This window comes from Phyllostomus discolor, chromosome 11 (assembly GCF_004126475.2).
Source record: "Phyllostomus discolor isolate MPI-MPIP mPhyDis1 chromosome 11, mPhyDis1.pri.v3, whole genome shotgun sequence".
Classification (NCBI taxonomy): Eukaryota; Metazoa; Chordata; class Mammalia; order Chiroptera; family Phyllostomidae; genus Phyllostomus; species Phyllostomus discolor.
In genome coordinates this window covers 28007864-28079952 of record NC_040913.2, presented here as the reverse complement: position 1 = coordinate 28079952, position 72089 = coordinate 28007864, and the positions used below count along the sequence as shown (strand labels likewise).

Here is a 72089-nt window from a genome sequence, read left to right as displayed (position 1 = left end):
AGAGAAGGGGAGTCTATACTTTCTGGTACTATTACTAGAAGAATAAATTGTAAGACCATTCTCATTTACAACATAGTATTGTGTGTTAAGACCTTTATCGACATTTATATTTTTAGTCCAATAATTCAACTGCTAGGATATCAGCCTGAAAAAATTAGAGCTATGACATATCTATACATTAGAATGTATAATATAGCTTTATTAGTAGGACTTTAAAATTAGAAATACTTTAAGATCTCAATAGGTAAACATTTTAATAAATGTGGTGTTAAATTACAGTTTCAATAATTTTAAATGATGGGAGAAGTGTCTGTCATAAGGAGAGGATATATGTATGTAGGGCATGTCTGTTGCGCACACGCACATGTCTCTCTGTGTTCACATATTTATTTATATGATATATAGCATTATATGTGCATGCAAACATTTATACATATAAACACAGTATGAACATCATAGATATGTATGTATAGTACATTCTCAGTTTTGTTTTTAACATGTAATTTTATATATGTAAAGGTAAAAATTGTTCAAATATCTGTATTTTCAACATGTGACCATTGATTTGTAAGACATTTTTGTTTTTAATTTTTTATAATTAATAATTTTATAATGGAAAACATGAAATGACTGTAGATGCAATAATTTTCCATTGATAAAGAAGCTAACATGAGTTTAATATTTGAATTCATTAGAACACTGTAATCTCTGAAAATTCTTATAATCCAGATTTTTTCATTTAGCATATGGCATTAATTATGCCAATTAAAGGTTTCCCTGTATCCTAATAGTGTGTCTTCTAGTGCCTCACCTCCCTATTCTGACTCTGAGCTCATCCATGTGATTTGGCTAACTAGACTTTATTAGCAGGCATAAGACAAACAGAAGCCTGAAAATTTGGGCATTCTTCTTTTTGTCCCTGTTGCATGACTAGGCTCTCTTCTCTTGGAATCGCTGACACAACCATTAGACTATGTGAAAGATACATGGAAAAGAGACTAGTGTTCCAGCCGAGGCCACTTTAGGAGCCAGCTGTGGCCTGGCAAAATACCTCAATGCATGAACGAGCCCATCTGATCTGCCAAAAAATGCCTCAAATCATCACAACTACACTCTCCACCCACGGTTCTATGAGAAATAATAAATATATTTGTTTTAAGCCACTCTGATTGGGTAGTTCATTATGTAGCATTATCTTAGCAATGGATAATCAATTGTCTTTGTATGGGAAGTCTGTATTGGTCAATTGAGTAGAGACAGCTGATGCATAGGATTGTTTTGTTTATACAAAGCAGACAGGACTGGAGATCTAGGATACTAAAGTTGAAAAATTGGAAATATTTATGTCTGGACCATATGCAGATACAACAATATTGACTCACAAAATATGTAATCTTGCTAAATGTTCAAGTAGCTAGGTACTATGAATGTTTTTAATTTTCAAGACAGTTTTCTATAGGTTATTACATATGGATAATTCTCTCAGAAGTAATGTAGGTACTTTATTATTTGAGTTTTTGTTTCATAAAGTGTTGATTATTTTAGCCCTTGATATAATACCCTGAAGCAGCAATTTATTTTGTATTTAAGATAGATATTTTGCTCAAAAGACAACAAGCATAACCATCTTGCACAAATACATGTTAACAAAAAAAAGTTGGATTACTCATTTAGCATAAGATAAAATCTTATGAAATTATTTTAAGTGATTATTAAAACAATATATTGGTGAAAAGGCAAGAGAAAAATTCATGAAAATGCAATAAAATCTTTTAAAACAACACATGACTGGAAAATACATAACTTTAATTTATGTCTATACATTTTCAGTTTTGCCTTATTTGTCTAGTGACTAAAGTACACAGACTTGGGTTAGTAAGTTACCTTGTGGTTTTTAAATCAGTGTTTAAACTGTATTTCAAATCATTTACCTTTATCCATAGGAATAGGAATAGCATTGCTAATTCACCAAAAATGCTGAATCATACAACACTGGAAAATATTTAATTCATTTTAACTCTTATATTTGATGTAATTTTCCGGGAGTCACATTGTGGATGCTGGTTTAGAGCTTGGATGAGTATTCTCATCTTTTAGCTGTTTATTTAGTTATACTTGCACTTATCTCCATTCACTGAAATATTACTTGCATTTAAGAGGTAAAACTAAGGTGATTAAATACACACAGACACACACACATATGTATATATACATTCAACAATTGGCTATAGTTACACCTGTATGTTAAGAGACCATGAATCAGGTAATAAATTATACATGTAGATAAGTAGAAATGTTGTGTATACTTATGCTCATTTTATTATGACTTGCTTAAAATATTTTTTTTCAAAGTGACAACTGTGAAGGGCTGTCTCTTCACATTATTTAATTAGTAAAAAGGCTTCCTTTCATAGAGACTAGTTCCCTACACCTCCCACAGTTATCCGGTTATGATAAATATTTGAATCTATTTGCTCAATAAAATCTCCTATAAGGAGAGCACATACAGTCCATTCAAGTCTTTGGATCGGAGTCTGAATGATGAATCACTTGTTTGTACCCATATTGTGTAGATTGTTAAGTGAATATTTGGGTGAATAAATGATTGATTGGTGGATGGATCAATAAACAACTAAAACAAATTTTAGTTGTGTGGCTACTCGGTACCCTCATCACATAAAACTGATCTACAGAATCATGTGCCATGATTTCTCAATAGCCGTTGTATTAAAAAATATAATTATGACATTGAATTTAATTTTAATAGGACTTGTGGAATTGACAAAATGCCAATGTGTTCTTGTTGGAAATATCTGCTGTTTCACCTCCTATTGCTGTCTGGGGGAACACTAAATTCACCTCTCTACCCACCCCACTATTAATCTCTCCTTTTCTACTTTTCCTCGGAGTTCTGAGGGCATCTTAATTACTCACAGATGATCATTAACCTTCAAATTTAGTTTGTGAGATACTTTTTCTATGATGACAAAGGGAAACTGGAATTATCTATGGGATTTTTAAAATAATTTTATGTAACATATGCTTATATAGTACTTATTATGTATCAGTCTCTGTTCAGGGGCTTAAAAAACATTAATTTAATTCATTCCTCATAACAACCACATAAATCAGATATTGATTTTACTCTAATATTACTGATATGGAAATTGAGGCACAGAATGTATACTATCTCACCCAAAGTCATTCAACTAAGAAATAGCAAAAACTGGAGAATTACAGACTATCTCCAGGGCTAAGCTCTTACCCCTACTCTCTCTCACTTCTAACACTTTACTCATTTTATTTATATTTGGCTTGTTTACATTTCTCTAGAGCATCACTTTGCATTTTACTGCAAAGACTTCAACATTTTCAAATGTTTTTTAAGGTTGTTAGGTCAAGCAAATATCATTATTTGTCACTGAATTTGCCATTTAGGGCATTGTCCCCTTAACTGAGTATTTTAATAATCTGTTGCATGTCTTTTTGTCTGAATTATCAGTATGTAGCAGCTTATTAATTAGCTTTATTAAGACATATTTAGAAGCTCAGAGATTAAAAGGTAACAGCTTTTTTAGGACATTAGAAATATATTGGTATTTTTGTGCAGACTGATTTTATTGATTGCACAAGTCAAAGAATGATCTTTCAGGACTTAGCTACTATATGTAAACACTCAGATTGTTATTGTCTCCACATTAGAACAAGCCCATATTAAGACAATACCTCCTCTGATGTCCCTTAATGTTTCTGCACAGAAAGGTGAAAATTCTGCATAGAAATTTACTCGCCACTCTTGAAAATTTGTCTTTTTCAAATCACCTTAACATTTTTAGGAAGAGAGAGCCAGAGAGAACAAGGAGGAATGGGGAGAGAAACAGAGCAGATATACACATGGAGCAGCTATGCCAGGATGGGAATATATATTGGCAAAACATCTCACTTAGGTATGATAGAGTATCTATCTGAGAAATAGCACCGAGGTTATTTAGGAAAGAAGCTCTGTTTCTTGGCCGAAACAGCTGGCACTTTCATTGAGGATACTGCTATAGGGAGTGTGGTAATAGGGAGTGTAAATTCTTTCATAGGTTACTGGAAATTATAGCTGTATTGGAGGTAAGTATTCCAACAATATCATAAATATGTTAATTAAGACAATGAAATGTATTTTTATTTTACATTTACATAGAATATAAAAAGTACATTCAAATATATTTCACTGAATTTACTGTTTGTTGGGAGGTTTTACATAAATGTAAAAGAAAAAGGCTGGTGTATTGAACCCTAAATCAATTTTTGAATTTTAAATGACTCTAAAGTTTTACTATGTGAAGTCTTTCAGTCCCATTAGGTTTAGGTAATGGAATATTTCCATTACAGTGGAAAATGAGGAATAACAGAAAGATACAAGAATTAAAAAAAAATCATGGGATAGCAAATTTTATCTTTTCTGATAAAATTATTTTCCAATAAGGTAAACATGGTATATTCCAAATACATAACCATATACCTTGGGCACTAAACATAATTAACATTAGGTAATTTAGTTGTTTAAAAATAATTTTATCAATTTTTTATGCTCAAAGGTAGATCAGTACTATAGTAATAAATCTTCATGCATGCTCATTGTAACATGAGCAAAGGGTAGTTTCACATTATTGACTTGGTAATCAGGGTGATATTTAAAGTAGCTTATCAGACTTACATTAGAATTTAATTATAATTGGCTCTGTGGTAAACAATTGCATTGTGTCCTATCAATTGTCTCATGAATCTCTATATTGGCAACTTTGATGTAACATATGTGCCGAGTTCAAACTACTTCAAGACAATGATAATTTAGCTAAAAGTAACTTCTAAAAATAAAGCAACATATTTTCTTTGTAATCATTGGGATATTCAGGAACTAAAAAATAATATATTAAATATAGAGATAAACTCAATGTCATGTAATTAGCTATAGAACAGGATAGGATGTTTATTCAATGACTCCACCACTGACCTGCCTAAGGTGGCTGTTAGTTACTGAAATGACTAAAGGTCTTTATTAGGAGAACAGGGCCAAGAAGAGTCTTATGTGAACCCAGTGACCAAGATTTAAGTGAGGTATATTTACCTTACAATTTACACTTTGAAATTCTGTCAACTTTTATGTCAATGTAAAATTCTTGCTAAACATAACAACTCATTACATTATCAAATTCTTTCCCCACCTAATTTAATTCCAGTAGTCCTAGCTCCTCCCAAGGGAAGTATCTTAACTCTGGAAGATTAATATTTCCTCATTGCATTACTTGGAATAATTTGAAAGGGCAGTAGGTGTGGGGATGAAGTTGGAAACATCTGCTTTCATACTTGTGTCAACTTCATATTGCTGCTGTTACAAATTAATACCAACGTAGTGGCTTAAGACAACATAAATTATTTCCTTACAGTTCTGGAAGTCAGAACTGTAAAGTCAAATTTACTGATCTCTAGTCAAGCCTAAGCTAGGGTGGATTTCTTCTCGAGTTTCTGAAGAGCAAACCCATATCTTCTCTTTTTCAACCTCTAGAGCATTCCTGAAAATATAAGTTTTCTCTATTTTGCTCCTCATTTTATCCTGAGTGCTCACCAGCAGAGATTTTAACATCTATGTTTCTATCAAGTCAATTTATAAGTATCGTTTTTTTCTCTTAGTATCTCACAACTCTACCAGCTTCTGCTCATCATATAATTCTAAAACCACTTCCACATCTTCAAGGTATTTCTTACAATGGCGCTGTACATCTAGGTGCCAACATCTGTATTAGTTTTTTTTTTTTTTATTGATGCTATAACATATTATCTCAAACTTCCCAGTTTGTAATGATATACATAGATTATCTTTCAGTTCTGGATGTCAGAGGAGTAAAATCAAGATGTTAGCAGGACTGCATTTCTTAGGAGGCTTCTGGGGAGAAGTCCCTTACTTCTTTTATTGCACCACTCACCTTCTTGTTTCTATCTTCACACCTACTACTGATTAGTTTTCCAGGCTCCTTCTTATAAGGACTCTTGTGATTACATTGAACCCACCTGGATAATCCAAGGTTAATCTCCCCATCTCAAGATCGTTGATTTAAAGACTTTAGCAAAGTCTCTATAATCGTGCAGTGCACAAATACCAAGGATTAGAGTGTGAGTGCTGTGGGGAACCATTATTCTAGTCACCACTGATATAGTGTGTGAAATATTTTTCTCAAATTTTGATCAACTAAGTCAAAAGAATGAGAGAGAGGGATTTCTGGAAATAGGTAATCTTGATATTTTTGATTAATGAAAATTGTCAGTGCCAAAATATAAAAGAATCTTAAACCACAAAACAGGATGTTGATATTAAGAGGATGCAGGAGCTAAAACAAAATGATTTAGGATTTAGAAAAGATGAATTGGAGAGGTGAGTTAGCAAAATCAATAAGAATGGTTTGTCTATTTTTATAAATATGTGAATGAAGTTGATAAAGATTTGCTAAGATACCAATGATGAAACAGGATGACAACAAAGTTTGTAAAATGAAGATAATAATAACACCTATATTTGTAAAGTAAAAACAAAGTTAAGAAGTAATTTATTAAAAGTACCAGGCACACAGAAGCATTTAATTAATTATAGTTGCAATTAATCATTCAACATATTCTGTAATGAAATTTTTATTGTTTTAATTTCTACATAAAAAAACTGATGTCAGAACAAATGAACATTAAGAACAGATGAAAAAAATCACCATATTTATGCAGTTACTACCTTCTGTTGTAAAAATTTACTTATCTTCTTTATTTAAATCTTTTTTAAAATTTAAATTTATTGTGTTGACAATGGGTAATAAAATTATATAGGTTGAGGCAAAAATAGTTTAAAGTTGTTCATATGGAAAATAATTCAATAATAAATAATAAAGCAAGAATGGACTTTGTTTTACATACTCACTACTGTAAACCTAGTTTGCCCTACTCAGTACAGGTTTCAAGTATAAAATTCTATGCTATGTCCTCTGTATATTGCATTTTGTGGATCCCACCCAAAGCCATGCTTTCGTGTTTGGTCCCTTCAACCCTACAACGAACAGTTTGAGGAAACTGTAACTGAATTTAGTAACAGTTCTCCATCTGCTAGCTGTCTAAACTTTAAAATATTGATTCCTGTGAGTCTCAGTTTCTTCTGACTAGGGACATTGTGATGATAAAATATTTAATTTAAATAAAAATCTATGAAACATGCAATTAATCAGTAAAAACTGACACTTTTTAAAAAGATTCTAGATCTGATTCTTTTAGTAGATAACATTTGTTTTTTCTCTCCTTCCCTCACCAAATGATTTGCAACTGTAAGCAATTCTATAAATCGGAGACTACAAAATCCATTTCTTCTTATTAAGAATAAAATGGGGAAAATCTCCCAGTAATTGAATTTGCCTTGCCCTTATTTCATAACTATTAAATTTCTAAATTGCTGGGTTTTTTTAGCTGAGACTACCAGAAATAATAAAGAAGTAAATAATTTAATTTTCTTTGCATTGTTCTTTTTTCACTCTTAAATTTTGGAGAATATAATCTAATTATGTCTTTCCTCCCACACTTAATTGTAAATTAACTGAACAAGAGCGGTTCCGTACCCATTCTTTGACCTGCACTTTCAGAGCATTGTCAAGTCTCTGAAGCCAGTTTCTGACATAGATCGTTCCAGGGATACAGTGCCATTCGGCAAAACAGGTAAGGAAAACTGAGAAGGCCCCTGTGCTAATTCTTATCTATTCCTAATGTACATGAGGAATTTGATGAGTAATTTAACCACAGTTTAACATTTTCAAAGTTGTCATCCAGGGTATTGTAAAGAAAATTTATAACCAGAGAAATTATTGGTTATCTTTTCCTGTGGGTGCAATAAATCATGAAACATTTTGAGAAATTATCTATTTTATTACTTTTTCTAATCTAAATATTTTTATGAGTATTGAAAAATAATAAATTCTAGATTGGCAATATGAAATGTTACAATTTTAAGACAAATTTTAGTTTTTAGCTTGAGATTAGTCCAACACTCTAGATGTGTCAAGAGAAAAGCAGTACCACAGCATTACAGTTTGGAAATTATTTTGTTTTCACTCTGGACAGTTGTTATCAGAACAATTAATCATATACTTTTCACAGTAAACAAACATTATGGAGGAAGAAAACATTAGTTATTTTTTAAATTAAGAAAGCTGGTTAAGATGTTATTTGATAACCACATATATTAAAACTACTGTTTATATCATATGTCAAAAATAATATTTATAAATATTAAAAATAATTAAATTATGTTGTAATTCATCTACTTTATTTTTGTTCATTATAATAATTTCTCCAAAGATTCATACACATAGCTGGCTAAAAAGATCCACATCAAACATAGGGATTTGAACTTGGCCAAACCCATATTTTCAGAAGACAAATACCATGTTTAATTGATTTTATTCTAATATACTTTGATTTCGATATGATGTTATGACCTTCAACTATAGTCTTGTGGCTGTTCCCTATTATCAGTTTGAGGCACTAGGTTAAAACATGACCTTTAACAATTACCAAAAGAGATCATCTGTGTTTTCTCTATTCTAAGAGTTTCAGGTTCTTTTAACCTTTGGAAGAGAACTTTTATTCATCGGTGTTATTTAAAAACCCAAATGACTTTTTGAGACCCTTTTAATTCTAAAGAGGTGAGATATTTAAAGAAGGACAAGATAAGTATTAAAATTAAACATTTGGTAATTAGCGTATAGACTGTGCCTGTGATGTATTCAAAAGCCTGTGAACATCCAGTGTTACTGCAAACTGATGCCAGCTTCGCTGAGAGAACCCAAATCCCTGCAAATCCGATGAGCTTTTGAATGTTACTGAAGAAGCCTCTGGTGAAATAGTTTGTCAAGCAGTGTATAAGAGAGAAATTCTTGAAGGTTTATTTACCACAAAAATATCCAGAGAGTTTTTATTTAACATTTCCAACAGATTAATAAACAGAATGCAATAAAAATTCATGACACTGAGTACTGCCAAAAAAAATCAACAAATAAAAATAATGAAATCATTTTTAGGTGATATTCTGATCAAAATCCAATAATTTAAAAAATAAACCAAAATAATAGATGCCTATAAAAGATGTCAACAGAATTCACCAGAGGTGAAATTGGCTTTTCAATGACCTTTTAAGCATAACAACTGAATAGACATGTGGAAAAGAAGCCCTATTTCACTTTACACCATACACAAAGTACATAAGATATATAGTACCTAACACAATAGCAAAAACTCTAAAACTTGTAGAGCAAAATGTAAGAGAAAATCTTCACTACCTTAGGGTAGACAAAGATTATTTGGACAGAATAAAATATCCAGATATAAATGTGATAAATTAAATTATCATCAAAATTAAAACAACCTGTTCTTCAAAATATACTATTACCGGAAAAAAAAGAAAGAAAAAAGTAGGCAAGCCACAGAGAGGGATAAATGTTCTCAATTTTTTCATGGTTTCTGGTCAAGACTTTTAGATGTAAAATTTCTTAATATTTAATCATGATTTAAAAAAAAATATTTGGATGATACATCCATTGACCGACTTGAACAAACACTACAAAAATATATATCACACATGAATTGGTCTATAAACCAATGAAGAAATGATAAACATAAATTGTCACTGAGGAAATGAGTATTAAAAAGCAGCGATATACCATCCCACATTTACTTAATGGCTAAAATAAAAATACTGATGGTAGTACAGTTTGCCTGAATATTGAGCAATTAGAACTCTTGTCTTTGCAAGAATAAATGCACCATGATACAACTACTTTGAAAAAGAGTTTGGCAGATGTGACTCAGGAATTACACTCTGAGATAATTATCAAAAGAAATAAAAACACTTGTCCAAAATATACTTATGCATAATTATAACAGTTTTATTTTTAATATTTGAAACTGAAAAAATTACCAGCAATAGTAAAAGGGATACATATGATAAAATCCCAATCAGCAATAGAAACATATGAGTTACTGACATATGAAACTATGTCTGAATTTCAAGAGTAATATGCTGAGCAAAAGAAGCCAAGACTGCTACTATGAGATTCTTTTAACATGGATTTCTAGAAGATGATATGGTACAAATCAGGTCAGCAATGACTGTTGCATGGATTGTGAGTCAGTAATTTACTATAAAAGAGCACACGGAATTTTATGGGATCATAGAAACATTTTAAACTCAAGTGACAGTTATTTTGATATGCAAATTTTAGTAAACTCTCTGAACTGTGAATTTTACTTTAGATAAGTTATGCATCAAAAAAGTCAATAAAAACAGACCAAAATAAATGTAATTTACCAAATATTAAGAATCTTGCACATTATTACAAAACAAGATGTAATTTACTAACATCAAGCAGAATTTATTATCCAAGTACAATTTAGCTTCATAGCTATATATCAAGATATCTATCTTTGAATCTAACAAATAGTGTAAATTCATGTTAATAAGAATAAATTTTGTAATGTCATACAACATAGATCAGTTACCTATGAAAACATAGTAATGGAATAGGAACATAATTGTTAATATCAGGAACTTGAGAAGAATGCCTCTAGTCATAATACCAGTAAGTACTATCTCAGATATTCTAGAAAATTCAAAAAGACTAGAAAATAAGTTATCTTATGTACACATTAGGAGAAATTATTTATACTGGTACTATAATTATATACCTAGAAACACATGCTTAATCTTTGGAGGAACATAACAGAATCTTGTGTCTCTACAAGGTGTCATAAACTAAATCTAGATACAATTGGTTGAACTGAAAATCCAAACTCTGATCCTTGTGAAATTTTGGCAGCTGAAATCTGTGTTCAGTTATATTAATGTTAGCCTAATCTGGGATGCTTAGCTGCTACCATAAGCATTGATTCATCAAGAGATTGGGGTTGAGTTTACCCTCAAAATTTGGGGTGCCCCTTGTTCTCTCACTCTTCTCTGAGATTTTGCCCTCACTTTCCAGCTCCTATTGTCTTGGTCTGTTTGGGTTACTGTAGGGCTACTAAAACAAAATACCACAGATTGGGAAGCTATAAACAACTGAAATTTCTCGCAGTTCTGAAGAAGTTCAAGATCATAAAACTGGCAGATTCAGTGTTTGGTGGGGGTTCACTTTATAGACTGTGACTTCTCTGTATATCCTCATATGGCAGAAGGAGCTAGTAAGCTCTGTAGTTTGTTTGTTTGTTTGTTTTTTAGAAAAGCATTAACCCCATTCGAGGGGGTTTTATCTGCATGACCTAAGCACCTCAAAATACCATCATACTGGGCATTAGGATTTTGAGGGAAACACAAGTATTCAGATCATAGCATTCTACCCCTGGACCCCCAAATTTACATTCTTTTTACATACAAAATACATTATTCCATCCCAATAGCCCCCAAAGTCTTAACTCATTCCAGCAACAACTCAAAAGTCTCAAGTCCAAAAATGCATCTAAATATCACTTAAGTCAGATATGGGTGAAGTTCAAGGTATAATTAATTTTGAGGCAAGTTTCTCTCTAACTATAAACCTGTAAAATCAAACAGGTTATGAGCTTTAGAAATGCAATGGCAGAGCAGACATAGGTTAAACACTCCCATCCCAAAGGGAGAAATAGGAAAGGCACTAAACAAGTCCAAAACCAAAAGGGCAAACAACACCAAGTCTTACGGCTTGAGAAAAACTTTTTTAAAAATATTTTATTTATTTGTTTTTAGAGAGCAAAGGGAGGGAGAAAGAGAGAGAGAGAAACATCAATGTGCGGTTGCTGGGGGCCGTGGCCTGCAACCCAGGCATGTGCCCTGACTGGGAATTGAACCTGAGATGCTTTGGTTCACAGCCCACGCTCAATCCACTGAGCTATGCCAGCCAGGGCTGAGAATAACTTTTAACTGGATGCTCTGCCTGCCAGGCCCACTGGGGTAGGTGTTCTGCCTTCTGGATACAGTGAGACACCCTCACTCTCGTGGCTTTATGGCTCTCCAAGGCTGGAATTGTATGCTAGTTACTGCACCAGTCTGAGGTCTCTAGACAGCCCCACCCCCATAGGTCCACTGGGCATTTCTCTGGCCCTTACTGTAGCCTTCTGCCCACATCATGTGGCCATACCTTCAGGAAACTGCCTCTTTCAAAACCCATCAGGACTCTCCAACCCATGGCCCAAGGGCCACAGGAGACCCAGAATGACTATGAATGCTGTCCAACACAACATGGTAAGATTTACTTAAAACATTATGAGATTTTTTTGTGATTACGTGACAAAATGTCACATAATCACAAAATCACAGTGGCTCAAGGCAACGCTTCTTCTTCCAGTATGGCCCAGAAATGCCAGAAGTTTGGACAGCCCTGCCTGGGCAGAGGTAGCCAAACCATCAAGGCTTTGCTGGATAGGGGCCAGACCCTCATAACTTTGGACAGGGCTCGTTTGACCTGTTGAAACTCAGGCAATAGTTTCTCCTTTTGAAACTGAGGAATCACTGTTGATGATCTCTGAATCACATTTTGAGTCCTTCTTCTCTTAGTGGTAAAAAATATTGCACGCTCTTAGTCAAATACCTTTATGGTCCCATTCTATAAAATATAAGGTGTCTGACCATCTGCACTTGTTCTTGTCTCCTTATTCTTTGGTTCAAATTGGCTCTTTCATGGTAGGATGGATGGTAGGTAGTTTATAAGCAACAATACTTTATTTCCCATAGTTGATGGAGGAGGAGAAGTCCAAGATTATGGTGCCCCTAGGTTCAGTGTTAAGTGAGGGCCCACTTCCTATTTGGAGCTTTCTAGCTGTATCCTCACAAGGTGAAAGGGTGTCTCTTTTGTAAGAGCACTAATCCCTGTCATGAGTGACTCCACCCTCATGATACAACCATCTCTGGAATGCCCCAACTTCTAATACTATTACATTGGACATTAGAATTTCAACACAAACATTTAGATCAAAGCACCTATATTTGCCTCAACATTGTTACAGAACTCAAGAAATAAAACTGCAGATTTTGTATGTGAGGTTTAGCCACCCACATGGCACACACTGGGATTCTTTCCAGGGCTGAAGGCTAGTACACACACACACACACACTCACTCGAGAAAATGTCCTTTTTTCCAAGCTTCACCTTCCTTTCAGTATCTGCCTCTACTTGTTTGCTATTCAAAACCTTGAGACAGCTTTGTTTTGTTCTTGTCATTCTTTGTTTTTTTTGTCCAGAGTTTAAAGTTCTTTTCTACAAAAGGGATAAAGCTGCTTTTCTCTGGCGGAGTTTCAAGAACACTGACTGTCCATTTTCAGTGATATTAGCTAAAGTAAAAATTGAATAATCATACATGAAATGCTAAGTATTTCCTAAGCACTTTATATACATTGATTTACATTAGACAGTTTTATTTCCTTACTCATTTGTTTTTACCATGCTATACTTAACAAAAATAGAAAAGACAAATTTTAAATGAACATTTAGTTATAACTAAAAATCAAAATAAAACTCTTGAGAATATGCTTTATAAATTAATATAAATGCATATTTTCATAGAGTGTAACTTTACCAGTGGGGCAGTTTTAAAGTACATCTGTAAGATGAGAGTCACATTTATAAAATTGATGTTTCGCTATGTAGTAATCAAATGTCTTGACCTACAGTTTCCAAATGATTCAATTTCAAGGAATAATGTACATTATATGTTAGACTGTATATTGGATCATTATTTAAGATTTAAAATTATCATGGCATTGAAAACAGTTTACTATAAGTAGTTGTAATGTTGACTATGGAAAATCTAAAGTGGTTTTGCAACAGGATCTCAGCAGCCACATTTCAGTTGTTGAGAGAAGATTCAGCTGGTGAGTAGGCATAGCTCATGTGTTTATGTTTTGGAAAAAGGAAACATAATTATGAATTTAAATTTTTTCATTTTTTGTTAACTTTTTCCATGTGACAAATTTATTGAAATTAAATTTGCTTTCAGCTTATCACTTTTTCACTAACTTTTCCCATGTTAGGATAGTTACCATTTAATTTAACATTATGTAAAATAAGAAAATATGTAGAAATGTATAGATATAACATATGACTCTGGTGTCTGTATACTAAACTGGGATGTGGGAGTGAGGCTGGTGCTAGCTGTAATTACTCTGGAACATCAGCAGAAGCTGAACCTTTAAGTTAAACAAAGGCATGTGGAATTGCAGACATCAAAGCTTAAACATAATTGATATCAGCATTCTCTAATTGAGGTACTATTTCTTAATACATTCATATTATTTGTCTTTCCCCCTTCTATTAATTCTTTGATTGTTTCCCCCCCTCAGTCCAAGTATAGACTCCACAGGCAGCCTCTGTGCAAGGCTGGTTTTTTTTTCTTCTTTTTCCTGTAGCTCATTTGCTGTGGAAATAATTCAGGCTTTCTCCACTTCTCACCTTCCTTATGGTCACATGTTTTGTACTTCTCTGCCAGTCTTGACCTCTAGGGCAATCTCTGCACTCATAAACCTCTTCAGTGCCTCCTTCTTAAATACACTGAAGAAGCTAATTACTGACTATGAAATGCAAGGCCTTTCATGGTTTTAGTTGTGTTTGCCCCTTTTCTCTTTATCTCTGTCTGTCCATAATGATTTTCATTCTGTTCTCCAGCCAAATGCACCCGCCTACTGCTTCATGCTAAATTTCTGCACACATCTTTCTTGGGTAGGAATATTCTAGCTCTCCTCATAACTTGGTAAACCTATATTCCTATTTGAAAATATACTGAAACTTTGACTCTTCTGTCATGATTTTCTTAACTTCTAAATGTATGATGTGTTTATTTATGGATTAATAAATACTGCACGTGTTTATTTGATAAAACATCACACATTATATAGTTTTAAAAGTATATTTATGCATTAAGACTTAGAAAAGCATAAGTGTAATGATATGGAGCATATCTTCCTCATTTTGTATCTTCATTGTCTCTTTTGGTTCCTTGTTAACAAGTGCCAATGATATTTAATGAAATAAGCAACACTTCATAAAATTTTCTTTTATTTTTTTGCCTGCTATTACTTTCTTAATTATTCTTGATATTTCAATGATTTCACCCATATTTCATGAGCTTCCTTAAAATATAACCTAAAACAATAGCATACATTTTTCAGAACAAATTATCCATAGCTGTACTTTAAAAATTCAAATATTTAATTTTGGTCCTACCCCATATTTAAAGGGTAGGGAAAAAGCAGGTTTACAGTTGTTCATATGGAAAAATGATACAGTAATTAATACATTATAATACAAGAATAAATTGTGCTCATAACTGTAAACCTATGTTTGCCCCTCCCTGTATAAGTAGAGAGTGCCACCTCTCGTAAGTAGGTGTGTTTATTTCAGGAGTTCTTATGAATACATTATTAAAGACAGAATTATTTTCCTAGTTAAATGTGGCAGTGAGGTACTTGCATATCTAGTATTTTGAACAAGTAAGCTTTTGAGAATTAAAATTACATACAGTGTAGATGTTTCTATCATACGTTTTTTTTTTATTTTTAGAACATCAAAGCTTGCAAATTCTTGAATACATTGAGTAGAATAAAGATGCTCACACTGAAACTTCAATAGTGCTGATACATTTTCCTGTTGCTATTCTCCAAGCAAAATAGTCACATTCATTACTTTGCTTCTTTTATTTTGTCCTTCACCCACATGTACCTACACTAATTTCTGTATATTGCTTTAAATGCTTGTTGTAATGTCTTAGATTTTATGTGTTTGCCTGTACAATAATCAAAACTGTATGCTTATTGTAAGCAGAAAATTTATTTTATTCTCCTTTATATAATTTATGTTTCAAGGATATTCTAATGAAATTATTTTAATTTAATATTTATAATCTTATTTTGCATTATATCACATTAACTGGAAAAATAAAGCTAAGTAATTGACAGTAATTACATATTTGACATTTTAAAAACCCATATTACATTAAAACTTACTAAGTTTTTGGTAAAATAAACTGATACTGGATTAAGATGCTATCTAGCTGATATAGACAAAAAAAAAACCCAAATGCTTACATCAATATACCTCCAATTTTCACAAGCAGAATAAAGAAAGCGAAGAGAAAACAAATCACTATTATCAACTGATTAACAATGCTTACACACTAATGCTGCTGATTAATACCTCCATAAAATATTTAGAAATTAAGATTCTAGCCTAGAGCTAGAAGAATCGCTGAGTATTTTTCTTTGTCTATCAAACATGACATAATTTTTTAAAAAACCCTAAAGGTATAAAAGGAGAAACTTCCACTTATTTTTTTTCCTAAGGCTTTTTGGAAATACAGAAAATTCTACATCTTTCTTAATTAATTGTCCATAAATATTTTTAAGTTTTGAGTTGATATTTTAGAGAAAGAAAGTGTTTTAGCACAGCATGTATTGTATGAGGTCATACAACTTAGTGCAACAAAACTAGTGGATTCCAATATTCCATTTTAAAGGTTAGAAGAATACGACTTAGGACTCTGGAATCCTAAGATTATGCAACATGGAATCCCCTGTTGTACTCTCTAAAACCCAAATGAGAGAAGAACATCAAGACATTAATTTAGTTTAAAATAGTTCCTAAATTTAATGACTTCAGAAATAAACACAAATACTCATTAGAATTGCTTCTTCATCTTGAGCTTTAAAATGGACTAATACATCATATTTTTGGGAAATAAAATATTCAGGACAGAAATAAGCAGGAATATAAATAAATATTAGCATACATAAATAGGTATATATATGCTTGTTTATATTATATACATAAATTTATATATAAGTACTATTAATATAAATATAACAAGAGTACTTGATTTGAAAGAACTTCAGTTATTGAAATTATTAGATGTATTTTATAAAATAGAAATCCATCAGAAAGTAAAGTAAATTTTACTTTACTGTCAATGTACCACTAGAAATAAGTATAAACTTAGAATTACATATGTAAATTTCTAAATTTTAAAATTGAAGAAGTTTGAAATATTTTCATATAAATAAAACTTGGGAAATTTTACCAACATAAAACCCAAACTAAAAGAAATAGTAGCACTTATATTTTAGGAAGAAAATAATGTTCACAAAGTTAGTCTTCAATCAATATGTAAGAAATAAAGAAGAATAAGGACAGTAAATGTATATACAGACATGTACAAACATTAACTGCATAAAATAATATTGATAATTACTTCTACATTTTTAAGGATAAAGAGAAAACTTTTTTATAAAACTAAGGGAGGGCTGAGTGCATTTAAGTGTTTTCTAAGTTTTCATTGTCCATTAAAAGGATGATTTTTTGATTGCAACAAATTAAGTGTACATGGTAAAATGTCTACTGAAACCAACAAAGTAATAGAAAAATAAAAAGAAAGTTAGATGAAATCCCATGTGTCTGTTCTTTCTTTCATGTCCCTTACTCTAGGAAACATATTGGTGAAAATACTGCTGCTTAGAATATCTGAAATTTTCCTGCCTATGTTCTCCCCTAGAACTTTTATGGTGTGGTGACTTATATTTAGGTCTTTTATCCATCTTCAGTTTATTTTTTTGTATGGTGCATGTTGGTGGTCGACTTTCATTTTGTTGAATGTAGCTGTCCAGATCTCCCAACACCATTTGTTGAAGAGTCTATTTTTATTTCATTTTGTGCTTCTGCCCCCTTTGTTAAATATTAATTGACCATAGAGAGATGGCTTCATCAAAATAAAAAGCTTCTGCATGGCTAAAGGAAACATCAGCAAAATGAAAAGGGAACCAATTGTAAGGAAAAATATATTTGCCAATGATATCTCAGACAAGAGTTTGATCTCCCAAATATACAAAGAACTCATATGACTTCACTTCAGGAAGACAAACAATCCAATTAAAAAATGAGCAAAGGACCTGAACAGAGACTTCTCCAAGGAGGACATACAGAGAGCCCAGAGACATATGAAAGGATGCTTAGCATCACTAGCCATCAGAAAGGTACAAATTAAAACCACAGCAAGATATCACCTCACACTAGGTCAGAATGGCCACCATAAACAAATCAACAAACAGCTGGTAAGGTTGTGGAAAAAAAGGAACCCTAGTGCTCTGTTGATGGGAATGCAGACTGGTGCAGCCACTGTAGGAAACATATGGAATTTCCTCAAAAAACTAAAATTGGAATTGCCTTTTGACTTGGCAATACCACTGCTGGGATTATACCCTAAGAATCCTGAAATACCAACTAAAAAGAACCTATACACCCAGTGTTCATAGCAGCACAATTTACAATAGCCAAGTGCTAGAAACAGCCCAAGTGCCCATCAGTAGATGAGTAGATTTAAAAACTATGATACGTTTTCACAATGGAATATTGTGCAGAAGAAAAAGAAGCTCCTACCTTTTGCAACAGTATGGATGGAACTGGAGAGCATTATGTTAAGTGAAATAAACCAGGCAGTGAAAGACAAATACCATGTGATCTCACCTATAAGCGAAACCTAATCAACAAAACAAGCAAGCAAGCAAAAATATAACCAGAGACATTGAAATAAAGAACAAACAGAGTAACCAAAGAGGAGAGGGCAGAGAGATAATGGGGGAAAGAAGGGAGATGGCTGCCAAAGAACATGCATAAAGGACCCATGAACAAAGCCAAAGAAGGGTTGGATTGAGGGTGGGAGATGGGGATGGGTAGGGAGGAGAGAGTGGTAGGGGGAAAATGGAGACAATTGTACTTTAACAACATTAAAAAAAAAGAAAGTTAGAAACACTAAATAGCAAAAACATAAAACATTGGGAAAAACTGAAATAAGCATAACAAAACTCCTCAATACAAGATAGGAAGAAAGGCATAAAAAAACCCCAAAATGTGTAGAAAGATTGGATTTATATAAAGCAATAATGGATTTTCAATCAATTTGGTTTAATATCAATTAAAATATTCAACTACATTAAATGAAAGAAAGATGCTCACAAAATTATTGCCAGTGGAATTCCCCATGAATCCCACTCTCAGAGGGAGAATTTGTGCAGCAATGCAGTCCTAATGTGAACCTGGGTCCACTCCTTCAGAGATATGGGGGTTACAGCCCTGCATCAGCCCATTATTTTACATGGGGTGCCCATGGAGGGGTGTGTCCTTGGGGAAGTATTGCAGCTCTATGAAGATGAGGGACCCATCAAAGAGATGACAGCTGAAGATTTTCTGCCAAGCAGCCCTCCCAGACTTGTTTTCTCTATCAGAGCTGACCATTAACAGGGTCCTTTCCTATCACTTATATTTTGTATACCACAGAGTGTGCTGGAGTTTAGGGCTCAAGCATGGGAATTGCTTTCTTTGTTGCCTGTGCCTGAGGCAGCGTCCTTTCCTATTCTGGACTACATACAAAGCTAGAGCCTTTTCATATCACCCAGTATGTGGCATGGGACCTTATTCCTGGTTGTGGAGCATGGCACCTCCAGGACCTGAAGAAACCTACCAGACATCAAGTTACCTCTTACTGAGAGGTTCAAATCAGCTAATTTTTCCATTGGTGGGATGTCTCAGCCTACCCCTGACCACTGGTCTCATAATTTTCTATTCATTTTGTAGGTAAATCTATATAGGGTTTGTCTCCTATCTTCTGAGGCTTGTGTGGACTCCAACTTGGAAGTCCATTTTTTCTCATCTGGTCTGATAAACAGGCTGTCAACAATAGAAAGAGTCAATGTAATATTCTAAGAAATGGCCAGGCAGTGCAGACATTTTTTCGACTAGATTAATACAGAGGCCAAAAGAGTTAGTATACTCTTTGTGTTAATGTGCAATACATAGGGTTGCTCATTTCATTTGAACATGAACTGTTTGTGATCCTCTCTTATGATAAGGAAAAAAATACATCCAAACAATGAATGGCCACATATTATGTAACCAAGGCTGTGTTAATCTTCTCTAGCACCATATCTGGCATGGAGGCTGCAGTCAGGGATTCTACTGCCTATAATTTTGGTAATCTACTGTCATTCTTCAAAATCTGTTTGGAGGATGAGATGAAGATATGACCAAAAATATAAATCTTGTATTCTTTACATATCCTTAGAAGGAGCAATATAATCAATAATCTCCTTAGAAAAAAATAGTACTTTTGTTTGTCTTGTTTTTAAATGTATTCTTTTGGTTAGGCTCAGGGAGGAAATTATGCAGGCTTCTCCCAAGTTCCCACTGCCATGATGATAGCTCTTATGCCATAGGTCTACTACCAATTATGCCTACCCTGATTATGAATTTATGGGTCAGGGAAATGATAAATAAGCAGGTTACAGAAAATGGAGATAGTCGGAGTTCAACTTGGGCGTGATGGCATTTATTACATGTACTCCATATGTGCCCAATTTCATAAGGGTGGCATTATGGTTCCCCATAATTTTAGTTATTAAAGAAGTTTGGTCCTGAGTCCAAGAGTCACCAAAATATATGGATATTTCCCTTTTTATATATAGCTATTTGCATTATACACTTAAACTGGTGTTGCAGGATTCTTTCTCCAGAGATCCAAAGTCTCAACTCAAAGAATCTTCATCCACAAAAAGACTCAGTCCCCCAAACTAGGAAAGAGATGCTGACTTTTGTTGGAGTGACATCTTTGAGCCTCCGTCATCTAATTTGTCTTTCACTGAATGTTAAAAAATGAGTAAGATCCTTACAGGTGCCCACTTATTTTTTCAAGGGATGTCATTTTCTATAACTACAGATGCTATTTCTTATACTATCTTCAAGTTAGACTCTCTCAGTTGTCCTCTTGACCTTACCAGACCTCACAGCAATTGCATCCACTTCACTTGTCAGTAGATAAGAACCGTTGTTTCAGAGTCATATCATCCTAACTTTTAATTTTTTTATTTATTTATTTTTAGAGAGGGGAAAGGAAGGAGAAAGAGTGGGAGAGAAATGTCAATGTGTGGTTGCCTCTCACATGTACTCTACTGGGGACCTGGCCCCCAACCCAGGCATGTGTCCTGACTGGGAATTGAATAGGTGACCTTTTGGTTCATAGACCCACACTCAATCCACTGAGCTACACCAATGAGGGCACTATCATCCTAATTTTTATCTGTAAGCCTACCTCCCTAATGACTTTTAATATAGTCAGTAGTAACCTACATGGAGAGATATCATCAAACTTTTGGTGATGCTGGTGCCCCTCTCACTAACATATTCCTAATAGACATGATAAATGATTTATTATCTGGATCTTCTCTTGTGATATAATCATCTTATAACTTTTAGCCAGTTACATAAAGTAACCACAGCAGCAAACCCACTTTCTTGGTGTTTTAATATTTTTTTCACTGTAAGTGATGGCAATTCTGACATTTCAATGTTACTTAGACTAGTCCACTGCATTTTCAATGTTTCTGTAAGTTATCCTAGTAGCAAGCCTGCACCATGTTCTGAGGGTCTTTCAAAGTTGTTAAATCCTGTGTTAAATCCAATGTTCTCAAGTCTCTAAATTCTTCCTGGATAAAAGAACTTCTAAATTCAGCCCTTCACACACTGTCCTGTTTTCTGGTGGAACATACTAGCTCAGTCTCACAGAGCCTTTGTATTTAAGTCCCTTTTCTGATAATGCCCAGCATGTCTTCAGCAGGGAGTATTGTAACTTAACTCTAGTAATAGTCCTAATGGGAGATGGGCACAGAGCCTGAATGGGGTTATGCTATCTTGCAGTGAACAAAACTGTAACATCTCCAGTAATAAATGTCTGCTACAGCATAATGTGAATGAGTGTCCCATTTCTGAAGCAGGTTCAGAGGAACCTGGATATACAAGGCTTTCTAGAGAATCAAACGCAGTAAAACTATCACATCTGTTAAGTTTCCATTATTTTCCACACAGGGCCCTGAACTTTATGAAGCACACCAACATTTTTTTTTCTTTTTTAATTTAACTTTCTTTGGAGTCCAACTATTTTGACAGTTAAATCCTATGCTCAGTCCTCAGTTTTTTCTGTTTTTCCACTGCAGGATATGAGAAAAAAATTGCATGTTGCTTACAAGGCTGGTATTTGATGTCTAAAACCAAGATTTTGGCTGTCCTCCTCTCTAAATCTACTACTACTTCTATTACTACTACTACTAACAACTGGAATTTATTGAGCACTTACAATATGCCAGATTCCATAAATACTTTGAATGTAGTAAAAGTTAATTCTCACAAAAATGAGTTTATTCTATGTTTTACCTCCTGGCAAAGTTCCAGAGAGTAACTGTTCAGCTTATACCTGCTGCCCATGCCAAGAATAATCAACTATGTAGAGGTTGTATAAGGACATGAAGGCTCCCTGGGGGTAACACATGGTTAAACTCAGTGTGAGGTGAGGAGAAAAGCAATCCTCAGAGGAAAGAAAGGAGAAAAATAGACATAATTTAGAATTTACAATTACTAATAAAGCAAGGTAAAGGAAGAGTCTAGTTAAAGAATAACTGTAAATGACCCATGAACAAGGACAACAGGGTGGAGATTAACATTGGGAGCAGGGGTGAGTGGGGCAGGGGAGAGTAGTGGGGGGAAAATTGGAACAACTGAAGTAGAACAAATATAAAAATATATTGACAAAGTATATACAGGGTCCAGCAGAAGTAAGACCAGCTTGAGGGTAGTTGGTAGGGTAATAATATGTATGGGTGTAATAATTTATCATTTTAATTTGAACATTTCACCTAAATGTCAAATGGTACACTTGAGTATGATATTGTTTTGTTACAGAATTGTATGCTTATGATTTGGTAATAAAATATTTTTGTAATAAAAAGGGGCATTATATGTGCTGGACCCTGTATTTAAACATTGAACTACTCACAGTAAATATTTATTAATTTGAATCCATTAAGAATGACAGAACTAGAGCAACATTTAAAAAAATTCATATGAAAGCACAAAAGGCCCTGCATAGCAATAGTGATCCTCAGGAAGAAGAACAAAGTTACAGGAATCACACCACCAAATATGAAGCTATATTATAAGGACATAGTAACTAAAACATCATGGTATTGGCATAAAAACAGATGCATAGATCAATGGAACAGAGTAGTGAGCCCAGAAATAAACCCATACCTTTATAGTCAATTAATATTTAATGGAGAAAGCAAGCACATACTATGTGCAAAAAATAGTTTATTTAATATATGGTGTTGAGGAAATTCAGCAAATATATGCAAAAAAATGACACTAGACCACCTTCTTACACCACACACAAGAATAAATTCAAAATGCATCAAAAACTTAAATGTTAGACCCAAAACCATAAAAACTGTAGAAGAAAACATAGGCAGCAAAATCTCAAACACTGCTCATGACAATATTTTATCAGCTATATCTCCCCAGGCAAGGGAAACAATAGAAAAAAATAAAAATAAACTATAGAAAAAAATAAATCAAACTAAACAGTTTTTGCACGGCGAAGGAAATCATCAACAAAATAAAGAGACAGCCCACAGAATTGGAGAACATATTCACTGATACATCTGATAAGGGGTTACTATACAAAATTTATAAAGAAGTTACAAAACTCAACACCCCCAAAAATTACAAAAAAAAAGGAAAAAGAACCTAAATAGACACTTTTCCAAAGAGGATATACAGATGGCCAATAGACATATGAGAAGATTTCCATTGTCACTATCAGAGAAATGTACATTAAAACCAAAATAAGATATCATCACACATCTGTCAGAATGGCTATCATCAATAAATCAATGAACATAAGTGCTGGTAGGGATATGTAGAAAGGAGAACTTTCTCACACTGGTAATGGGAATACAGAGTGGTGCAGCCACTGTGGAAAGCAGTATAGAAATACCTCAAAAAATTAAAAATAGAACTTCCATTCAACCCAGCTGCCCCATTTCTGGGATTATATCCAAAGGGATCCAAAACACTAATTTGAAAGAACATAACCACCTCTATGTTCATTGCATTGTTATTTTATAACTGCCAAAATGGGGAAGCAGCCCAAGTGTCCATCAGTAGATGAGTGGGTAAAATAATTATTGGACAGCTATACAATGGAATACTACTCAGCTATGAAAAGAAGAAAGTTATACCCTTTGCAACAGTATGGATGGACCTGAAGAACATTATGGTAAGTGAGATAAGCCAGACAGAGAAAGAGAGATACCAAATGATTTCACTCATATGTGGAATCTAACGAACAAACTGAACTAACAAGGAAAATGGGGACAGACTTGTAGATGGAGAGTAACATAAAAGCTAGGGGTTGAGGGGGGAGAATAGGGGATAGAAGGATTGAGCAAAAAGGAAAAGATACTCATGGACATGGACAACAGTGTGGTGATTGCTGGGGGAGGGTGTAAAAGGGGACTAAATGGTAATGCAAAAATACAATAAAGATAAAAATAAAAATAAAAAGTTGATGAAAAAAGAATCAAACTATACAGAAAAATAGGGCCAATTTATAATATTACATGCTATAATAAGAAATAGTTACATATATCCCGAAAGTTTGTAAATTTTTAACACCAAGAACTATCATTTTCAATTCAGGCATTAATGTATGTAAATGCAATATATTATTTAAAGTATATTATCAAAAAGATGTTAACTGGTAACTTATTTTCAGTAAGTGAGCATTATGAATTATATATTTGCATTAATGAGTCTACAAACACAGAGTCACATACCATTATTCACAATTCTAACTTTGCCACAAGTCAAAATTAAGACTGAGAGTTTTTTGTGAAATATTCAACATATATTTACTTATAAACCAAAGCCTAGGACATATGGAGTACTAAAGAATTCTGCATTAATTTGGGAAGAGTTTGAATCTTTCTCTTTCAGTAGTGATTAGAATAAATATATGTACAACTATTACAATTTTACATTCATCCTTCATTATTCCCATTCATGTGTATAATATATAATATGGTTCTGATGTTAGCAAATGCAAATGATTAGTAGCTGTGATTTCCAAATTAAAATGTAAATACACTTCTTTCTTACTCTCCTATCCAAGGAAGTTGCTTTAAGATGCGTTTTGGTACCAAAATCATTTTAATAAAAACCAAATCTGAGTCTAAGATATAGCCAACGTATTTTAAGATTGTTGAATTTTTTGAGCTATGAATTAAGAGTAATAAACAAATATACTGAATGGTAGTATATAATTCTAAACACTATTGATCAATTCACTAACCTTGAAATGACAGGCTAGCACTTCTCTATGTGTATACATATATACAAAAACACACATGTATATAACACACACACAAAAATGTTATGCATATTGATAATTTCCTCAATATATCAACTACTTCCTTGAAAATACTGAAGTTTACTTACTATGACTCACATCAGAATACAAACAAGTTAAGCATAACACCCATCATAAATATGACTCACTCTTTGTAACTTCTTCTCACTTCTTTGTTCCAGGACAGATAACTCAATGAAATCATGCAGGAAAGAGAAACAGTTATTGTACTAACCATTCACAAAATTTTGGACAATAAAATGAGTAGGTGATACAAATTACAAATGGAATTTATTTTTGCTTCTAGTTTTCAGATAAAATTAAAAAAATAGAATTTTGAAAGTGAATAGAGTTTGGCAAATATGTCAAAATGTGAAAGACATTTGACCATACCACCAGAGTCCAATTTTCCTATGCGCCCAGCACTGACCCCAAATTGCTAAGGTAAGTTAAATAGAAATACCTGATGTCAGTCAAGGGGAATAGCTTGATTGCTCAGCCATCCTTTACAATCTACACTAAAACAGATAGAGGTGAAATGGTGTGTATAGCAAAGTCATGAAGATTGATGGCACCCACTGCTTCTAAACGTTCCCTATCTGCATGCAAACCACCTGACACATGAACTGATGGAAAACAAAGCATGTTTGCCCAGGAAAAGTGCTTCAGCAAGCTTAATTTCCATAGCCATTTGCACAGCAAAAGCCAGATCTAATAGGTCCCAGAGAAATCAGTAAAGCCATGATAAGAATTCAAAGCCACACACTAAATAAAAAGAGATTATTAGCTACATTGCAGTCGGCAAACAGTAAAGTTGTACGAGATCAATACTTGACAAGAGACATGCCACAAACTTCATGTATAGGTCAGGCTCACACACCGTTTTTTAAAATCAATCGACTGACTCCTGGACAGGCACATAAAATGTCACTTTTTATCTTTCAGTTGATATTTTCTTCCAAGAGGAAAAACCTATCTATTCACCTCCCTGAGAGATTTGATCGAAAAGATAGTCACTCCTGATATAAGGTTTAAAGGGGAAAACTGCAATCAAGTGGAAATTTTTGTCAGTACCTTAATCTCTGATTTGTAGAAGGTTTTGCTTTGGGATATTTGGTATGTCTGAGGATTGCCACCAAAGAGCCCTTCTGTTCTTTAATGGCTGCACTAAATCTTAACAAACGTGAGCATGAAAACTATTGTACTGCACTTGTGAGACATATATCAAAGTTATATTTTTTAAAGCTTGGGAAGGCAGTTGAATCATGCATGCTCTTTATGGAACTCTGATCAGGCTGATAAAGGCAGTTCAGCTTCAATAAATGCTTTTTAAGTGAATGTTTGGGAAAGTGAATGGGAAATTCAAAGCTCAGGCTGTTGCCAAACTGCTCCCACAACACTTTGATCACTTTGTTTCTGACATTTTGTTGAAAACGTCTTGTTTTTATTAAAATGTTGGCACCTAGAGACCAAGAAAGTTAACTGCAGTTACTGAAAATATAATATATAGTAAATCATAAAATGACATGACTTATTAAGTACTTTGTACACGGTCCTTAAAAGAAAACTATTTCCCTGTGGGGTCACACTCAGCATTGCACTTGTTTGAGAAAAACCTCACATTGTTAGAAGAAAGACAAGTACAGACGATAAATCAAATACTAGCACTTTGCCTCAGGCAAAAAAGGAAAGGAAGTTATACAGCTTTCCTCTCTGAAAGAATAGGAATAACAGTAATATAAACATTAATACAATTAAATAGGTATGCCAGATTTAAAACCATGCATTTGTATGCTGCCCTTAAATTATGATCATGGAACATAATTTTGACTCAAAAGGACCAAGAAGACAGGATAGCATGGTGCTATGACATTCTACATGCCAGGAGTGTGCTTCTGTAATTAGTGATTCATATTTCTCCCATCACAGCATCACAGTTTAAAAGGCGTGGCTTCTGCATTTTAGTGGCTGAGTTTATCTGAAGACTAAGGTATTTGTGTAAACCAAAAATAGTGAGTGGAACATTACTCAAATAGAGACACACATGTTAGGGTGAAATTCATAGTATAATTCTTTATACATTTAGATGTATAAAGAATGACATTCCCATCTGAATGTCATTTATTTGCTTGCTTTCTTATTCTAGTTACATATACATTCTAACATCTACCTAGGCATCACTAGCTGCAATCTTTAATACCTTTTTCACAATTTTTATTCTATTCAGTTGCTCACTAAGGGTATTCCCCCAAGACACGACATCAATTTGTGATCATTGTCAAAGGGTCATGTGTGCTGCAGTATCAGGGAGCGTGAAGGAAAATGATAGTTTTGAAGAACTGGAGACAAGAAAGAAATTGTGTTAATTCCCAATCAAATTAGCAGGATAGTACCAAAGAAAAAGTGAAAACAAATATATATCTGTCATTATATACATAATATTTACAACTAACCTTCACATTTAGGAAAATGCTTTGGCACATTTCACTGTTATACACAAGTTAGATTAACTTTCTGATAACATAATTATATGAACAGAGATCTCACTGAAAACTCGTAGAGACAGCTCTCTCTTTGATCACCGTGAATGAGTCCTTTGGAACAAGCTTGTTTCAGAGGATGCCTGCTCAACAGCAGCAGAAGTCCTGTTCCAGGTGCTGGAGAGTAAAGACACTATCAAAGACTTACCAGACAGAGGTGCTGGAAGGGAGCAAAATCAGGGGTGAACTTGGTAATATAGCTTGCTTTTCTCCTTAAAATATGTACTTCTGGTAATTCTGGAGATGGTGGATCAAAGTCAGTAAGTGGAGTACAGCTTTTGATATCCTTCCAAGGAGAAAGGGAGAAAGATTTACTTGTAAATCTTGCCATTAACAGAGAATGATGTAATGAACTCATTCACAATAGGCTGAGACACAATAAGTAGAGGCTATGAAAAAGAATAACTCAAGATGATACAAAACTGGAGTAAAATTTTAAATCATATGAATTCCTGATATTGGTTTAAGATGACAGTAGAGTGATTGTGTCATCTCCTTGGAAGAAAGAAACACATTTTCCCTGGAGGAAGATATTCTTGTCTCCAAAATATTACTAAAACACTTTTTCAACTATAACATCTGGACACAAACATAGCTAGGCACATGAGCAAATAAGACAATGTAAAGAAATATCAGTACAACGAAAAGAACTTACATAAATTGAATATACAGACCTAAATATGAATATAGGTCATAAGAAAATACCTAGCATGAATTACAAAGTAACAGAAAGTTGAGGAATAATAAAGACATAAATATATACAATACAAAGAGATAGTCTTATATGTAATTGAAAATCCAAAATGAGAGATGGAAATAGACTAGAAACCCTATTTGCAGAGATTATGATCAAGAATGCATTGATTAAAGGTAACCCACAGATTTTAGCTTTGCATACATCAAGAAAGATAAATAAGAAAGTAATCCATATGTAGAAACATTGTAGTGAACTGATAAATTAAACAAAAAGCAAATCTTAAAAGTAGCTTCAGAAAAGTACAGGTTACTGTTTAAAGAGGGAAAGTCAGGTTGACAATTGATGATTCAACACAAACACAAAATCGACTCCAAAATACAATGGTGAGAAATTAGAATTCTGAAGTGCATGAAGTTGAAAAAAAGACATTTGCAGACGGGGTCTAATGATTACTACAGTCCAATGGTTTAAATACTATTCATATATAGGGTCTCGGTAGAGCTTACCTCCAGTGCCATATTTCAAACGAATCATTTTTTTTTCCCCTATCAGCCTCCTTCACTGTTCAACTTTTGGGTCAGTGCATAACAACTGAGACTATGAGGGTGTGAATGATCTTAGCCTTCTTTAATAACACATTTTCACTCTTGGTGATCTTCCCTAATACTTTTGTTACTGCAGTTCTAACTCTCAGCCATCTTTCTCTCTTGATTTCTTGGCCAGAGTCTCCATTTGAATTAATGAATGAACCAAGGTAAACAGAATTTTCAACAATTTCAATGTCTTCATTGTATGTGTTAAAGTTATGTACTTTTTCTGTAGTCGTGACTTTGTCTTCTTGATATTCAACTGCAGTCATGCTTTGGCACATTTTTTTTTTCATTTTCATGAGAAATTACTTCATATCATTACTATTTCTTGTCAGTAAAATGGTATCATCTGCATATCTGAAACTACTGATAATTGCTATTCCAATTTTCACTCTTCCTTCCTCTGAGTCTAGCCCAGTTTTTTGTACAACATGTTCTGCATACAGATTAAACAAATAGACATAGATAGTACCCTTGTCTGACACCTTTGCTTATGTGAAACCATTCTGTCTTTCCCATGTTCTATCCTGGCAGTGGCTCCCTGTCTACAATAATCAAGTGCTGAGACATGTCTGCTTCTTTCAAAACAACCCATTGCTTCTATGTAACAAGCTGAAACAGTAGAAGGACAATATCGTGTCAAGGTGAAACTTAAGAAAAGAGATTTACTCGTTTACTGAATCAAAAGTAGCCTCTGTGGGTATAGAATTGAAGTCAAATTTCTCTTAAATAGGATCCCAAGAAATCAATTGTAACCAACAGTTTTTTTAATTAAATGTTTTTACTGTTATTCTATTACAGTTGTCCCAATTTCTCCCCATTTTGCCTCCTCCACCCATCCCACCAAACCCATTCCCACAGTCAATTCCCACACTGTTGTCCATGTCCATGGGTCATTAATACAAGTTCTGTTTTTAGTCTCTTTCACTTCTCTCCAACATTATCCACCTCCACCCTCCCCTCTGGTCACTTTTAGTTTTTTTCCATGCCTGTGGTTCTATTTTGCTCATTACTTTGTTTTGTTGCTTAGATTCCACTTAGAAGTGAGATCATATGGTATTTGTCTTTCACCAACTGGTTTATTTCACTTAGCATAATATTCTCCAGTTACATCCATGCTGTCACAAAGGGTAGAAGTTCCTTCTTTCTGCTGCACAGTATTCCATTGTGTGATGTACCACAGCTTCTTGATCCACTCATTTACTGGTGGGCACTTAGGCTGCTTTTAGCACTTGGCTATGGAAAATAGTGCCACTATGAACATAGGGGTGCATAAGTTCTTTCAAATTAGTGACTCGGATTCTTGGTGTATATTCTCAGTAGTGGAGTCTCTGGGTCAAAAGATAGTTCTGTTTTTAGTTTCTTGAGGAAATTCTGTTTTCCACAGTGGCTGCATCAGTCTGCATTCCTACCAACAGTGTACTAGGGTTCCCTTTTCACTACATCCTCGCCAGCACTTGTTTGTTGATTTATTAACAATAGCCATCCTGACAGGTGTGAGGTGATATCTTATTGTGGTTTTAATTTGCATCTCTCCGATGGCTAGTGATGTTTAACATCTTTTTATATGTTTATAAGCAATCCATATGTCCTCCTTGTAGAAGTGTCAATTCAGATCTTTTGCCTATTTTTTAATTGGATTGTTTGTCTTCCTGGCATTGAATCATATGAGTTCTTTATATATTTTGGAGATCAAACCATTGTGTAATGTATAATTGCTAAATATGTTCTCCCATACAGTTGGTTTCCTTTTCATTTTCAAGATGGTTTCTTTAGCCACTCAGAAGTTTTTTTTTTTAATTTGATGTAGTCCCATTTGTTATTTTTTCCTTTATTTCCTTTGCCCTAGGAGATAAATCAGCAAAAATATCGCTATGTGAGTTGTCTGATATTTTTCTATGTTCTCTTCTAGCACGTTTATGGTGTCACAACTTATACTTAAGCCTTTTATCATTTTGAGTTTATTCTGCTATATGGTATAAGTTGATGGTTCAGTTTCCCTTTTTTGCATGTACCAGTCCAGTTCTCCCAACACCATTTATTGAAAAGGTTATCTTGCCCAGAAAGAGTAGTAGGAGGGAAATAATCAAGATCAGGGCAGAATTAAATGACATGGATACCGAAAGAACAATTCAAAGGATTTCTAACACCAGAAGCTGGTTCTTTGAAAAGATACACAAAATTGAAAACCTTTAACCAGACTTATCAAGATAAAAAGAGAGAGGACCCAAATAAATACAATCAGAAACAAAAGAGGAGAAGTTATAACCCATACCACAGAAATGCAAAGGGTTGTTAATAAATTACCGGTACTATGAGAAACTCTATGCCAAGAAATTGGATGACCTGGGCTAAATGGACAAATTTCTAGATACCTACAATCTGAATCAAGAAAATGCCAAAACTGAATCACAAAAAGCAGAAAGCCTGAATGTACCAATAGCAAGTAGTGAAATTAAAGTAGTAATGAAAAAACCTCCAGGAACATGAAAGCCCTGGAACAGATGTCTTCACAGGTGAATTATATCAAACATTTAAGGAAGAACTAACTCTTATCCTTCTCAAGCTATTCCAAAAAAATTCAAGAAGAAGTGAGACTCCCAAATTCTTTTTATGATGCCAGTATCCTCCTAATTCTACAACCAGGTAAAGACACAACAGAGAAACAAAACTACAGGTCAATATCTCTGATGAACATAGATGCTAAAATCCTCAGAAAAATACCTGCAACCCAGATTCAGAAATACATTAAAAAGATCATACACCATGATCAAGTGGGATTCATCCCAGGGATACAAGGAAGGTACAATATTTGCAAATTAATAAATGCAATACACTACATAAACAAAATGAAGAACAAAAATCACATGACCATATCAATAGATGCTGAAAAAGCATTTGATAAAGTACAGAACCTATTTATGATACAAACACTCAGTAAAGTGGGAATAGAGGGAGCATACCTCAACATAATAAACTCAGTATACAAGAAACCTTCCGCCAACATTGTACTTAATGGACAAAAATCTTCCCCTTAAGATCAGGAATAAGACAAGGGTGTCTTTCACCACTCACCACTGCTTTCACCACTCTTATTCAACATAGCACTGGAAGTTCTAGCCATGGCAATCAGAGAAGATAAAGAAATAAAAGGCATCCACATTGGAAAGGAGGGAGTAATTGTCAATATTTGCTGAAGACATGATAGTGTCTCCCACTATAGTGTCCTATAGACTTCACCAAAAGACTACTCAACTTAATAAGTGAATTTTGCAAAACAGCAGGATACATAGTCAATATTCAGAAATAAATGGCATTTTTATACACAAACAATGAAAAAGCAAAAAGAGAAACTAGGACAAAAATCCCATTTATTATAGCAACAAGAAAAACTAAAGTACCTAAGAATAAATTTAACCAAGGAGGTAAAAGACCTGTACTTGGAAAACTATAGAAGACTGAAGAAAAAAATAAGGAAATTACAAATAAATGGAAGCATATACTGTTTTCATGGATTAGAAGAATTAGCATAATGACAATGTTTGTACTACCTAAAACAATCTATAGATTCAATGCAATTCCTATTAAAATACCAAAGGCATATTTCACAGATCTAGAACAAATATTCAAAAATTTATGTGGAACCATGAAAAACCTCAAATAGCCTCAGCAATCTTGGGGAAATAGAACAAGGTAGGAGGTATCACTATACCCCATATCAAACTATACTACAAGGCCACTGCAACCAAAACAGTCTGGTACTGGAATAAGAACAGGCACACAGAGAAGTGGAAGAGAATAGAGAGCCCAGAGATAAACCCAAATCTCTACCGTCAATTAATATGTAACAAAAGGAATATGAGCATACAATGGAGTAACCAGCAGTTAATAACCAGTTTGCTAACAGCTTGAGCAAAGCCAAGGAGAGTTAACACTCCATCAAATTAGTTGTTAACTGTGCTAATGACTAACTTTACAGGAATTATTGCTGTTATGAACAGACATCAATTGAGCTTTCCCACTGAGTCTAGAAAAGTTTGCAGCCAAACAATGACTGTTATGCCCTCAGTTTGATACTCTGGATTCTAGTTAATATGATAATCTAACATACTTTTGCAGGAGCAAAAGTAATGAAAGTTTTTTGTTTTCCTCATTCATAGTATAGTTGGTTACTTTTGAACATCATAAACCCTGCATTTCAAAATATATTTTTCCATTGGGCAAAAATATATACTCTAAAATGGTTGTATATAGGTAATTCCCAAAGCAATCCATAATATTAAAACAATACAAGTAAACAATTATATTCTGTACCCATACATAAAGATAATTACAGAGTTTATTATGTCAATCATCTTACTCAAATTTTGATATAGGCACAAGAAACAAGGCAAATAATGTTAATTTTGAATAAAACTATTTTGATTTTAAGCTTATCAGTCTGCTCTAATCTCTATTTTACACAATTAAAACAAATTTACAATGCCACTTGAAAAGTTTTTTTAAATCAAATTTACATTTATTTTAATTTTGTCTTATGGATCAGATATCATTAATATTTTGAGGCAGATATGTGACATTTAAACTGCTTAAAATACATAAATATTGTCCTAAACTTTCAACTTAGTAAGAGCCTCAGCATACTTCTAAATATTTCAATTTAAATTTATTCTCCATGTAGTTTATAGTATTTGAAGATAGGAACTTTATTCATTTTATAACCTCAATAAAAAATATTCTAATCCTCTTCACCCATGACTAGTTTTTTTTATCTTTATTACAATGTAATCGACCTGTAAATTATGTAAGACTAAGGTACTCCTTAGTGCGATAATTTGATAAATATATATATTGTGACATGTTTACCACAGTCAAGTTAGTGAATACACACTTCACTTCACATAACTACTATGTTGTTGTTGTTAAGAACACTAAAGCTCTTTTTTTGTAGAAACTTTCAATATATGAAACAGTGTTATGAACTATAGTTACCATGCTGTACATGAGATCTCTGAAACTTATTCATGTTATAACTGAAAGTTTATAACTAGTGACCATATTGGATTTATCTTTCTTTGACTTATTCACCTTAACATAATGTCCTCAAGGTCCATTCATGTTATCACAAATGGCAGATTTTCTTTCTTTTTGTAGCCAAATAATATTTCTTCTATATAAATATGTACTGTATTTTCTTCATCCATTCATTCATTAATGAACACTTAGGTTGTTTCCATGCCAATACTATTGTGACAATTTCTGCAATAAACATGGGACTGCAGATATCTCTTTGATACTGTGATTTCACTTTTTAAAAATGCAACTCACAAGGAGGATTGTTGTGTCACATGATAGCACTATTTTAATTATTTAAGAAACCTTCATACTGTTTTCCACAGTGGCTATACCAATTTATATTCTCAGCAATAGTGCACAAGCCTTCCACTTTCTTCATAGCCTTGTTATTATTTCTTATTTATTGTCTTTTCGATAATAGCCATTCTAAAAGCTCTGAGACGATATACCATTGTTGATTTAATGTGCATTTTATTGAGATTTGGTGATGTTGCACAGCTTTTCCTGTCCTTTTGGCCATTTGTATGTCTTCTTTAGCAAAATGTCTGTTTAGTTCTTTTACCTGTATTTTCATTGAATTGTTTGTTCTTTAGCTATTGAGCTGTATGAGTTCCTTATATATTTTGGATATTAAGCCCTTATCAGATATATTGTTTGCAAATATTTTCTCACATTCCATGAATTTCCTTTTCATTTTGTTTGTTCTTTACCTTGAAGAAGCTCTTTAGTTTGATATAGACCCTATGCATCTCTAAAACATCAATGCCAAGACCCACGTGAAGGAACTTTTTCCCCTATATTTTCTTCTAGGAGTTGTACAGTTTCAGCCAAAACACTTACTAGCTCAATCTCTTTCAAGTTATTTTTTGTGAGTTGTAAAGGGTAGATAGGTTTTCAATTTTACTCTTCTGTATGTGGATATACAGCTTTTCCAGCACCACTTATTAAAAAGAATATCTTTTCCCCAATAGGCATTCTTGGCTCCTTTGTCAAATATTAGTCGACTGTATATGTGTGTTTATCTCTGGGCTCAATTCTGTTCTCTTGGTCTATGTGTCTTTTTTATTTTTATATGCCAGTTCCCTACTATTTTTTTTACTATATTTTTATAATATAGTTTGAAATTGGGAGGTGTGATTGATTCCTATAGCATATGTCTTCCTCAAGATTGCATTTGTTTTTCAGGGTCTTCTGTGGTTTCATATGAATTTTAGGATACTTTTTATTTCTTTTTTAAAATGTTATTTGCAATTTGTAGGGATTGCACTGAATCTACACATGGCTTTAAGTAGTGTGGGCATTTCAACACTATCAGAACAAAGCTGCAGGGGCTAGGTGTTGGTGAGGACATGATAGAGGCTAGTAGCAAGAGACAAAACTATACCCAGACCCACACACAGCTGTGGGATCTCTGGCTTTTGTCCTGCAAGGGTACCAGCTGGAAGAGCTAGCCCTGAGTACATGCAAGGCAGTGGGGGCCAGCTGCAGGTGTCTAGGCTGGTGTATTGAACTCACGCAGCCAAAGAGGCACAGGCTGGCTGCTTTTGCAAGTCCCAGTCTGGAAAGGATAAGAGGGATAGAAAAGCAGGAGGAACTCAGGCAGCAAATGCAAATACCTAAGGGGCAAACACTGGTAGAATCTGCAGGTAGTCTACAAAGGCTACCCATTGGTTTCTCAAGTGGCTAAATATGCTGAGGTGGTCTGCACAGCATGTCCTGAGATCAGTGTTCATTCTTATGACATGGCCGACGCTGATAGCTTTTGTTCTTCTTCCTTGCTCTCAGCCATGTCTGTACCTCTCAGCTTTGCTGGTCTCTAGGTAGAGTGAAGTTAAACTAGGTCCTATATGTAGCCTATATGAGCTAGTGTCAAATTATGTTGTGGGGTCCTAACTATAACCCACCAACTCTATCACACAGTCTTTTACTAAGTTTATGGAGATAGCACACCAAGGGCAAAAGAGTTCATCCATACGCATATCCATCTAATTTATCCCACAGATTGCACAGAGGACTTCACAGAGTGTAACACATCAACTGCTGAAGATTAAAGTGGGCAAATATATGCTGATTCTTACAATGTTTTCCCTTTGTGCAATGGAGATGTCTATAGAATGTAGGAAAAAGGTCAAGAGAACTAAAATAAATTAAATAAATCATATATGTTATATGTAATATATAACCAAACATGTATAATAAAAATGAGCAGTTTATTTGAAAGGCTTAAGTGCACTCTGGACTCACCTGGGGAAAGTACCAGTGGCTTGAGGACAGTTCACTGCAAATTATTCACAATAAATACAAAGAGAGAAGAAAATAGAGATTATGAGGCAAAAAATATTTGGAGAGGTGGTAGCCAACAATATTCCAAAACTGCTAAAATTTACCAATTTACAGATCAAAGACTTCATCACTTCTTGGCCTTTTGGCTAAGATCAAGTGCAGATCAAAGAGTTCAGAAAAACCCTAAGCAAGATACTACAAATGAAACGACACATAGCACATCAGAATCAAATGGCTCAAAACCAAAGACGATCGCCACCAATGGGGGGAAATGATTCTGCAACAGTGACAGCTGGCTTCTCAACAGAAACAATAAATATGAGAAAATAATTGAATATTATTTTTTAGTTACTAAAAGAAAGAAGGGAACTTTGAATTCTATATCCTATAGAAATTATCTTGAAAAGTAAAAATAAATATCAGCTGGATAAAAGCTGAGAGAAATAGATGCTATGAAACCTCTGATAAAAGAAATGTCAAGAGAAGCTTGAAAGGTAAAATAAAATGACATCATATATTATAGAAGCCTGAGTCTGCATATAGAAAATAGAATGATATTTTTTGTGTTACAGGGGTTCCTTATATTTCATGATATTGAATGAAATAATAAATACTTATGGCAAAAACTAAAAGTACAAAAGAATATATGGTTTATCTACTAGTGGATATATTGTATAAGTTTTTGAAGAAAACAGTAAACAATTCATGTATTCCAGGAATTAGCTTCAATGCCCAATGACTGGGCCAACTTCCATAGGGACTTTGAGGTATCAGGTACTCCTTTTGCATGTATCCATTAGTATTCTGATCTGTTTCATTCATTTAAAAATCTATTGCATTTAAAACTCTCATTATATCAATTATACTAGTATTTTTGTGGGAAGGATCCTCTTAGCTTATCAGCTCTTTGCTATGAATATGTGCTATTATATAATACTATAGGGATTATTCCCAAAGTACATCAGTCATTTGACATAATAAGTAAAAATGCAATTCTGCTGCTCCATACCTTTTTTGAAAATATCTGTTACATTAAAGTCATTTTCAACAGAGCCTCTTGAGATGTTCTTAGGATAAAGATACAAAAAAATCATTGCTTTTTATCATAACAATATTATCATAAGACTATTAGTTCATTATCATGTCATTTAATTATATGAAAAGATATTGCTTTTGTGTTTTATATTTGTTTTTTATTAAATATTAATTCATGATATCTTTCTTTAAATGTCACTTCAGGGACTAAAGCATAGATTTGGGTATCTAACATCACCTCTTGAAGCAGCACCACTAAAATATTAGGAAGGTTGTCAGAACAGAAAAATAAATTAGCTAACCAGGTAATAGTGTCATTTAGCTAGACTTGGAGTCTGCTCAATGTTCATAAAATAAGAACTAATTTTTCTACTTGAGACAGCAAACATCCAGATTAAAATGAGACAAAAATGGTCACTGATTCCGATTCTTTTAAAGGCAGATGTTTGTAAACATTTTACAAACTGCAGTGTTCCTCCCTGACATAAAGTATTTGTATTTTTAAAAATTAACTTTATGGTCAGGTTAACTGAGTTTATAATTTTATTGAACATTGTAAATTTTAAGAAGTGAAACTATTATTAAGTAAGCTGAAATAATAGAATTTTTTAAGATAATTTAATCCATATGAATCACACACTTTTCTGAATATGGTTTCTATATATTGTGTATTATAATAGAAGAAAAACACATGTCATTTTACCATCTTAGATAAGAACAAATACAAGAGATATGCCAAAATTTGTGCTGATTCTAACATGTGTACTAAAAAATATCCCCTCCAGATCTGTCTGATTAAGTTTGACCTGACAGAATTTTAAAAGAAACATAAATATAAAACATTTGTCTTTACAATTTATGGAGTAGCTGCTAGTTGTGAGTTTATAAGAACTAATAATATAGACCAAAGAGATTTTACTACCTGATAATTTCAAGATTTACAATATTTTGTCCTATGTCTTCACACATACTAGCATAGTATGTTTTATGTTTTTCATGTAGATATTCTTAAATGTCAATTATCTTCTCCATTATTGAAATGGAGAATTCATTCTCCATTTTAATAAATGTTCTGGTAGTAAGCAGAATATTAACCCTTACAGATGTCTAACCTCTGATCCCACATAACTGCGAACATTTTATTTTACACAGCTAAGGAGAATTAAGGTCACAGAGAGAATTAGGTTTGCTAATCATATGTCCTTTAAACTGAGAGATTATCTTAGGTTATTTATGTAGGTCCAATGTTATCAAAAGTTTTTGAAAAGTAGAAGAGAGCAAGAAGGAAGTGGGAGTGATTTGATATGAGAACTGGACCCACTGTTGCTGGCTTTGAAAATAGAGAAAGCATGTTAATGATTTTGTGTGAACTCTAGAAACTGAAAAGGGTAAAGAAATGAATCCTTTCCTAGAACCTACAGAGGGCATGAATGTAGCCCTGCTAAAGCATTGATTTCAGCCCACCGCAACCCATTTCTAAATTCCAACCTATAGAATTGTAAGATAATAAATATACATTGTTTTAAGTCATTAAATTTTTGATGGTGGGTTATAGCAGCAACAAAACAGTAAGGCAGTACTTTAGCATGCTACTAGCAAACTTTCTAATATCATTGTCTTATTGCTTTACACAGGTGCATGTCTTTTCTCTACGAATTGCTGGTACTTTGTGATATAAGTTTATCTTACTTCTTCATTCTCCCACGTGGCTCTTGGAAGACATTTTTGATTTTGCACACAATATGAGCAAGAAAGTAGATAGAGCAGATATTTATGCAGATTTTAGAAGACAAATTTATTGGCATACTTGCTTGAAAATTGCCTGGGTCGAAACAAATGAAATGGAAGTTATAACTCACAATACTAAAATAGTGTTTTCCTTTTCCCTGGGGATATATTTAAATATATATGGATATCAATATTAGTTTGTGCAAAGAAATATGTATGCTATGATAGCATATGAAATGATTTTCATATTATGACCCTGTTGACTTGTATTCCATCTTTTCTGGCACATCCTTATTAAAGGAAGAATACAATTATTCTTGATGACTTCTGCTCCTTGTCTGTACTCACAAATACTGGAAAATTATAATCAACATCTTGAAAAAGAATGAGTTAGTATTAACCAGCATCTATTTTTTTTCCAGTTCAACTTCGTGATTAGTTGGCAGGATTTGCTCCTAAATGTATCTGTATAAACATAACTTACCTTTGGCTTAATTGATTTTGTCTCTGCTCCAGAAGATAGGGTCTTGTGCATGTCATATGCAAAAAACTATTAATTCTGATGAATATCACTTATCCAAAATTCTTTTTTAAAAGATTTTATTTATTTTTAGAGAGAGGGGAAAGGAGGGAGAAAGAGGGCAACCATCAATGTATGGGTGCCTCTTGCACATCCTTTACCGGGGCCCTGGCCTGCAATCCAGACACGTGCCCTGACTGGAAATAGAACCAGGGACCGTTTTGCTCTCAGGCCAGCCCGCAATCCACTGAGCTGCATCAGTCAGGGCCAAAAATTCGTTATAAATTCTTATTATTCACAATGTATAAAACCAGAAAAATAAAACTACCAGAAGCCATCTGAGCTATGTATTCCCTCCCCATTTTATCACTACTTCTCCTTCAATACCTCTCTCCAAATTTTTTCTACATAGTTCCTATTTCTTTCCTAAACATATAAGCCTCTTTCTGGTATACTTTTAATATTTTGTCCTGCAGAGTTTTAAGTACATTTAGTTGATGGCAGAATGGCAGTTATTTCATCTCTTTTACATCTTTTCTAATGACTTATGTCATATTATATTTATTTTTTCTCTATAGAGAATAATTCTATATGCTGCTTTATAAGAAACTCAGAGGGTTCAATTAATTTGGATATAACTGTGTTGCTTTACTTTCTATAGTATACAAATTTCTAAAAATGTTTTTATATATACATATATATGTGAACTGAGAACATGCAGTGTAAATCATAAACTCATCAGTCATTGAGAGTTTACATAATTTAAAACATTGTCAGTCTTTTTCATAAAATGTTAAAGGAGTTCTGTGAGTTCTTTCATATAAACTTTATATACAGTTTAATGTGATTTACAAATACAGTTTTGTTTCTTCCTTTCCAATGTGGATGCCTTTTATATCTTTTACTTGTCTGATCACTATGGCTATGACTTCCAGTATTATGTTGAATAAGGAAGAGCAGACATCCCTCTTGTTCCTGATCTTAGTGGAAATGCTTGTAATCTTTTCCAATTGTTAATGATGCTGGCATTGGGTTTGTCATATGTAGTCTGTATTATGTTTTGGTATGTTTCCTCTATTTCCACCTTGCTGAGAGTTTTTATCATATATGGGTGCTGGATTTTTAAATTCTTTATCTCCATTTATTGATATGATCATGTGATTTTTATCATATTATATTTATGTGGTGAATCACATTTATTGATTTGCAAATGTTGTACCAACCTTGCTTTACCAGAAATAATCTTACTTGAACATGGCTTATGATCTTTATCATGTATTGCTGTTTCAGTTTGCTAATACTGTGGTACCTTGGTACTCATCATTAATTCAATCCAACATTTCAAGCAAGCTACAATTGATGATGCATTTTCTGTTGTGGGTGGCATCATGACTCATACACGTTCTAGCAAGTACAAAGAGTGGCAAGCAAGCACCAAGTGCTAAAACATTTTTTCTCATCGAAATATGACAAGTACCAGTTTTGGCAAGTTCTGAAGCTGTTGAGTACTGAAGTACCACTTTATTTTGTTGAAGATTTGAGAAGCTATGTTCTTCAGGGATATTGGCCCTGTATTTTTTTTTTTGTAGTGTCTTTATCTGGTTTTGGAACTAAGATAAGGCTGTCCTTGTAAAATGAGCCTGGGAACCTTCCCTTCTCTTGAATTTTTTGAAATACTTTGAGAATAAATGCTAGTTTTTCTTGGAATGTTTGGTAAAATTCTCCTGTGAAGCCAGCTCATCTGGCCAAGGCTTTTGTTTGTTGAGAGTTTTTTGATTACTGCTTCAATTTCACTAGGTATTATTTGACTATTCAGAGTCTCCAATTCTTCCTGATTTAGTTTTGGAAGATTGTATGTTTCTAGGTATTTACCTGTTTTGTACACATTGTTCAATGTGGACAATGTGTGCATATGGTTGTTCATAATACTTTCTTAAAAGCCTTTGTATTTCTTTGGTGTCAGTTGTTATTTCTCCTCTTTCATTTCTGATTTTATTAATTTGGGTCTTTCTATCTTTTTGATGAGCCTGATTAATGGTTTTTCAATCTTACATAGATTTGCAAAGAACTAAATCTTAGATTCATTGATGTTTTTATTTTTTATACTATTTCATCTTTATGCTCTGATCGTTATTATTTTCTTCCTTCTACATACTTTGGGCTTTGTTGTTCTTTTTCAAGTTCATTTAAGTATAAAGTTGGATTGTATATTCCAGCTTTTCCTTTTTTTTTTTTTTTTGAAATAGGCCTACAATGCTATGAATTTCCCTTTTAAAATTGCTTTCCCAATGTTCTACATATTTTAGATTGTTTTTTTCTTATTTTTATTTGTATCAATGCATCTTTTGATTTATTCCTTCATCTTATTGTTTACCCATTCATTGCTTAATAACATGTTATTTAGCTTCTGTGTCTTTATTTATTTTTCAGTGTTCTTGTGGTTGATTTCTAGTTTTATAGCATTGTGGTCAGAGAAGATGTTTGATATGATTTCAATCTTTTAAAATTTATTAAGACTTGTTTTGTGTCCTAAGATGCACTTTATCCTAGAAAATGATCCACGTGCCCTTGAAAAGTGTATATATTCTGCAGCTGTGGAGTGAAATTCTCTGAAGATGTCAGTTGAATCAACTTGATCTAGTCTGCCTACTTGTTGATTTTCTGCTTGGAAGATCTATCCAATGAAGTCAATGGGGTGTTAAAATCCCCTATTTTGACTTCATTTCTGTCGATCTCTCCTTTATGCCCATCAAGATTTACTTCACCTATTTAGGTGCTGCTGCTGCATTGCGTGTATAAATGTTTACTAGGGTTATATCCTATTGGATTGTTCCCTTTATTATTATGAAGTGTCCTTTTTTGTCTCTTAATACAGCGTTGGCTTTAGAGTTTATTTTGTCAGATATTAACTAGCTTTTTCCCCATTTGCATGAAATATCCTTTTTCATCCATTTAGTTTTTGTCTGTGTGTATCTTTCAGTCTGGGTTGGGTCTCTTGGGGACAGCATATATATTGGTCATGTTTACTTATCCATTCAGCTATTCCATGTCTTTTGGTTGGAACATTTAACCATTTACATTTAAAGTGATTATTGATAGGTACTTATTTCTTGCATTTTACTTATAAACTATTTTCCTCTGTTTTGTTTGTTTGTTTGTTTCATTATGGTTTTCTTTTTCTTCTTCTGAAAGCAAGCCCTTTAACACATTTTTGCAGCATGGCTTGGTGTTAACAAACTCCTTTACATTTTCTTGTCTGAGAAGCTCTTTTTCTTCTTCAATTTTAAATTATAACCTTGCTGGGTAAAGTAGCCTTGGTTGTAGTTTCTTACTGTTCATCACATTGAATATTTCATTCCAGCCCCCTCTGACCTGAAATGTTTCTGTTGAGAAATCAGATGACAGTTTATGTGGAGCTCTTGTCTAGGTGGCTTTACTCTTGTGGCTTTGAGGATTCTCTGCTTGCCTTTAAACTTTTTCATTTTCATTATGATGTGTCTTGTTGTAGGAATCTTTGGGTCCATCTTGTTTGGGACTCTGCACCTCCTGGACTTGTGGGTCTTTTCCTTCACCATAGTAGGAAAGTTTTCAGTCATAATATCTTTAAATAGGTTCTTGATCCCTTGTTCACTCTCTTCTCTTTATGGTGTTCCCACAATGCAGATGTTGTTATACTGTATGTTGTTCCAAAGATTTCTTGTGCTCTCCTCATTTTTCACTGTTTTAAATCTTTTTGTTGCTCTGGTTGGGTGTTTTTTCCTACTTTGTCTTCCAAACTTCTGCTTTGATCTTTTGCTTCATCTAACCTACTGTTCATTCCTTCCAGTATATTATTTATTTCAGATATTTCATTTTTTATTTCTGAGTGGTTCTTTTTTATGGTTTCTATGTTTTTACTCATGTTGTTGAGTATCATAATAATAATTACTATAAACTGTCTGATAGATTGCTTGCCTCCATTTCATTTATTTCTTCTTCTGGAGAATTTTCTTATTCTTTCATTAGGCCCTGTTTCTTTGTATTGTCATTTTGACTGCTTCCTTGTATTTTTTTTTTCTATGTATTAGGTAGACCTACAAAGATTCTGGTGCAGACCTTTATCAGTCACTGCCTGTGAATGGCCCTGGACAATCTGTTTGGAGCTATCATTGACCTACAGCACATGGCTTTCTCTGCTGAGCCTGAGTGTGTGCAGGAAGAACCAGGCTGTACACTAAGGCTGGCTTTTACCAGTGCCCGTCTCAGGGAGGGTCAGCTAAAGTTTCAGAGCTCCCAGAAATCTGCCTTTGCATGAAAGCTTTCTGTTAGGCTTTTCTCAGAAATAGCCTCCAGCTGTACTCTTTAGCAACCAAGCCCAAACTACACAGGGTGGGGTGAGAATGATTCCTGTGGGCGGAGCCATTGCTTCCCCTCAAGCTGATGCCACTTGGAAGAGACAATCTGCCTGAGAAAGATGGCTTCTGCTGTATATGGGCTGACTCAGCATAGGGATCCTGAGAACTGTTCCTTCAGTTCTATCTCAAGATCCCCAAACCCCAGACTTTCCTCAGGCATCTGTAATCCACTCTGACTTCCTTCATCCAGAGCCCAGGGTAAGTGGCTGCAAATGAGATTTTGTGCATTGGCCTTTTAAGAGGCACTCTGTGTCTCTAGATATCTGTCCCCGGTAAACAGAAATACAGCTGCTTTTTACAGCCAAATGTTATCTGGGCTGCGTTTGCAGTTCAATTGCTGTAGACTAGGGAGCCACACTTCTCAGGGAACCTCCTGGCTGCTTAAATAGCCCTCTGGAACTTCAGCAGTTGCCTGTGAGAACCTGGCCAGCCTTCAGGTGCCTCGTCCACCCTTCCTACCAGTCTTATTGTGGTGATGTGGTTTCTTCCATCTGTCCTTGGTTATAAGGCTTCTCTCCAACTAGACTTCAGTTGGTTATTCAGGAAGATTTTTCTTTAATTTAATTGTAATATCAGTTTTGTCCTAGGAAAAGGTCAGCATAACTTCCACTTACTCCTCTGCCATCTTAAAATGCTATGTCTGTTCTGACACATATCTGTTATTTCTTTATTCCTCTACCACCATTCAATTTATTTTACTTTTTGATGCAATTTAAAATATAGTGCACATACCAGAATACTTTAACTTAAACATTTTAGCATGCATATCACTACGCAGGCCAGGGTTCAATATTTGTTCACTTTTCTTTAACAAATATTAAGTAATTTTATGAAAAAATAATTTACATAGAAAAAAGTTTACCCTTTTCATGTGCAGTTTTATGAATTTGACAGTAATCTGAAACTCAAAGTGCAGGATATTTCCACCACCCATAGTTTCCTTGTTGCCCCACCATATTCCCTTTTCCTACCATTAACCCCAGCAGTTACTGTCCAGATTTTTTTTGTTTCTTTTTCCAGGGAGTCATGTAAATGAAGTCATAGGTTACCTATGACCATATCAGCCTTCTGAAATAATCAACTTTGTATTTCCTTGAAAAGTTTTATGTAAAACATATTTCATTTTTATTAACCTATACAAATTTCCTTTTAAATTGTTTCCTTTTGGATTACTTTCTCATTCAAATCCAATTCTGTTTTCAAACAACCATCCAGTTTTTATGTTTATTTAATAAGGACAAATTTAGGTTTTAATAACCCCTGGGCATACAAAATACTTTCCGCCTTCCAATCTACCAAGGGGAATTTGTTTTCTGAAGGTAATTTCTTGTTTAGCTCTAACATCCTGTAACTTCAAAACTATACTTTTTTCCTCCCTGCTCTTGTGACCCTCAGAATGTTTTGTAGCCAGAATTTATCTATTATGGGAGGTTGAAAATTAATACATACAGGGGGCTATTTTTTTGGTTGTTGTAACAAATGCAGATATTTGATAGTTTAGTGATATCTGACAATTTTGCATTTCATATGGAGAAAGAAATAAAATGAAAAAATCATATTTCAAGACATCTTTTACTGATGATATCATGCATTCTTTATTTTATGCACTAATGTTTACTTTATTTGTACCAGAATGTAATTTATGGTCTAAATGCATTTCATGATACTGAAGTTCTAGACTCTCACGTATGCTGTAGATACATATGAATCGCAAACGAGTGACTGGAGCCCTATTTGCCCTCCAGCCTCTCTTTTTATCTCACACAGATTTGCTCCTTCTCCTTTCTTTCTCTTTTTTTCATGATTTGCCCCTTAATTCTGTTATGTATTCCCATTACTTTATCACTAAATAAAAATGGCTATCTTATACCTACCTTGCAAGAGTACAAATAAATGATTGTGGAACTTAAAAACATAAAGTTAGCCCTGGCTGGCATAGTTCAGTGGATTGAGTGCGGGCTGGGAACCAAAGTGTCCCAGGTTCGATTCCCAGCCAGGGTACATGTCTGGGTTGCAGGCCATAACCCCCAGCAACCACACATTGATGTTTCTCTCCCTCTCTCTCTCTGTCTCTCCCTCCCTTCCCTCTCTAAAAATAAATAAATAAAACCTTAAAACAAAAACAAAAACAAAAACATAAAGTTATGTAGCACTGGTAAACATTGCAAATGTTCTACTTGCTTTTAATAAATGACATAGCTTTCTAGGTATAATACCATTAGTTCTTATATATCATGCTCAACTAGGAATGTGGTGAAACTCTTCTATCAAGGGAGAATAAAACTATTGCATCTTATATGTGTAATTTGATCATTGTTATCTATGAACAACACAATAATAAATTCATCCTTCTCCCAGGTCTTTTATGAATGGACTTTTCCTATTGTCACCACAGTAGCATTTTCTCAGTATGACCACAAACACAAACTCAGAATTAAAAAGACATTTTACTTGAATTAGGTAAGTGCTGTTAACTTTAGTTATGTGGTGAAACTTATTTTTCCCCTTTTCTATGATTATGTGATCTGGAAGAAATTTATGCACTTCTAGATATCAATGTCTACCAACTACGAGAATGTTATGAATTTACTTCATATAAGAAAGACATAGAAATGTAAAAACTTTTGTGCTCTTTCTCCTGCCTTTCAGATACTGATAGTTAACAACAGCAACAACAACAAAAAGAGCTGTACACAGTCATCAAAAGATATCCAAAACTTTCAAAACCTTTCATCTAATTTATAATATTTCTTTCCTTTATTTAGTTGTCATTTCAGTAATGTATAAGCAATTATAGAATACAAATTTATTGAAGTAAAATGATAGAATAGCATAGATAGTAATATATTTTAACTTCTTTATTCTATAGCTCAATAGTAACAACAAGGTACATATTAGATTAGTTCCTGTTGAATACAGGCTTTTCAAAAAACTGCAGCTTGGTCTCCTGGGTACCAAGCTTCATTACAACATCTCTTCCACCTGTCACTTGCCATGCTGTTTTAGCTGGATGGCTGCAAGTATTTTTAACACAAAAAAATTCTAGCTGATTCTAGTTTAAGAACTATTCTTTAAGGAAACACAATAAAATTTCAGTTAAGCAGTAGCTTCCTAAAAACATACTAGCTAATTACAAAGAGAACATGCATGAACACTCATCCATGTTTCTATAAATTACCCTGTGTTTCAAAGAGAGTTGTCTGTTGATTTGTTTTATATTCATATTTCTTAATGAATTAAAATTATTATCATAGATTATAATGAACTGAGTTTGGATTAAAGCTGATAATGCACAATAAATGTTAACTTATCTGAAGAGATAGTGTTACTATTCAAAGGGTGTTGCTGAACCTACAGGGACCTACATCGTGAGAGAATTGGAGCAATTCCTGAGCCAACAGAGTACCTAGCAGAGGGATGATGATTTTAGATTAACTTGGAGCAGGAACATTTTAGTAACTACCGATTTATATTAAGTTACTGTATAATTAAAAAGATTATTGTCTATTATCTGTGTGTATAATGCATTTGTAAACATGTGTACATATAGAAAGAGAGAATAATGAAAACAACATAATATGTCCTGCTTCTGTCTTAAACAATGTTAATAACAATGAAAATAACATCAGCTTGCTCTAGGTAATAACTGTGCCTTAAGAGATGCGTATGTAAAACAACTAATAGCTTAATTATCACCTTTAAAAACAAGCTCAATAAGACTCACATCTAGGCTTTTTCTTATCCATGATCCCCAGTCCAAAGATATTATGTCAAATTTTGACCATCCCAAACAACTTAAAATCATCCATTATTTAATCTTAATTTCAAAGCCAACAAATACCTTTTACTCACTTTCATATTTTAAAATATTTCCATGATTCTGTGAAATGTGAAGGTGGTCCTCTCATTAGTGCAATAAATTGAATAAATCTCACACTGCTCCACTGCATCATTGTTTTTTTGGAGATTTTCTGGATATATATATATATATATATATATATATATATATATATATACACACACACATACATACACACACACACATACACACATATGTATATATGTATATATTTGTGTGTATGCACACTATGTGTGGGGAGTGTTATATTGCATTATGTACATTCAATGTACTACAAAGAAATATATTTAACTATAATTATAAATAAGAGCTAAAACTATATATGTCATGTATTAAAATTAAATGTTCAGAAATTGCGAAAAATGTTCCAAATACTTTGTTTCTTTAATCATGTCATAAACTCTATCAAACTACCATAATATTATAAATATTTTATAGGTGAGAAAATTTGGGCTTATAGAGGTGACATTATGTACTCACTATACCATAAGTATACTTAAGGATTTGAACCCTAGTTTACAACTCCAGAGTCCAATATGCTAAACCACACATTTAGTAGCATAAAGAGGGATATAATGGTATGAGGCTAAGGAGAAGTCAATACTAGCATGTACCTTTATTTATAATTTTGATATTTTGTTAATCATGGATATATTTTATTTATTTTTACTATTAAAATATCGCATTGAAATATTTATCTTGATTACTGAGTTTTTAGCTCCCTATAACATGTTTTACTCCAGGAAAAGACCCCAATGCAAAATATCAGGATCTTGCTGGTGTAGCTCAGTGGATTGAGCGTGGGCTGAGAACCAAAAGGTGGCTGATTCGATTCCCAGTCAGGGCACATGCCTGGGTTGCGGGCCAGGTCCCCAGTGGAAGCCACATGAGCGGCAACCACACATTGATGTTTCTCTCCTCTCTTTCTCCTTCCCTTCCCCTCTCTCTAAAAATAAATAAATAAAATATTTTTTAAAAGTTTCAGTATAGTCATTTAAAATCCACTTACAAATAACCCAGAAAAGTGTAATACCACTGGTGTATTTTCCAAAGTCTTTAAAAAAGGAATATCAATTCTTCACAGAATCTTCCAAATAAAAAGAAAGGAGATAAAAGTTTGCAATTCATTTATGAGGCCAATATTGTCCTAATACCAAACTGAGAGGAAAGCTTCATAATATATGAATACTACACATCAATATCAATCATGAACACAGATATGGAAATTTTTTAAAAATCCTAATCAATTGAATTCAGTAACATGTATTTTTGGAATGTAAGATTGATTTAACATCTCAGGTCAGTTAGTAAAATGCATTATATCAATGAGATAAAGGACAAAACAGTTGTTCATACAAATAGATGCAAAAAATAATTTGAAAAGACTAAATATGACTTTATAATAGTAGCACTCAACGAACTAGCAATAGCAAGGAAATTACTCAATCTAATAAACAGGCATCTACAAAAACCCACAGCTAATATCATACTTAATGTTTCAAGACTGAATGCTTTCTCACTAAAGTTAGGAATATGAAAAAGAAATCTGCTTTGCTACTGCTATTTAACAGTAAATGGGAGATTATAAATTGGGCAAGATAATGAAATAAAACCCACCTGAACTGGAAAGGAAGAAACAAAAACTGTATATGCAAATAACATGATCTTCTATATAGAAAATATTAATACGTTATCAAAAAGAATCAAGCACTAGGAAATGAGTTCAACATGGTTACATCCAACAAGATCAATATGCAAAATTAATTGTATTTCTATACAACAGCAATGGATAATCCAAAAATGAAATTAGGGGGAACATTCCATTTACATAGCATCCAAAAGAGTAAATTATGTAAGAATAAAGTTAACCAAAGAGATGAAAAAATCAAAGAACATATATATCTATATATGTTCATATATAAAATGGCAAAGTCATTCCATACATATGAATCAGAAGACTTAATATTGTTAGATGCATATACCACAAAATGATCCACAGATTCAAGACAATAGCTATCAAGATTGCAGCTGGCATCTTTGCACAAAATGACAAACTGATCCTCATATGTATATGAATATTCATAGATCCCAGAATAGTCAAAATAATGTTGAAAAAACAAAGTCGGAGGACTTGTATTTTCTGGTTTCTAAAGTTACAACAAATCTATGGTAATTATATCAGTAAAATATTCATATAAAAATAAACCTCTAAATCAATGGAATAGAATTTAATTTCCAGAAGTAAACCCTCCTGCTTACAATTAAGTTATTTTTGACAAGGATGACAACATACTTCCATGGGGAGATAGAGGTTAATTATAATTTTTTAAGAATAATTAATAATTTTGAGGAAATCCTATCTTGTATGCTCTTTTTAGTAACTACAAGGCCGCTGGTTTTTACAGCTACCATAATTACAGAGCTGCCGCTGTTTAAAGCTATTGTGGAGCTGGGCAGAAGCAGAGGTGAACAGAGCAGGTTCAAAAGCCACGACTCGTTCTAACTAGGGCTCATCATTTTTTCTTGAATTATGCACTTCTCGGATTGTCACAAAGCTTTGCTTAATTTCTAGAACTTAAGAAATATAATTTTAACAGTTTTTCCAGAATTTTTGTTGATTTTATGGATGACTGGATTTATATAAATCCTTACTCTGCTATTGCAAGGTCTCTAATCATCAATTCTCTGAGTATGTAAAAGGCATACAATTAGAATACAAAAGTGTCATCTTACAAAGTGACTGCAATGACAGGCTTGATGTGTGAGTGACAACTGTCATAACTTTGGTAGATTCAGGTTCAAAGTCTTGGAATATTGGGATCTTGGTAACATTAGTTTAAAGATTAAATAAAGGATATGTCAAAGATGATAAGCACCTGAAATATATACATTTGAAGACTCTCCAGAAGGCAGAAAGAGCTGACATAAAATGAGACTCCGTGATGATGAACTAGTTCAATACTTGAAAAAATTACAGCAAAGTAATATCAACAGTCTAGTAGAGTTCCCAAGTGTGTTTGGGGAATCTCAGGTTTGTTTCTTCTAGGTGGAGGGATAAAGAATAAAGTAATATTTCTTCTGTCATTTCAGCCAATAAACAGCATATACTATATGCCAGGTATTGTGTTAATAGGTATATATTCAACAAACATGTCAGAGATTTTTGTCTCAGTCTTACTATCTATTGGATATTTTCATTTGGATGACACCATTAAGATTTACACCTACTAAGCTATTGAAATTTGCTTCTCCCTCTGAAATACTTCAATCTTGTTTACCATCTATTCTGTTGTGACAGCATCCTTGCTCACTCTCTGGCTTCAACTAATTAATCATAAAGTATACTTGATTACTTTGTTCCATTATCTCTTAATATTGTCCATGTTTTCATATCATCTGTAGTTCAGGACACAGACTCTGTAATTTGTACTTATTATCTGATGTACTAAGCAAAGTCTCACCTTTGGCAGTTCCAATATACTACCATAATCAGAGTGATATAATAGAGTATAAATGTGATAATGTCAAGCTTTTGAATTTGTTCTGATCATTTTATCTTTAAAGTATCTCTACTGACATTTTGGTCTAGATAACTTTTTGTTGTTTTCTATCCATTTTAAGATGTTTTAGCAGCATCCCTGGTTTCTACCTGCTCAATATCAATAGCACAGCCATCCCTACAATCTTGAAAAACAAAAATGTCTCCAGATGTTGCCAAGTGACTCCTAAAAAGGACAAAATAGTCCCTTATTGAGAACCATTCCTCCAGACAATCATGAAAAATTCCACATTCCAGAATATGGCACATATGAATCTTCTTAACCAGAGAGCATTTGCTGGAGAACCGGCTACCTATCCCTCCTCATTTATTGCAGAAATACTTGTCTGATTTAATGTCTTTGAGGAAATGGACAATTGATTGTCTTGTTTATGATAATGTTCCAAACATATAGCCTGTGTAGAAATAATCTCAAGTAAATCTATTTTCAGTTCCCTCCCAACAAAATCAAGCTCAGTCTCCTGAAACTTCTAATAAATTCCCGGCCCCATTAAGAAGATCCTTATGTACTAGAGAAACCATGATTTATAGATAAAAAAAAAAATGTTTCAGCAAGAAATGTTGAGGTTGATGCCAAACAATTTTCAAAATTAACAAATTGAGACCTAAAAATTTCAAGTAAATTGCTCTGTATTCCTAAAGTTATTGTACAAATTAAGGTCTGTTTTAGTAGTCTAGCGCTATTTCAACTAAACCAAAAATAAAAATTGGAACAATAGAGAAAGAGTGATTGGGAACTTATTAACAAAGGAAACCATCTTTGTATATCTTGAGGGGCCCAAAGTATTATATTGCACTATAGTGCAATCTGGTAAACCATGATTTATTCATCGGGAAAGATAAGTAATCTTTGAAGTGTGCTCTGTTAAAGAAAGTAACATTATCTAAAACATTGTATTTAAAATATCCAACCAACATTGCAAAATAAAAATATTTTGGCATTCTTCAGGAATTTGGAAACCAACTTTCAGGGAAATAGCTTTCTTAGATATGACAAGACATTCTTAGAATAATGAAAACATATTTACTCTATGGTTAAAATGAAGAGCTATGATAAAGAGTCAACTTTTAGAATTGTATATTATTTAAGCTATAAACTATGAAATTGAATGAAATTTTTATTTCATGATATACTAATTTAAAGCAATTTAATATACTTTACATATAGACCTTAAACCGCCAAATGTATGATAAAAATTATAATTCATCTATCATGAAAAATAGAATCTAGTTTTCCAGAAGTAAATTTACAACACCAGTAGTTCTGTGACTGCTTGATTTTAAATGAACTGACAACACAGCAAAGTCCTTGCTGAGGCTAATTTATGGATACAAGGTAGGAGGTGTTAAAACTGTAAAGCATTTGGAGATTCGCAATGCCATGGCAACTCATTTTTTAAAATTTACAATAGACCTAATGAAATGCTATCCTTACAAGGAATTTGGTAGTATGAAAACTAGAGACTCTTAATTTTAATACTTCTTAAGATTCTCATAGGTCCCTGAACATTTTTGATAGTCTCTTTATGACTAGTTTCTGTAAAATGAGAAATGGTAGTAATTATAATCAAACAGTGTTAATGCTGTTTTTTTCAGTCATACCACATAAAGTTATTTTAATATTTTAGAATTAACATGTGCTATATATTGTGTGTGTTGGTGTTGCTTAGTAATGAAATAGCAGCTGTTTCAAATATTTTGGGAAGAATAAGTGATTAATTAATAAACATTGCTTACTGAACATCTATTTAGGTTATGCACTGTGTTACATCGCTTACAGCTGACAGTTGTTGACTAAAATTTTTTGGCACCTGGAGACTGCTTTATATTATCATACCCACTTCTCAGAGCACACTGTGAGGTGGATTTAACTGACATTATTTTTTTTCTGATTAAAATATTAAAAAGGGAAACTCAAAAAGACTAAATTGTTTCCCACTATTACATACCCATAAGAAGTAAATTGGGATGAAAATTCTTCCTTCATAACTCCTATGCCCTGGCTTTTTCTAGAATAACACATTGACTGTGAGTGAACAAATGAAGGGATGAATCAGTCAAAAATATAATCTTGACTTTACTAAGGAATACACTTCTAAAACATCTTTATTTTATATGAGTTAATTATTCAACCTCCTATTTGAATAAGTATAGTATGTAGAACGATTCTCCTCTTCAAAGATGTCTGCCTTAATTCCCAGTATCTGTGAATGTGTTATGTTGTGTAGGAAGAATTAAGGTTGCAAATAAAAATAAATTGATTAATCAGCTGACTTGAAAACAGGAAGACTATTTTAGATTATCCAGGTGAACCCAGTGTACTCAGAAGTTTCCTTAAAAGTGGAAGAGGGAGGTAGAATGTGAGAAGTGATGCAATGGGAAGGAAAAAAGACCCGCTGTTGCTGGATTTGAAAATGGAGGAAAGACACCATAAGTCAAGGAATGTCTGTGATCTCTAGAAGCTGGAAAAGGACAGGAATGGATTATTTTACAAAGCCTCCATAAGGAACAGAAGTCTGCTGACACCTTGATTTTAATCCAAGGAGACATGTTGGACTTCTGATGTACAAAACAGTAAAAACAACAAATATGTGTTGTTTTAGGCCATTAAGAGAGTGTGATTTATTACAGCAGGCATAGGTAACTAATACAGGTAGGCTTTGAAGATATTTGCCTTGCTTCAATGAAATATATGGTTATTTATAGAATAGAAACATTCTCTCTTTCATATAGATTATTTGAAGAGAAGCTGACACATGCTCCAAGTGGGTGACTACGAACCCTGAAGAACAAGTAGAGTTCTGATTTTCCCATGGGGTCTAGAATCCCCAGAGATATGTGGACACCTCAGTCAAATAAATGCTAAAATATTATGTTCAATTAAAATAGCTATTATTAAGTACTAAGTCCTGAAGTTCCAGATTTGTTAAATAATGGCTTAGAAAAAAATTAAAAGCATAATTTTTATAAGAATAAAGGATAAACCAATACCAAATAATTGTTTCAACTCATTAATAAGGTGTTAAATCATTTTAGGGGTATATAATAGATACTCATGAAAATATTAAAAGGAGATTACTAGATTATATACAATATTATTGATGATATCCTTCAGATAAAAAAACTGAAAATTTGAGATTACATTTGGACGAGACAGAAATTAGCTCAATTTTTCTTTGCCATGGTCTTCAAGTTAAAATGTAACTTCAGAAATGTGACCTTAATAGGAAATGTCAATGGAAAACATAGGTCCCCCCCAAAACAAGAGATAATCACCAAATTTGATTTTAACAATGGCCATGCAGGACCCCAGAAATTATACTGTATTCCCTTTGCCTACATCCAAATTTTGGATAATTTTTGTATTAACAGTTCCCAAATTCTGATCATAATGTTTTAGAATTGTTGTTGACAACAAAAATGCTCATTATATTGTGTGTTTCCCTGATTATTTATATATATATAGAAAGTTATGTCAATTGAATGTGCCAGACCCCCTTGAATGTACCATATAAACCACTACTGAGGTCAGATATTTTCTTTTAGATTTCATTGAGACATAGAATCTATATTTTAAAAGATTATTATTTGTTCTTCCTATTGGAGGTTAAAAACCAAGTCCAAGAATTTCTCTTTAGAGATAACTCTTACAGTACCTGCGGATTTGTTGAAGTCTTCCATTTTCTTACTCAAATTTGCTCAAGTTCCTAACTTGCCAGAAAATTATCATTGTATCATTTATGCACTGGCTTTATAGTATAAGTGTGTAATTTGTTTTCTAATGGTGAGATTCTCATACATAATTACAGGTGAATTAACACTTCTCAAACATCATACTACATGGCATAAACTTTCTTGCCCAACTGATGGCCTGTGTGTTCCTTATTTTTCCTATTAAAATAGCTACATTGTCAATAAAACTAAAACCTGGGATTACCTTTAGACTAGACAGAAATTATTTCTATTTTCTCTTGTCTAAGTCTTCAAGTTGAAAAGTAACTTCAGAGATTCTGGGCCCTTAATAAATTGTAAACATCAGTGCAAACATAGGTTCCCCTGGCCCCAAAAGGAAATAATCATCATTTGCCTTATCTATGACCATGCAGAACACTGGAATGTCATACCGTGCCACCTTTGCCTATATCCCTAAAGAGCTCTATGTGCTTGAATCTACATTATAAGTGTGCAGTTTGTTCCTTAATGGTGAGGTTGTCATACATAATTACAAGTAAATAAATACTTCTCAAACATCGTGCTACATGGAATAACCTTTCTTGCCTAATTGATGGTCTGCCTGTTCCTTATTTTCCCTATTAAATAATTATATTGTCGTAAAAATTAGAAGATTCATTAAAAGTTTTTTATTCTGAATTCTGAAATTTGACAAGAATTATATCCCATTTAAGATGTTTTATTTCCATTTTTAAAATGAGAACCTACTAAATGAGAGTTGGAGATCTCATAAGAAAAAAAGGAAATATACGTATAAATATGAGAAAATGAAACAAAAATAATAATAATATTCCAAAACAAATAACTACAATTAAAATTCTCTCTTTGGGTCATTAATAAATGACTCTTGTTTCTTTGAGTCTGTGATCATCATTCAGTTGTTATACAGCTGCCTGCTTCTGGAACAGAATCCATGAAATTATGACCTTTTCTTGTTAGGTACACTCTTTACGGTTGTGTGAGCACTGCTAATTTAATCTCTGAAACCTATGCTAATAAATAAATTTATTGAAATGCCATTAATTAAAAATAGCTGGTATCATCTCTCCTGTGTGTCTGTGAAACTGTTTTTCTTTGTTGACAATACAAAGTTTAGCTTGTAGCTTATGAAGCTGAGCCTTCTGATAAGCATTAGAGGAAAGTGGAAACTTCTTGTTTGGTAAAATGACTAAATGGGGTTATTAACTTTTTTGTTACTATTCATTTTGTGTTTTTATTCTTTTATTGCCCCCCCAGCTTTATTGTGACATGTTTAACATTTAGCATTGCATACATTTAAGGTACATTGCATACATTTAAGGTACATTGCATAAATATCAGAAAGTAAAATTTTCTTTTTAATAAAATAATAATTACATATTAATGTAATTAAATTTTAGTTTAAAGATAACCTATTTATGCAAAGGATAGCAAGATATATAAAGGGTATTTTAATCTATTCTTCCAAGTGTACAATATACAAAATATTTACTTTAAAATATTTTACAAACTTGTCCTTTGATTTGATAAATCTCCCCATGAAGGTCTTACAATAGCGTTGCATCTAATTGAGAAATATGAAATATTCTAGACAAAGAAAATTATCTAGTACATGTCCTTATTTCTATACAGTAAAAGAATAATTCTTTGAAATTCTTGAAGGGCCTCTGGGAAAATTTAAAAAAAAATTTAAGGGTATAAAATACACTAATTGTTTTCTTTTAAATTTGAAGTTTGATACTGAGGAAGCAAATTTAAAGAATTATCAATACACTTTGTCATTGGATTAAGTATGATTATAGTTACTGAGAAACAATAATTTGATTACTTATTAATCAAAGTGACAACATAATATTTTTAAATAAACACAAAAAGTAATGCAATTTAAGAAACCTCAGTTTGTTTTACAATCAAGGGCATGGCAAAGTCAATAGAAGGCCAGGAATTATTATGAGACATCAAATCTTCTATTTAAAAAGATTGTACAGAGGATATTAATTACACTTTTACCACCACCTTTAAAGATCTATTTTCCTCAATTTCTTTCTTCAGTGTTCTGTAGTTTTCCAAGTATAGATCTTTTGCATCCTTGGTTAAATTTACTCCTACATGGTTTATTTTATTTGTTGTTATAGTAAATGGGATACTTTTCTTAGTTTCTCTTTCTGATAATTTATTTTTGGTATACTAGAATATCGATTTCTGGGTATTGACTTTGTATCCTGCTACTTTGTCAAATTCATTTATTAGGTCAAGTGTATTTTTGGTGGAGTCTTTAGGGTTTTCTATGTACACTGTCATGTCATCTGCAAATAATGACAGTTTTACTTCCTCCTTTCTAATTTTGATGCCTTTTAAGTTTTTTCTTGTTTAATCACTGTGGCTAGAACTTCCAGCACTGCGAATTGAGTGGTAAACGTGGGAACCCTAGTCTTGTTGCTAAACTTAAAGGAAATGCTTTTAGTTTTTAACCATTGAGTATGATCTTGGCAATAGTTTTTTATCATAAATGGATGCTGGATTTTATCACATGCTTTTTCAGCATCTATTGATATGATCATATTATTTTATCATTAATTTTGTTTATGTGATGTATTATGTTTATTGATTTGCAAATGTTATACCATCCTTGCATCTCTAGGATGAATACCACTTGATCATGGTGTATGATCTGTTTAATTTATTGCTGGATCTGGATTGCCAATATTTTGTTGAGGATTTTAGCATCTATAATCATCAGAGTTGTTGGCCTTTTCTCTCTTTGTTGTGTCTTTACCTAGTTTTAGAAATAGGATAATACTGGCTTCATAAAAAGAATTTGGACATCTTTCTTCTTCTTGAATTTTCTGAAATAGCTTGAGAAGGATAGGTGTTAGTTATTCATCGAATGTTTGGTAAAATTTGCTTGCTGTAAAGCCATCCAGTCCAGGGCTTTTGTGTGCTGGGAGGTTTTTTTTTTTTTTTTTTTTTTTTTTTTTTTTTTTTTTTATTACTGCTTCAACTTCACTAGTTGTCATTGGTCTGTTCAGGGAAGGTAACATATAAATGGAAGCATATATTGTGTTCATGGATTGAAAGAATTAATATCATAAAAATATTAACATTACTCAAAGCAATCTACAGATTTAAAACAATTCCTATTAAAATATCAATGGCCAGGGTATATGCCTGGGTTGCAGGCCATGACCCCCAGCAACTGCACATTGATGTTTCTCTCTCTCTCTTTCTCTCTCTCTCTCTCCCTTCCCTCTTTAAAAATAAATAAAATCTTTTAAAAATATCAATGGCATATTTCACAGATCTAGAACAAATGTTCCAAAAATTTATATGAAACCAAAAAAGACCCCAAATAGCTTCAGCAATCCTTAGAAAGAAGCAGAAAGTTGCAGGGATCACAATACTTGATATCAATCTATACTACAAGACCACTGTAATCAAGACATTCTGGTACTGGTTTAAGAACTGACACACGGATTAATAGAGCAAAGTACAGATCCCAGAAATAATTCCATGTGTCTATGGTCCATTAACATTCAATAAAGAGGGTATGAACATAAAGTGGTATAAAAACTGTCTTTTCAACAAATAGTATTGAGATAACTGGATTGGTACATGCAAAAAAAATGACACTAGACCACCAATTCACATCATACACTAGCATAAACTCAAAATGGATAAGGACTTAAATATAAGTTGCAGTACCATAATAGTCCCAGTAGAAAACAGAGGCAGTAAAATGTCAGATATCCCACATAGCACTATTTTTTCTGATATATCTCCTTGGGCAAAGGAAATAAATAAAAAAATAAACAATGGTATTACATCAAGTTAAACTTTTTCTGTACAGCTAAAGAAACCATCCACAAAATGAAAAGGGAACTGATTATGAGAGAACATATTTGCCAGTGATACATAGGACAAGGATTTAATCTCAAAAATATATAAAAAACTCACATAACTTAATACTAGAAAGACAAACAATTCAATGAAAAATGGGCAAAGAACTGAGTAGACACTTTTCCAAGGAGGACATACAGATGCTTCATAGACATATGAAAAGATGTTCAACATCACTAGCCATCAGAGAGATGCAAAGTAAAACTACAATGAGCTATCACCTCACACATATCAGAATAGCTTTCATTAGTAAATTAACAAGTGAGTGCTGGTGAGGATGAAGGGAAGAGGGAATCCTACTACACTGTTGTTGGGAATGCAGACTGATGCAGCCACTGCAAAAAAACTATAGAATTTTCTCAAAAACTTAAAAATGGAAATACTTTACAACTCAGCAATTCCACTGCTGGGTATGTACCCTAAGAATCCTGAAACACCAATTCAAAGGAACTTATGTACCCCTATGTTCATAGCAGCACTATTTACAATAGCCAAGTGTTGGAAAGAGCCCAGGTGCCCATCAGTAGAGGAATGAGTTAAAAAAGCTGGTACATTTACGCAATGGAATGCTTCATTCACAACAGAAAGAAAGAATGAAATCCTACCTTTTGCAACAACATGGATGGAACTGGAGACTATTATGCTAAGTGAAATAAGCCATTCGGCAAAAGACAAATACTATATGACCTCACTTAAAACTGAAATCTAAAACAAAACAAACTAACAAGAAAAATAGAACCAGAAACATGGAAACATGGAACACACTGATAGCTGTAGGAGAGGACAAAGAAGAAGGGAATAGTGGAAGGAATGGAGGGGATTATTCAGTGAACATATATGAATGAGTCAGGGACATGAACAATGGAGAGGGGATTGACTTCTCCTGAGAAGGCTGAGGTGGGTGGAAGTGGGTGAAAGGGAAAAAATGGAACAACTGTCATAGAATAAAAAAAATAAAGTAGAAAAAGATAGAACTAATAATCTGAAATCAGTTAATGTCTCAGAGAAAACCAAATTCTAGTTTTACATTAATATTTGTCAGTAAATAATTCACTAGCTCCCTTGCATTTTAAAATTATAAATAAGAATATGAAACTTTGTAAAAAAACAAATTAACATATTTATGCTGCTTTTAGCTTTATTATTTGCAGTTCCTATGAAATGAGGCAAATAATTTACTTCCTGAGAGCTATAATTTTCTGTGTCTATTTAAACATTGTCTTTATCCTCTTTTATATTCTAAACATCCAGGCACTTTAAAACAAAACAAACTCAGTTTTTTATTCATAATCAAAACTTATTTCATTACCTTTATAAAATGTTGAACTTTTCTGCCTGGCTTGTATAGTTCAGTGGATTGAGCACAAGCCAGTTCACAGGTTCAAATAATGGTCAGGGCACATGCCTGGGTGGCAGGCTGGTCCCCAGTTGCAGACATCTGAGAGGCTCATCCAAAAAGCATCCAATTTATGTTTCTCTCCCTGTCTTGCCTTCTTTCTAAAAAAAAAAAATATATATATATATATATATATATATATATAAATAAAGTCTTTAAAATGTTGTACTTTTCTGCCATTTGTCTTAACACATGTTACCTAAACTTTTAATCAAGTTAACCTAATTCTATTTCATCACAAGCACAAAAGCAATTTCTAATGTTACATTCTATCTGATTACTTGGAGAGGCGGAATTGCCTTTTTAATAATATATATTAACAAAATTTAGAAATCAAAATACAATTTTTAAAAATATAATGCAGATAAAATACATAAATTTTATCTACAAGTTTACTTTGAAGATTAAATTTCTCAATGAAAAGCAAGTGATTTATCGCTAATACAAACAAGTCTATTTTTAATTGTCACTACAGAAATAGATGGTCAGAGTTTGTAATTAAATTAAAACTCTACAGCACTCATTAATTTTTATTTACCTTTATTGTATTTTTTCCATTACCATTTAGTCACCTTATACCCCCCTCTGCCCAGCAATCATCACACTGTTGTCCATGAGTCTTTTTTCTTTTTGCTCAATCCCTCCACTCCCTCACCTGGCCCCAAGAGCTGTCATCCTGTTCTGGTCCCATTTTTCCTTGCTAGTACAGTTTGTCCATTAGATTCCACATATGAATAAAGTGATATGGTATTTGTATTTCTCTGACTTGCTTGTTTCACTTACCATAATTCTACTTTGTGTAGATAATCTCCTAAAATGTATTATGAAATAGCATCTTCCATATACATTTTTTGTTGTGATTGTAATGGCGATAGGGATTATTTGTTCTCTGTTATAGTCCAAATTAACTTTTTAGTAACACTTTTAAAAAGAAAATATGCTATTCAAATAAATTACTTAAGGTTTTCATTTTTTCAATATCGCTCTAATTTTGTTCCAGAGTATATTTTAGAATACAATAATGCTTGGGTAACAGACTCCCTATGTCATTGTCTTTGTTTCCAATATCACCATGTTAACGCTCTCACAAAATTCAATCCACCATGGCTTGCTTCCTTGATTTATATAATTTCTATCCATATTAACATCAATTTTAGAGTCCCTATTTGTTAATATACTATACTGATTTTTAAAAAGACCTTGAACATATGTGTCTTTGTTTGAGCCCTGCCTTCATCATGTGACTTAAATTTCTACATCTCAGATTATTCACTCATTTAAGTAAAAAGAGTGTTCATAATAAAATCTACTTGACAGAGATGGCATAACATTTTTAAATAAATATATGTAATACATATTTTAAAATGTGTGTCATTTTGTAAGAACTTTATTAAGCATTAGCTTTTTTACTTTTTAATGAATTTATTGGGGTAACATTGGTTAACAAAATTATACACATTTCAGATGCACGGTTGTATAACATATCACCTGCGCACTGTATTGTGTGTTCACTGGCCCAAATCAAGTCTCCGTCCACCACTATTTATCCCCCATTCCCTTCTTCAACTCCCTCTCCTCAGGCAAACATTATGATGTTGTCTGTATCCATTAGCTCTTTTCTCAGTCTCAACAGTCCTCCCACTCAGTACGCCCCCATAATAAAGTCAGCCTGCTCTTTGTCTATGAGTCTATCTCTTTTTTGCTTGTTAGTTCATTTTGTTCATTAGATCCCGCATATAAGTGAAATCATAAAGCACTTGTCTTTCTCTGATTGGCTTATTTCAATTAGCATAATGCTTTCCAGGTCCACCATTGCTGTTGCAAAAGGTAAAATTTTCTTCTTTTTTCAGCCAAGTATTATGACATTGTGTAAATGTACCACAGCTTTTTTATCTACTCATGTACTGACATATATTTGGCTGCTTTCAAATCTTAGCTATTGTAAATAACACCACAATGGTTTTTAAGGCAGCATCATTCTGTTTGTTTTCTATGGACTTATAGCATAGTTTGTTATCAGGTAGCATTATTCCCCCAACTTTTTCTTCTTTCTCAAGATTACTGTGGCTATTCAAGTTCTTTTGTGTTTCCCCATAAATTTTTGGAATATTTGTTTCAGTTCTGTGAAATATGGCATTGGTATCTTGATAAGAATTGTATTGAATCTAGAGATTGCTATGAGTGGTATGGACATTTTAATGATATTAAGTTTTCCTATCCATGAACATGGCATATGCTTCCACTTATCTGTGTCTTATTCAATTTCTTTCTTCAGTGTCATAATTTTCCAAGTACAGGTGGTGTTCATGTTGATTACATTTATTCCTATGTATTTTATTTATTTTGAAGTAATTGTGAATGGGATTGTTTCTTTAGTTTCCTTTTTGATAGTTCATTATCGGCTTAAAAATTCAACTGATCCTGGCTGGCGTAGCTCAGTGGATTGAGCGTGGGCTGTGAACCAAAGCATCGCAGGTTCGATTCCCAGTCAGAGCACATACCTGGGTTGTAGGCCATGGCCCCCAGCAACTGCACATTGATGTTTCTCTCTCTCTCTCTCTCTTTCTCCCTCCCTTCCCTCTCTAAAAATAAATAAATAAAATCTTTTAAAAAATTCAACTGATTTCTGAATATTTATTTTGTATCTTGCTACCCTACTAAATTATCAGTTCTAGTAGTTTGTGTATGAAATCTTTAATGTTTTCTATATACAATATTATGATCTATGAAAAAATACCAGTTTTAGATCTTCCTTTTTAATTTGGATGTCTTATATTTCTCTTCCTGTTTCATTGCTGTGGCTAGAACTTTCAGTATTATTTTTATAGTATATTTTATTGATTATACTATTACAGTTGTCCCATTTTTTCTCCCCCTTATCCCTCCTTCCATCAACATTTCCCACCTTAGTTCATATCCATGGGTCACACATATAAGTTCTTTGGCTTCTCAATTTCCCATATTTTTTCTTAACCTCCCCCTGTGTATTTTGTACATACCATTTATGCTTCTTATTCTGCACCTTTCCCCCCATTTTCCTCTTTTCCCTTCCTCGCTGATAACCCTCCATGTTATCTCCATTTCTGTGATTCTGTTCCTGTTCTAGTTGTTTGATTAGTTCATTTTTGTTTTTGTTATTTTTAGGTTCAGTTGATAGTTGTGAGTTTGTTGTCATTTTACTGTTCGTAGTTTTGAACTTCTTTTTCTTAGGTAAGTCCCTTTAACATTTCATAGAATAAGAGCTTGGTGATGATGAACACCTTTAACTTGACCTTATCTGGAAAGCACTTTATCTGCCCTTCCTTTCTAAATGACAGCTTTGCTGGATAGAGTAATCTTAGATATAGATCCTTGCATTTCATGACTTTGAATACTTCTTTTCAGCCCCTTCTTGCCTGCAAGGTTGTTTATTTATTTATTTATTTATTTGAGGAGTTAACTGATAATATTATGGGAATGCCTTTGTAGGTAACAGTCTCCTTTTCTCTTCCTGCTTTTAAGATTTTCTCCTTATCTTTAATCTTGAGTAATGCAATTATGATGTACCTTGGTGTGTGCTTCATTGGGTCCAAGTTCTTTGGGACTCTCTGAGCTTGCTGGACTTCCTGGCAGTCTATTCCTTTCCCAGATAAGGGAAGTTTTGCTTCATTAGTTTATCAAATAAGTTTTCAATTTCTTCCTCTTCCTCTTCTCCTTCTGGCACTATGATTCCAATGTTGGAACATTTAAAGTTGTCTGGTAGGTTCTTAAGCCTCTCTTCATTTTTTAAAATTCTTATTTCTTCATTCTGTTCTGTCTGAATGTTTATTTCTTCCTTCTGCTCCATACCATTGATTTGAGTCCTGGTTTCCTTCCCTTCATTGTTGGTTCCCTGTACATTTTCCTTTATTTCATTTTTCATAGCTTTTACTAACTGCCAGGACATTCCAAAATCTCATGAAAAAAATTTTTGTGGGTCCCTTGTTTAAACTTGTATGCACACTTTAATTTTCTCACTGTTCATCTGACTACAAAAATGGCTTTGCAATTCCTTGACCTTCTGAATTTTAATAAATTTTACATCTTCCACATTTTACTTATATGTCTACACACAAACCATCTTGTTTACTCCTCATTTTTTAAAATGGCTATTCTAAAATACATTGCACATCTTATGTCTGCACAATTTAAAGCAAATGTATGCAGACTTGAAATTTTGTTGTAATTCTATAGGTTTTCTATGAGAACATCAAACAGCATGTCTTTGTTTTACATCATTAATGCACACATACAATGCTTTTCTCATCTTCTCCCCACCTGGCATAGAGAACATATAAGCTCTCATTTAGAAGTAGTTCATAGAGTAAAAAATCCATTTAAAGTTAGAAATTCATATCCATTAGTGACAAAGTAATTTTTTTAAAAAATCTACACAGGCAAATAAATGCTTTTCATAACCAGTCATCTCTTCTTGGAAATGTGCCACTTATTTTATTTTCTACATGTATTTATTAATTTGTTTTATGTAGGGTCATCATCAATTGAGACTTCAATTTTTGCAACAATTTTTAATGACTCTGACTTTGATTCCTCTATACTTTATTTGAACACTATAACTTTTGTAACTTCTTAAAATAACTATGCCATATAATTTTCTTGCTGAAGTATTTATAAACTTCCAAATATTATTGGACAAATATTTGATACTTATTATGGTCTATTCCCTACTTTATGTCACATGGAAACAGTAGCATATAAAACATAAAATGGTCCGTATCACAAAGCTTATATTCTAATATTAAGAAGTATTATAGAGTAATATGACAGAGAGTAATAATATGAAAATGTTTTTAAGAGAGTGGTCAGAAAAATGTCTTCTAAACTGCTGACTTTTAAATTTATGAAGAAAATGATCTAGAAGCAGAATTTTCTAGATGAAGTACAAAAACCAGTGTAGAGACTGTAGGGCAAACACAAACTTTGAGGATATGGAAATCTAAGATGATCTGTTCTTTCACAGAGAGTGAGGAGGAGGCTGGAAAGAGATGACATGGAAAATAAAAGAAGGACCATATGTTGCCAGGAGGCCATGGAAAAGGCTTTGTATTTGATTCTAAGTGCAATGTGATACTTTTGGAACTAAGACTATTTTGATTCTGAGTTATAGAAGCCTAATCTGAACAACTTTCAGGAAAAAAGTAAGAGATTTAGTGAAAAAATTGGGAGAGAAAACTCACAGAATGCAAGGCTAGCAATGGCACTGGTTCTTAAGAATAAGATCAGGGTTTGAAGATATACTATAAAGAAATGATGTCCTCTTTCTCCACCAGTGCTTTCCCCAGTGTATCTCCTTCATCACTCTGTCTTTTGAAAATAAAAACTCACAAGTTCCATAGTTTTAATAGCAGAATAGGACTCTTCCTTCTTCTCCCCATACCTCTCTGCCTCTGTTTATCTCTTTATCTCTCTTCCTCTGTCTCTCTATGTTGCTACTAAAATTTTTAGAAAGAAGTACTAGTGTTGAACATTCAATAGTACCTGAAAATAAGTAGAGAAATTGATACATATTTTATAATATTTCTATTTTAAAACATCATTTTGTATTTTTTTATCTAAGCAATAGTATCAAGTGGACATATCATTTGTCATACAGTTATAGAGTTAAACTAACAGTTAAACATTTAATATCTTGTTCAAGGTCATGTACTAGCTGTTGGCAGAGGGCTGAGTTCTATTTTAGAGACAAAGCCATCTTCACATTCATATATGTAATGCAATCCATATGATTAAAGCAAGTACTCCAACCAGCATTGAACGTCCTCCATGGTTTTTTCTCAAATGATTTCTATGTGAACCTTCCATTAAATTTTTAATGGGTTACACAGAGGCTCTTGAAGAAAATCTATACTCTACATCTCCACCAAGACCTAATTTATTAGGTTTTGTTTACTTTAGGTGTCACTTAAAGTAAAAGTCATTAAACTGAGAAAACTTGCTAACATTTAGTTCCATTCAAACTTCCAGTTCTGTCCTCTGAATTCCCTCTTAGTTACTGGAAAATTCCAAGATTGTCCATACTATTCTCACATATTCTTCTAACCTTTTTCTTTAACTGATAAGTGGTTATTCCTTCATGATCCTATTCACTGTTAGCCATTGAATGGGCTTCTCAAATTCTCTTTTCCCCCTTTTTAAATCCATTCATTCTGCACAAATCAACCTAAGTATCCCTTCTGTGTTTGAAATATATTTTAAAATGCCCTCTTGAAAACTTTACATGATTTATTATTTTACTTACAAAAATATGTAATTTCATGCCTTAGTGATATTTACCAAGCTTGAAAATACCTGGCAATTTCAAAATGCTTTAATAGTTATATGGAATGAAGATATATATCTCTTTCTAACTTCATAGGTAACAATAGAAAGAAGGCTTAGACCAAATTCTGCCATATACTCAAAGTCTATTAGGAAATAAAAAAAAAAGTGAGCAAACAAAATATTCAATGTAATTGAACACCCACTTGCAAGATTCTGTACCATTATGGTTACTTCATTAGTTCATTGCACAAAAGGTGCCTAGAATCAATTTAAAGTGTATATAGGTCCATGGTAAATGTAGTACACTTTTAGCTTCAAATATCCAGTGTCAATTCAAATATTAAAAAATTGGACTTATAAGACCTTAATGCACTGTCCAGCTAAGAATAGATGTGTTTATATATCACTTCTAACTAAAACACTTATTGAAATATTACTCACTCTATTAACAATAATATATTTTAACATAGATTTTGTTTATTAGTAAAATACCTTGGTTGATTAGAAATATGCATGGCTGAATGAAAAGATTGTTAGGTCTTCTTATGGAGTATTTTTAAGATACTACTTAATAAAGTAGAATGCCATCTTAATCAGGATGTTGTACAATTGGATCTATATTATATACAGGTGTGTGTACATACTGAAGTCATTAATGTTAATGTGACATAGCAATCTTTTTCTATATACTACACTATATATGTATTTATCTATACACACACACACACACACTATTAAGACCAGGAACTAAGACCATTTGTGCTTCGTTGTTTGTTCTAAGAAATTGGTAAAGATCATATTATACCAATCAAGATCATACATACCAATAATTAATATCACATATTGCTTCTAGAAATCCCAGCAGATTATTGTATCTGCCATACCATCTCTTCAGCTAGGTGAACAATTCTTACCAAGTACCATTTAACTATCAAGAATCCTTCAAGACCCTTTCTTTACAGTTTAACCAATACTAAACTATGAGATCACGTACTTTGCCCTATCCCAACAATTTCTTAACTTGATGGATCCTCTTAAAACATTTGATCTCAGGCCCAGGTTTTTTCAGTAGATCTTCAACCTACTTCCCTCTTCTGAGACACACCCAAGGGTCTATCAAAGTTGTACTTTCCTCTACTTATAATGAATTGTAACAAACAGAGCTTTGCTTTATTAGCAGGTGGTCTGATAATATTAGTTACTTATACACTGGAGTTTGTAAAAGTAAATTATGGCAAATATAACCATTTATTAACTATTGACACATATTATAATGAAAGTGTTAATTAGAGCAAGAAGTATATCTATCTTGCTTACCATTACATTTTCTATTGCTAGGCAATACGTGATATAGAATCAATACTTGATTAATATTTTGGAATGAATGAAGACACAAATCATTTCTATCTCTTTGTACTGTCTTTAGGATTTCCTCTCATAATCCAAATTTTATTCTTCTACAAGTCTTATTTCAGATTTTACTTGATTCAAAAATCTTCCTGGCCTTTTCATTCTGAACTGTCCTTACTGTGTGTTCATGATATGAAATTAATTTACCTTATGATATTTGTGTTCTGTGTGTGTGTGTTACTGTCTATACTCAGGTGCATGGGATTTCCCTTAACAATCATGTGTTATGAGATCACTGAGACCAATGTTGTCTTTTACATTCTTTTCTGTTGCAGCCACAGTGTTGTTCTCATTTACATTCAGTACTTCAAGTTCTTTCACAATCACAAGGACCTAAATATCATTTTTTAAGATTTTATTTATTTATTTTTAGAGAGGGAAGGGAGGGAGATAGAGAGAGAGAAACATCAATCTGCGGTTGCTGGGGGTCATGACCTGCAACCCAGGCATGTACCCTGACTGGGAATCAAACATGCGACACTTTGGTTCGCAGCCCATGCTCAATCCACTGAGCTACGCCAGCCAAGGCTAAATATCATTTTTTAATGGTAACTTACTAAAACTTCATCTTTTCCTGCTTGCGATTTTCACCTGCAACTTTTAATATAAGAACAGTTTAATATATTTAGCTCAACCAACAGAATATCCTCAACTTAGAATGGTTCAATTTATGATTGTGAGACTTTACAATGGTGTGAGAGTGATACTCATTCAGCAGAAACTGTACGTTGAGTTTTGACCTTTTTCCAAACTAGCAACATGCTGGATGAAACTATTACATGTTGATGGACAGTGGCTGTGAGCTACAGCTCTCAGTCAGCCAAGTACAACTGAACAACTGATACTCTGTAGGGCACTGTTTTGCCAGTGGGGATTTTTGATATTGTGTTGTATATTTTCACATTCCCTCATGTCTACAAAATGCCCATTTGTGTCTTATGTTTCAGGTGAGAAAAAAAAGAGGAAGATAATTCCTCTTCAGATGAAACTCAAGTTGATATTTGCCCAAGCGTAAGCTAAGGTAAATGTTCTGAGCACATTTCAAGTAGGCCAGACTAATTTATGATTCTCAGTAGGTTGGGTATAGTAAATGCATTTTGACTTATATTTTCAACTTAGGATGTGTTCATTGGGATATAACCCCATTACAGAACACCTATCTTAGATCTATCTAATTTATGTATCTTAAATAGTCTCATCCAGTGGGGTTTTAAATCATTTCTAGTATTTAAAACCCCACTGGATGAGACTGGATGAGTTCTGGAAACATCGGAAATATTTGGGAAATATTCCCAAATATTATAGATACTCTTCATTTGACATTTATGTTAGGTAGGGTTTCTGCTATCAGAAAAGTTATTCTAAGTTCAAAAATAGGTAATAGAGAATACTAGCTCTCTTGTCAGTGCAATGCTGGAATTGATGTGTTATTGTCTATTTTACAACTCTATGGAAGCAGAGGTTAACTTATAGATTGTTGACCAGTAGAGATGAAAGTATTTTTCACCCATTGGGACAAATAACAATGAAGATTGTTTTTTATGGCTCTGTTAGACATTAACCAGTGTTGTAAATAATACAAACATTTCTTATGATACTTTTTGTTAAATTGCCTAAAGTGGCAAATGTTCCTTGGAAAGTTTTAACATCTCATTGGTTCCATCATTAATTAATGAGTTAAATAAAATTATTGAAATATCTTCATTATATGTATTTCCATGAAAGTCACAATAGTACCTCTTTGAAAATTATACTATAAGATTAGCTACTTTTAATGAACTCATTACTGATATTAATGTTAAATCTACTTTTATAGTCTTTTTATAAGCAAGCTAATGTTTGTTTTGTTAGAAATTCAAACTGAGTAGTAAGCTAATTTAACAAAGGTACTAACAGGTATATTTTCATACAAGTTATAAGAAAAAGAATGCAATGCTATTTTAAAAACTGCCATCAGTATGAGAATATTTTCTAAAACCTGTAATTTATTGTAGGATGTGAGGAATTCATTTATTTAATAAAATTGTTAAAATATTTTGATAAACGAAGATATGTGAAGTTGAGTTCTTTTGTTGAGAGTATTTTAGGTGATTCTACACAGGCTTGTGAAATTTAATGTATAAAAATTCCCCACCCTGGCTGGCATAGCTCAGTGGATTGAGCGCGGACTGGGAACCAAAGTGTCCCAGGTTCGATTCCCAGCCAGGGTACATTCCTGGGTTGCAGGCCATAACCCCCAGCAACCGCACATTGATGTCTGTCTGTCTGTCTGTCTCTCTCTCTCTCTCTCTCTCTCTCTCTTCCTTCCCTCCCTAAAAATAAATAAATAAAATCTTTAAAAAAATTTCCCTTGGTGTTGTTGGAAATGTGCTGATTCTTGTGTTCTAATTCTGGAAACTGTTTTTGTTAGTCCCCTTATACCCCTCATCCCCTAGAAATTACCACACTCTCGTCTGTGTCTGTGAGTCTTTTATCCTTTTTGTTCAATTCCCCCACCCCACACCCTCCTCAACCTTAGCTGTCATCCTGTTCTCTATGAGTCTGTCTCTATCTTGATTGGTAGTTCGGTTTGTTCATTAGATTCCACCTATCAGTAAAATCATATAATATTTGTGTTTTTCTGACTGGCTTATTTCACTTAGCATAATGTTTTCCAGATCCATCAATACCATCTCAAAGGGTAAAACTTTCTTCTCTTTTATGGCCGAGTAATATTTCATTGTGTTAATGCCCCATAGTTGTTTTATCCACTCATCTACTGATGGACATGTGGGTTGCTTCCATCTCTTGGCAATTGTAAATAATGCTCAATGAACATAGAGATGCTTATGTTCTTTTGAATTAGTGTTTTGCTTTCCTTTAGATATATTCTCAAATGTAGGATCACTGGATCAAAAAGCAGATCCATTTTTAACTTTTTGAGGTAGCTCCATACTGTTTTCCACAGTGGCTGCACCAATCTGCATTCCCACCAACAGTGCAAAAGGGTTCCCTTTTCTCACATCCTAGCCAGAACTTGTTGTTTGTCAATTTATTGATGATAGTCATTCTGACAGGTGTGAGGTAGTATCTCCTTCTGGTTTTAATTTGTGTTTCTCAGATGATTAGTGACGTTGGACATCTTTTCATATGTCTATTGGCCATCTGTATGTCCTGGTTAGAGAAGTGTCTATTAGGTCCCTTGCCCATTTTTTAATTGGGTTGTTTGTATTTTTTGTTATTAGACCCAAAACCATAAAATCATAGAAGAAAACATAGGCAGCAAAATCTCAGACATTGCTTGTAGCAATATATTATCTCACATATCTCCACAGGCAAGGGAGACAAAAGAAAAAAATGAACAAACGGGGCTATATCAAACTAAAAAGTTTTTCACAGCGAAAGGGAACATCAACAAAATAAAAAGACTACCCACAGAATGGGAGAACATATTTTCTGATACATCTGATAGGGGTTAATATCAAAATTTATAAATAACTTATAAAATTCAACACCAGAAATTTTTATGGAGTAGTTGTTTGAAATAATTTTATCATTTTTAAAAACTAGCACCCTGTGCTGGTTATTCTCCATTGGCTCTAACTCATATGTCCCATCTTCTCTCTGCTGTTCTGAATCCTGGGAGCCTGAGTGCTGTAAAGACTGCATAACCCAACACTCCCTTCCCTATGGTTTCTGGTTGGCTTCAAGCAATGACGGCCTCTAGGAGGAGATGAGATAAAGAAAAATAATGAGTTCAGGTTATGAAGTTCCTTACAACTCTGCTTTCCCATTGTTCTGAAA

General features: G+C 33.3%; 1 long non-coding RNA gene across 1 annotated transcript; it reads right to left on the bottom strand.

The window, feature by feature from the left end:
* Nucleotides 1-19592: 19592 nt before the first annotated feature.
* On the bottom strand, nt 19593-60603 carry LOC118497338. Its single transcript, XR_004899864.1, has 3 exons — nt 60510-60603; nt 28000-28137; nt 19593-19745 (listed from the first exon to the last, which is right to left on the bottom strand). It is a non-coding gene; the product is annotated as an uncharacterized LOC118497338 (long non-coding RNA).
* Nucleotides 60604-72089: the final 11486 nt, after the last annotated feature.